Source organism: Haliotis rufescens, unplaced genomic scaffold (assembly GCF_023055435.1).
Source record: "Haliotis rufescens isolate VD_foot unplaced genomic scaffold, xgHalRufe1.0.p SCAF_2, whole genome shotgun sequence".
In the NCBI taxonomy this organism is placed as follows: domain Eukaryota; kingdom Metazoa; phylum Mollusca; class Gastropoda; order Lepetellida; family Haliotidae; genus Haliotis; species Haliotis rufescens.
The window spans coordinates 44,593,845-44,665,933 of NW_025963890.1; the positions used below are offsets into that span (position 1 = coordinate 44,593,845).

Consider the following 72,089-nt stretch of genomic DNA (forward strand, 5'->3'; position numbering starts at 1 on the left):
TTTGAGCACTTCCAGAAGTCTCGTAGATCAGCACGAGGTACCCCGAGTTACCCCGAGTTTAGTACGACCTCGCTACGAGCTCCATACGAGTACCTCCGAGTCAGCTCGGGTCCATACTCGGGACGCGACTCGGCAAAGTGTGAGAGCTGCTTTAGTCCAGAACAGATGACACCTGAATGGAAAAAAATGTCATTGTCAAAGAGCAATTATCAATGATAATTATCTACGCTCATACGACGGCTGAGGTAGTCAAGTCACAGAGTCAGCAGTATATAACAGTGGTAAGGGTTAATTATAGTGTCCAAATACAGTAAACTACGATTATAACGAACTGAAAGGGGCCACTTATTTTAGTTCGTTATAACCGTAGTTCGTTATAAGCATATATCCAGCGTGTATACAACAAATGGACGGGACCAAAAGTATACAGTTCGTTATATCCGCCAGTTCGTTATAAGCATGTTCGTTATAACCATAGTTTACTGTGTGTCGGTTAAGTCATCGTATAATGTGCAGGATGTGTGTAAATGTAATCAAAGTGACTTCCACCAGATCAAAGATCATTACCTCTATGAGTACAGTTTGTGAATGTGTAAAACGTAAATAATATAATTTCTCAACATTTGATAGGTATAATCTGAGTGTCCAGATTGGGGACATATCTGACGCGATTTGTGCAATGACGCATGCTAAAGTTTTGGCAAACATTTTGATACGTTGTTGTCTCCTGATTTTAGAGCTAGCAAAGTATCCCTATCGGGAGTTGAATACTAACGTTCAGACTTATGTATCTGAGTGAACTACAGATCCATTTTGCCATCGTCTTGGGAAACAGTACAGTACAGTACAGTACAGTAGCCTGTATGCAGCAAAGATTAACTTCTCCCCATCCCGTGTCTCAACATAAACCAGGGCGAACTGGGTTCGACTTTTGTTTATTATTGCTTGAAATGACGCTCAGCATGCGTCCGTTACACGCCCAAATCGCATCCTACTAGTATGTCAAAATAACCCGTCACGTATATACCCTACCTTGACACTCAGAATATACCTTCCAAAAGTGTTGTTTATGAAAATAGTACGATGAGTTAAGCATAACATTTAACTGTCGGCTAAAATACCTTGTTATTTTATTCACACTCTTACATACACTAAACCTGATATGCTGACATATACCTGAGATTACAATCTACCAGGTACATTGTGTACCTGTGACATTGCACACGAGGTCACGTGGGACGTAAGTGGGACGATTCATGAAATGCCCCTTCTCGACATCCAGGTAAGAACGCCGTTCAACTTGATCTCGTTATAACAGTTTTAACACTATTACTGATTACATGAAATCATTTGCTGATTGTCTAGTGCCAGGCTCATTGTTAAGAACGTATCTGTGTCAGTAATATACGCCTCAGTGAACTCAATGCTTTTCTAGATGTTGTGTGAAGCTTATCGGTGGAAATGGTTGCTGCTTGTCTCTTCCCTTCACCAAATGGATGTACTCGCTCAAAGTACGAGGTTAAGTTTATAATGTGAATTTATTTGTTCACACTAGATTATGAACAGTTGAATCTAAGCCAATTCATTGACCGTACTGTTAACGTTACAATGAAGTATACTATACTATAATATTTATTGAATTTTCATCTCGTTCAAAGTCCATGGTGTGTTTGGTGACATCACTGATTTTCACTGCTCTTTTGCCTGTTTTGAGACTACGTTCGAAACTGGTTGTTCTCTGGAGCTGACGTTATACATGTCAGTATCTTCAAATAATAGTGTTTTAATATCCTAATAAGTAAAGGAATTGATGTATCGCTATCATGAAGGTCGTAATGAATTTCAATTGGTTTTTTAACTTTCTTTTTTATTCAATTCAGTATATGATATTACAGAGTTATACATTGAGTAGCACGTCATGTGGTATACTTATTAGGTGTATGTTACATACCTATACAGCAGACAGCAAATTGAAGTTGGCTACAGGTGTCCAACAATGTTTACAAATGGAGAAACGGGCAGGCTACATTTGCCATGTTTATGAACTCAGCATGAAGCTAAATCCTTCCAGCACATTAGCGGAAATTGTTCATGTTAAAAGAAAAAGAAATAGAGACATATTAACTAGACAATTCATTTGCCAAATTTTTCCATTTTCTGTAAAACTGTCTTATTGTATTGTTTTTGTGTGCAATTGATTTCTCTATCCGAAATATATCAATTAAAGTCTATAGAAACTTTTCAAATGACAATTTGTTTTTCTTAATACTTGATACATGGATATATATTTTTTGCATGCCAGTATGATGTCATTTAACAGAATGTTAGAGTTGTACCCAAGTAAAACAGAGCATTTTGTAAATGTAACTTGTTTTGAACATTTTATATTCAGAAAACATTCAACTTTAGCCCAAATCTCTTTAACATGCTTACAGTCCCAATATACATGAAGTAAGGATTCAGTATCAGTTTCACAAAATGAGCACAGATCAACATTGAGAATTTTCATTTTAAACAATTCTTTCTTTGTATAGATGATGCGATAAATAAATTTATATTGAAAATCAAGTAATTTTACATCTTTTGTACATTTTCTGTATCTGATAAAAACATCCTTCCATGATATATCTAAGTCGAGAATTGTATCCCATTTTTCACAGACTGTTGGGAGACTTGCTGTAGTTGAATTATTAATTGTTCGTTACCTCATTGCCAGGCCAGTTGCCTATTTACCTATTTTAAGTTCGACTGCTTTACGTAAGCAGTAATTAATATGACTAGTGTGTACAGTTTGCCAATGCATAAGCGTCACGTTATCTGTCCCAGGTCAGAGGAGGAGTGATATGGGTTCAACAACGCATAGATCGGTTATCAAGATAACATACAACAGGCACGAACTGAGCATAATATATAACATGGTGGTCGTTACAGGTTATGATGACCTAGCGAAATAATGATTTTCACAACAGTAAACGGGATATTATATATGTCTCTTATCATACACACCTTAATGAATTTAATTACATTGTCATTCAGATAATCAGTTTCTGAAGGTGTGAAGGCTTGCAATTGCAACCGAGTGCACAGGTTGCAACGACGACATTAGGTATGTTATTATCAACAACTGTAAAACAATGTGTGTTAGACCACCACAATTCCAGATCATCTAAACGTCGCCAAAACAACCACAACCAACCCAATATCTCAATGTTTTTTGTTACGTTACTATGCAGATCGTTTCCATCAATAAACAGAAAAGAAACTTATTCATTATAAGGATAAATTACATACTATTGAAGAGGAAATAAGTTATTCCCAATTTATTATCAAGATTCCCTTCAATATATATTGAACATACTCTGTGTATTATCAGTGTTACATTTTCCGAAACAGAAACATATACCTCCGCCTATCACTGAAGATATTAAACAATAAGGACATTATGATAAGATATATCATTACATAAACAATTATGTTCAAGGTTAAGTTACTTTTCTCTTGAATGCTCTATCACCAACTGCAGGTATGTAGCGACCAGAAGTGGGATACGACCAGAACTGGGATAAACACTATAGAGAATTATATCTGTCACATGCAACTATGTGTTTAATTGACAGACATTTAATAAGAGCAAAATCATCTGCACTTCTTGTGTTTATTATTTTACTCCGTTCTGCAAAGTGCGCCAATGGCAGTGCTACTGACTCGATATCCGTCATGTGTAGCTAAATATAGATGCGAATAAAAGTGGCAATGCGGAACTAAAGCGGAATACAATTTCTTCTTTTTATACAGATCGCTGATGAAAAAAGGCAATTCCTATAAAAATGGTCGCGTTGCTTAATAACTGTACTTACTACCCATTGCCATGTTAAGGAGTGTACACTCATGACATTGTACAATAGGCGATGATGTTTACAATATATATGTGGGAGGGTATGTACAGTAATATAATTATAATAATTATTTGGAATATTACTGAGTGTGTTATCATGGTATAACATTTATACTAAGTTATCCTATAATAATTAGATCCACATCAAGTGCTTTTATGAGTTATCATGGTGTAATATTTATACATCATTTCAGATAATTATAGTTTAGCAAGTAATACTTATCATCAGGTAAAATGCATATATAACATATCAGTAGTTTCAGTTATAGCTTTTTAGATAGATGCTAGCCTAAGGTAAGGGGAGCGCATCTCCTAGACATACTATTCAATGCGACAAGAGTTATGTATACATAGTTTAATAGACTTACTTACTTACTTACTTTGGAGATTTAACGTGCGCTTTCCGACTGATGCGTATTTCGCACACGGGCCCGGCCAGGCCATTTAATGTGTTTCCGAAAGGGGCGAAGGTGGTCTGTGCAACCCAAGAGGGGGGTTTTAGGGGTTGCTTATATAGAATTTGGGAATTTTGAGATTTGGAATAGATGCCGATGGGATTGGGGAGGAGAACTAAGGGAGCTGGGTATGGTGGATGTTTGTTTGTTTATGTGATTTTGATTTGGTGAGTTATTGTGTTTTTAGATGCGTTTTATTAGTTCCGTTTTGATTAAGAATACGCCTTAGGCCTTGAAGTTTTCTAGTTTATTTTGTGGGTTTAGTATTGCTTCTAGAGTTAGAGCCTTGTTTAGATTGAGGGTGGTTTGTAATGCGGTTCGATGTGTTAGGTAGTGTGTGCAGTGGATGAGTGCGTGTTCTGGGGTTTCTGGTTGTTTGCAGTGTGGGCAGTTACCTGTAGTGTGTTTTTTAAATTTTTTTAGGTGGTTATTTAGGTTGGTGTGTCCTGTTTGGAGTTTAGTGATTACTCTGTCGATTTTTTTGGATGGATGGAGAATTTTTGGTTTGGTTAGTGGTTTGCTGAGCACTTTTTTGATTTGGCTATTTGAGTTTAGATATAGGTTATGCCATTTTTTGGTGATTTTTTGCTTGTTTACACTTTTAATTTCTGATTTTGAGATGGGTAAGTTTAAGCTTATTTCTGGGATTTTGAGGGATAGTTTAGCTGCTTTATCGGCGTTTTCATTACCGTATATTCATACGTGGGCGGGTATCCACAAGAAGGTTATTTGTTTGCCTGCCTTAGTTAGGTCGTTGGAGCTTTTAAGTATTTGATTTATTAATTTAGGTCGGTTTTTGGTATTTTTGTTTTGGAGGGCTTGCAGTCCACTTAGGGAGTCGGTAAGTATTAGGATTTTTTTGTGGTTTTTGGATTCTTGATTATGGAGGGCTGAGGCCATGCCCATTAGTTCTGCCGTGAATATTGATTGGTTGTTTGGGAGTCGGAAGGATTGTGTGGTTTTAGTTGGTTGTGTGGTATGGACTCCGAAACCTGTGTGTTTGGAGGTCGGATCTGAGGATCCGTCCGTGTAAATGTGACACCAATTTGGCCAATTTTCGTGTATGTATGCTAGTGTGGTAGTTTTAGCTATGTTTGGGTCGGTTTGTTTATTTATTTGGCTAGCTAGTGTTGTGTCTATTTTGGGTATTTTAAGTTTAGGGGTGAAGATATTTGATTGTTTGCAGTTTTGTTTAAGATTTTTAATTTGGTGTTCATTTAGGTAGTTTGTTATTCTTTGGGATATTGGGGTAAGTAAGGGGTGTTTACGAGCTAGAGCTTGGTTTTTGGGGCTGATGTTTTGGTTTATTAAGTTTTGGATGAGAGGGTTTGATTGGGACGCGGCCCAGAAATTTAAGCTTAGCTGTTCCCTGCGTAGACTTAGTGGCATTTCTCCTGTTAAGGCCTGAAGTGAGGTGTAGGAGGTGCCATGTTGGGTGCGTGTAATTAGTTTGAGAGCCTGATATTGTATTGAGTCAAGTTTTTTAGATAGAGAGTTGTTTAGGGTGTTGTATATGGCGCAGCCGTAGTCTAGTTTTGATCTAATTAGTGATATGTAGAGAGAGAGGAGGGTATCTTTGGATGCTCCCCAGTTAGAGCCAGTTAGGCATCTTAGGGTGTTTATATCTTTACTGCATTTAGTTGTTAGGTTTTGGATGTGAGCATCCCAGGTGAGATGTTCATCGAAAATAAGTCCTAAGAATTTGGTTTGTTTTTGAAATTTGATTGTTTGATTGTTTAGCTGGAGGATTGGGGAGGCGGGTTTCATGTTTTTATGTTTGAATACTATTCCTGTTGTTTTTTCTGAGTTAAGGGAGAAGCCCCATTTGTCAGCCCATTGTTGTATTTTATTAAGAGATTTTTGGAGTAAATTTTGGACCATGTTCATGCTTTTAGTGCGGATCCAGATGGCTCCATCATCCGCGAATTTTGATGTGTTTACTTTAGGGGATAGGCCCTCGAATAGATCGTTTATCATTATATTGAAGAGGGTGGGGCTGAGGATACTGCCCTGTGGAGTACCATTTTCTAGGGGACATTGGTCCGATAGAGTTTGGTCTATACCCACGGTTATTTTACGATTGTTTAGGAAGTCCTGGATGTAGTTTATTATCTGACCTTTGAGTCCTATTTTTTTAAGTTTTTGTATTAGCCCATCGTGCCATACCATGTCGAAAGCTTTAGAGAAGTCTAAGAAGATGCCTGTGGTATATTGTTTATTTAGCTGTCCTGTCTTAATATCTTGTTCTAGTCGGGTGAGGTTATCTAGGGTTGAGCGGCCAGGAGTGAAACCGCTTTGATCTGGGTTTATGATGTTATTTTGGGTTAAGTAATGTTGTAATCTATTTTTAGCCATTGATTCCATTACTTTACATAAGTTTGAAGTTAGGGATATTGGTCTATATGAGTTAGCTTGATTAGCTGGTTTATTAGGTTTAGGGATTGGTATGACTAGGGCCTGTTTCCAGGGAGTAGGAACCTGTCCGTTTAGGTAGATGAGATTGTATAGTTTGAGTAGTGCCTGGAGTAGTTTTAGGGGGAGTTTTTTAATTATTTGGTAAGAAGTTAGGTCTAATCCTGGGGCTGTGCCCTTTTTCCTGTTTTGGATTACGTAGAGGAGCTCCTCCATTGTGTAGGGTTGATTTATTTCTAGATTGTTATTGTTTGGTTCTTTTGTGGGTTTGTTTTCTGTTTTAAGTTTATCTTGGAATTTTTTACTGAAGTTGGTGTTACTGCTAACGGCCGAAAAGTGGTTGGCGAGATTATTTGCTTTTTGGGCGGGGTTGGTTGAGTTGTCAATGTTAGGTTTTTTTTTATGTCGTTTTAAGCCTCTGATGGCGTGGATTTTGCGCCAGACCGTTCTGGCATCTGTACGGTTATTTATACCTTCGCAGAATTTTTTCCAGTCTCTACTTTTGGCTATTTGGACTAGTTTTTGAACCTGGTGGTTTAGTTCGTGGGTTATGTTTAAATATTTGTAGTCGCGTTTTGCTTTATTGAAGGCTGATTTACGTTTTCGTCTAGTCTGTTCTATTTCCTCATTCCACCATGGTACCGTCGGTTTGCCTGTCTTAGATGTTTTGAAGGGGATGGAGGTTTTGGCTGCGTTTATCATATAGTCTGTTAGGTTTTTACAATAGGTTTCTGGATCATTATTTTCTATTTCGTTTAAGTTAGCTTCGTTGCAGATATCTTGGAATTGGTCCCAGTTAGCTTTATTGTAATGGAATTTTGGTTCTTGGTTTTCTGTTTGGATTGGTACGTTTGTATTTCCTATGGTTATGTTTATGGGGAAGTGGTCACTACCTAGCGGGACGTCGTGCACTTCCCATTGAGTACTTTGGGCTAGATCTGCGGTGCATATGGTTAGGTCGACAGCCGACATTTTTTGGTTTATCTTATCGTACCTCGTGGGTTGGTTGCTATTAAGGAGTACTAGGTCGTTTGTTTCTATCCATTCGGAGATTAATTTGCCATGATTATCTATTTTATCATCTATGCTCCATGTGGGATGGTGAGCGTTAAAGTCTCCTAGGAATATAGTAGATTTATCGCTTATATGGAGTAGTTTGTTTAGATCCTCAGGTTGGACTTTTTGTTCCGCCCAGTGGTAAATATTTATGATGTTTATGTTTCGGTTATTTAATGTGATTTTAATGCCGTTGGCTTCTAGGTTTGGCGTGTCTATTTTTATTTCTTCGTAATTTATATCTTCCCTGATAAATATGATTAGTCCTCCTGCGGCTCTTCTTGTTTTCGGTTTAGCTCTGTCAGTTCTAACTGAGTTGTAGTTAGGTAGTGTGAATTTGGATTTTTTTGAGAATTTGGTTTCCTGTATACAAGCAATGTGAGGGCCTTTATTTAGTTTAAATTTAGTTTTTAGTTCATGGCCGTGGGAGGTGAGTCCGTTGGCGTTCCACTGAAAAATATTTAGTCCTTCGAATATTGGGTTCGGGTGATTGTGATTTATTTTTTATTTTTTATTTTATTCGGTGAGTTCTTTTAGATGGAGGTTAAAGAGGAAGAAGGGAAGATCGGTTAATTTTAGATTGAAAGCTACTTTGTAGAAGGATTTAATGCTAGCTTTTGGTGAGTTTTGACTATGCATGTATGCTAGGAGTAAGGTGAGGTTGTTTAGGTTTTGGGTGTTGGCTGGTTGGGGAGTCTGGTTTGTTTTAGTTGGAGTAGTGTCTATTGTTTCCTCAGTGGTGGAGAAATCTTCGTCATCGGTTAGATTAGGTTTAGCTGATTGAGTTTCCATGGGGGAGGCATGTGATGTGGAGGATTGTGAAGGTGTTTGTGGGATGGGTGTAGCTGATGATTTCATAGTGTTTGTGTTTTGTTGTTGTGCTTGCTTGTGGGAGAGCGTTGTTACCATATGGGCTGTAGGGTGCTTGGATGAGGGTCGTGTTGTGGTGGTCATTTTGAGGTTTGTTTTGCATGCGGGGGTTGATGTTTTGGCTATGTGAGATGTGGGAGGGTTCGAGGTTGGTTGAGTGGCTGCTTGTATGTGTGAGGTGGGTGCGGTTTCTCGGTAGGGGCCCCAGACAGAGCTGTCGGTTATGGGTGTGGTGTTTGTTTGTGGGATGGTGTTTGGGTGTGGTGTAGGGAGGAGTGGTTTAGATGCAGGTGTAGCAAATTTTCGTGTTTGGATTTTAGCCGTGTAGTTTAATAGATTTCAAGCTTTTAGATAAATACTAGCCTAAGGTATCAAGATCCAATCTCCCAGACAAAATATATGTCTACATAGTCTTATAGATTACCTTGAACTATTTTATTTAAGTAAATCTGTCATCACCTATATTAGAATAACATTCAGGAGTTACTTCAATTTAGACTCATTAAGGATAAGCCCCCATACAAGCTCGTCTGTAGTGTATCAAGGATTAGCCCCAATACAAGCTTGTCAAAAGTGACACAATAATTTCTTTCAAAAGCACGCAGTAAATATGTCAACAAGATTAGTGCCAGTCCAACAGGATTAATAGGATTAAGTATTCCCCTCTGTCTAGCCATTCATTTAGCATAGGGCACAACCCATCGTGTATCAACCAATCATATTCCTTTTTATTGTTCAAATTTTTGTTAAATACATACTGTAGCAAAATGTTAGGCAAGAAGGGGTTTGTCGCTCTAACCAAGCAGGTCTCTCCCCTACAGCCCAGAGGGTTGTACCGACTCTCTGTGGCACCCCCAGCTATATTCTAAGATATTGTAAACTGCTCATTATTAATTGTTCTTGTAAAAAAATTTGTGATTAGTCTCCTGTGACTCTGGCTCTTTGCTGACTAATTCCCCCAAGAAAACCAGCAATTTGGAAGGTTTTGTTCAACCGAACAGTCCATAATAGTGTCGTTAAACATCAAACAAAGAATATGATACACAACAGAGTTAAAAGGGGTACAATTACATTTGTACTATTCAAGGGATTTCTAAGCCCCAATACCTCACAGCCCTCTGGCAATTGATGCGTGTATTTTTGTTTGTACTCTCAAGTCCCAAAGTCATTTTTTGTAAATATTATTATCTCTATAATGCAAGAATTTTATATTCAAAATCACTCCATTTGATTATTGTGTACTATTTTTTAAAATTAATGTTGGAGGTGCATGTAACTGCTTCAAGGCATAGCAGATGCGGAATGTGAGAGAGTTAACTGGGAAACTCATTGAACCATTGTTGGTAGCTTATTGACATATGTACATTAGAGCTTTCATAACCGTTTGGCAGCAAAATGTCCTCCTATATAAATTATTTTATGGTCTCTGATACATATGAAATCTAAATAATATCATTTATTATGATTGAAATAATTAGAAAGGCTTCAACATTACCAACTAAAGACAAATAACATATATTTCATAAACCCATTCCTAATAGAGAATTGAACTTGTTATCTCATGCTTGTTATCATCATTGACATAAAATTTGCAAGACAAAGCGACAGTAAGAGTTATCCTCCCTTCACAACTTGATCAAATTGGTCGTCTGGTCCTTGCAGTTGAAGGCCAAGTGGCTGAAGCTTCTAAGATATTTTTTCTTTTAAAGGGATAACGTCAAGGTAAGTGATTATACCTTTACTTTTTACGTTTTTTCTGTGGTTTCGATCAAGGCAGGTACAGACCTAGCACAATGTCATTCATTGTGCAGTCAGTCCCTCCATGATGATCAGTTAGCCCATTACAGCTGTGAAGGGGACGAAGCTTTTTTTTAAACTAGGTTGTTTCATATGCAAAGCTTATTATCAAAGAACATGTTTCTCGTAGGTTTGAAATGTGAACGACAATCAACAGAAACAAAACTCAAGATTCCTTTCATTTTTGAAAGCATTACATTTATGCCACTACTGGTCGAGGGGATGTGAGTAATAATATAGTAAAATGTCTCTTAAAATTAGAAAAATTGAATTAGCATTCCGATGCTGCTCACAGGTTTGAATTGAGATTTACTATCTGCAGCCAAAAGAAAATATTAAGATTCCATAAAGTGTATTAGTCCAGCAGATATGTGAACAATATCAAAGGATTGTGCATTTTGTCATAAAAGCATGAAATTTGGTATGGTAATAGACCATGCCCTAAAAAACAATTCCAGAATTGGCGCCACCAGAAAAAGTCGCTGTGTCAGCATTGGCAGCCATTTTGAAAATGGTGACTCAAAATCACTCGCGATGTTGAAATGTTTGTATTTATTTATCAATAATGACTCTTTGCAGGTCCCAAATAACTGGAATATTGCCCCCAATATTAGTAATATTAAGCTATGTTTGAATGATGCAGAAATGGTCTTTTGCAGCTCCAATGTGTGCAGAGAATTAATGCTGAGTTAGCAGAAAGAGTAATTTCGAGGTGGTGGTGGTAGTAACAGTGACACTGTCTCAACCTGATGAGCTTTATAGTCCAGAGCAACCTGATCCATTCAAATAGACACCCGTAACTGACTGGACCAAGTGTGTTCTTTGCCAAACAGTCACAATTGAAGCTTTGCAATGACCAGCAGAATCAAAGCGTCATGATGTTGGTGCTCACCATGGTTACTCAACCATTTCAGAGAACATTGTGCTTTTCCAAGAGCTGCATGAATGACCCATGCCCATAGATGTGAGACGTCTAGATGAAGGAAGTGGCATAGCCAATACTCTTCAGGTGAACAAGGCCAAGTGGCACAAATACTGCCTTTCAAAGTTTAGTGCTGCAAGGTTACAAAGGGCAAGTCAGAAGTCAGAGGAAGTCAACAAAAAAGATATGATGACCCTGATTCAGCAAGCACAAAAAGTATACCCGTCAAAGTTATCAACAGGATGCCATATCAGAAAATGCCTGCTTCTTCTGTGAGAAGGCATCTGTTACAGAGCAACTCCACGAAGTGTCCATTTTCCGCCTAGACAGTCGTGTTAGACAATGTGTATTAGACCTGCAAGACCAAGGACTCCTTGCCAAACTGAGTGCTGAGTACAAGTTCTGAATGAAGTGAAGAAAATCTTAAGATTCCTTTATTTGTTGAGTTTATAGGCGTTATTCCATTTCCGTTTGAGGGGATATGAGTAATAAGATAAGAGTAATTAACATTAGAAATATTGACCCATAGCATTCAGATTCTGTTCACAAGTTTGAAATGTTATTTACTATCAGCAGACCAGGAGAAATCTTAAGATTTCATTAATTGTAGTTTTTATAGGTGATATTCAATTTCTGGTCAAGATGCTATGAATAATATACAGTCAAAAATCCCCTAATAATTAGAAATATTGACTCATAGCATTCAGATTGTGCTCACAAGTTTGAAATGTTATTTACTATCATCAGCCAAAAGAAAATCTTAAGATTCCTTAATTTCTCAAGTTTATAGGCTATATCCCATTTCTGGTCAAGGTGATATGAATAATATATAGTCAAAAACCTCTTAAAATTTAGAAATATTGATCCATTGCATTCAAATTCGGCTCACAAGTTTGAAATGTTATTTGCTATCAGCAGCCAAGAAGGAATTTTAAGATTTCCATTAAGTGTAGATTTTTTGGGTGATATCCCATTTCTGGTCAAGGTGATATAAATAATAACATAGTAAAAATTCTCTTAAAATTATAAATATTGTCTCATAGTGTTCAGGCTTTGCTCACAGGTTTTAAATATTATTTACTATCAACAGCCAAGAAGAAATCTTAAGATTTCATTAATTGTAGATTTTATAGGTGATATCCCATTTCTGGTCAAGGTGATATGAATAATATATAGTCAAAAATCTCTTAACATTATAAATATTGACCCATTGCATTCAGATTCTGCTCACATGTTTGAAAGGTTATTTACTATCATCAGCCAAAAGAAAATCTTAAGATTCCTTTATTTGTTGAGTTTATAGGCGTTATCCCATTTCCGGTTGAGGGGATATGAGTAATAAGATAGTCAAAAATCTCTTGAAATTAGAAATATTGACCCATAGCATTCAGATTCTGTTCACAAGTTTGAAATGTTATTTACTATCAGCAGACCAGGAGAAATCTTAAGATTTCATTAATTGTAGTTTTTATAGGTGATATTCAATTTCTGGTCAAGATGCTATGAATAATATACAGTCAAAAATCCCCTAATAATTAGAAATATTGACTCATAGCATTCAGATTGTACTCACAAGTTTGAAATGTTATTTACTATCATCAACCAAAAGAAAATCTTAAGATTCCTTAATTTGTCAAGTTTATAGGCGTTATCCCATTTCTGGTCAAGGTGATATGAATAATATATAGTCAAAAATCTCTTAAAATTTAGAAATATTGACCCATTGCATTCAAATTCGGCTCACAAGTTTGAAATGTTATTTACTATCAGCAGCCAAGAAGAAATCTTAAGATTCCATTAAGTGTAGATTTTTTTGGTGATATCTCATTTCTGGTCAAGGTGATATAAATAATAACATAGTAAAAATTCTCTTAAAATTATAAATATTGTCTCATAGTGTTCAGGCTTTGCTCACAGGTTTTAAATGTTATTGACTATCATCAGCCAAGAAGAAATCTTAAGATTTAATTAATTGTAGATTTTATGGGTGATATCCCATTTGTGGTCAAGGTGATATGAATAATATATAGTAAAAAATCTCTTAAAATTAGAAATATTGACCCATTGCATTCAAATTCGGCTCACAGGTTTGAAATGTTATTTGCTATCAGCAGCCACAAAGAAATCTTAAGATTTCATTAAGTGTAGATTTTATAGGTGATATCCAATTTCTGGTCAAGGTGAGATGAATAATATATAGTCACAAATCTCTTAAAATTATAAATATTGTCTCAGAGTGTTCATCTCATTAATTGTAGATTTTATGGGTGATATCCCATTTCTGGTCAATGTGATATGAATAATATATACCGGTAGTCAAAAATCTCTTAAAATTAGAAATATTGACCCATATCATTCAGATTCTGCTCATTTGTTTGAAAGGTTATTTACTATCATCAGCCAAAAGAAAATCTTAAGGTTCCATTAAGTGTAGATTTTATAGGTGATATCCCATTTCTGCTCAAGGTGATATAAATAATAACATAGTAAAAAATCTCTTAAAATTAGAAATATTGTCTCATAGTGTTCAGACTTTGCTCACAGGTTTTAAATGTTATTTACTATCATCTGCCAAGAAGAAATCTTAAGATTTCATTAATTGTAGATTTTATAGGTGAATTCCAATTTTTGGTCAAGTTGAGATGAATAATATATACATGTAGTCAAAAATCTCTTAAAATTATGAATATTGACCCACTGCATTCAGATTCTGCTCACAAGTTTGAAATGTTATTTACTATCATCAGCCAAGAGGAAATCTTAGGATTCCATTAAGTGTAGTACTTGTGTAAGCCCATTAATGCCGGGGTAACGACGTGTACTATCTCTTAACGTCTTTTGGTATGGCGCGGCCGCTTGTCGTACCACTGACCTTCCACTCTCCTGGCAGACGTTCGTTCCACCAAACCACAGCGCCGGTCCAAAAGTGTGAAATGGCAATATAGCATTGTCAAAGCAACGAACGATGGTCATGTACTCTGTGTTACCAAATCAGACAGCACAGTAACGTTATATAACTGTTTGCGTGACATGTAATTACGCCAGAGTAGAAGATGACGTTATGGTATGTCATTATTGACGTCATGTTGCCACTGGTCGAATCGCGTCAAATTATTTTTCTTTATAGAATACACTACTGTTTCACTACAACTGCAGGTAAATCCTGTAATGTGGATATAAAAGAACATATTATATTCCTCTCTGAATCATACCATTTAAAACAATCTGTCTGTCTATTATAAATTGTCCGTCTTTTTAATCACTTGCAAAAACTACATATACATTATTTCTATTTTCGTCAATGGGTATTTTTTCAGAGTTTCGTCAGAATTATCTAGGATATAATTTTAGGTAGAATGTCCTTAATAACGCAGTTACGTAGTGTTTGTTGTTTAACGTGGCACTCAGCAATATTCCAGATATGTGTTGTTTAACACCTCATTCAACAACATCCCAACTAGATGACGGTGGTCTGTATATAATTGTGTCAGGACCAGACAATCCAGTGATTGACATCATAAGCATCGATCTATACGATTGGAATACCTTACCTCCGATCCATTTAGTCGCCATTTCCGACATGCATAGGTTGCTTGAATTCTTACCTGGAATCCTCTGGGGTGGTCAAGGTGTTGTTATCACCGAGAAGCTAGGTCAACAGCGCTTAGTACAAGTAATCCTCAGGCCAGAGCACAGAGCAGTAACATTAGTGACCAAGGTATGAGTTCACAGAGATGTTTTGCCATTTTCAGTAAATGTTTTTTTTACTACCTCCGATTTAAGTTTTGTACATGATGTCGATATATGATTTGAATTCCAATGTATGATATATGAAAAGTATTATGTTTTTGTTTGTTTGTTTGTTATTTAACGCTGCACTCAGCAATGTTCCAGCTATATGACGGCGGTCTCTAAATAATCAAGTCTGGACCAGACATCCAGTGATTGACATGCGCATCTATCGACGCAATTAGAAACAATGACATGCATCAATCAAGTCCGTGAGTCTGACCCCCCGATCCCGTTAGTCGCCACTTACAACAAGCATATTCGCCTTTTAGGGCAAGCATGGGTTGCTGAAGACCTATACCACCCCGGATCTTCATGGGTTTCAATGTATGATAATAATCTTATGATGATAGTTATTGACACCTTACCATGAGTGTCATATGCTATATTTTCGTTCTTACACTGAATTCAACCAGGGTTACTGTAACGGGTTGGGGGTGGGAGACGTGGTCAGGATTTCTTATGTCCCCATCGCAACCGTCAGGTTCAAAGAGATAGTGTAAAAGAAGAGATAATAAAAAAATATATAACAAATAACGGAAATCTTTACTTGTTTTTGTAGTTATTTATGGCAGTTACCATTGCAATATATCAATAAACTAGCTGCAAGACGTAGATCTACTTTGATTTAACCCTTATCAGTTTTGACAGTTAGATGATCAATTTCTACAAATTTTAAGTTTTGTTTAATTAATCTGCTTGAAAGAATAATTACTAGACGCAAAGGATGAGTCAATAATGCTGCAAGGTAATTATTATAAAAAAAACACCCCGTTATGTACGTCCATAGAATCATAATAATTTTTCTAAAAAACTCGCGGGGCCGAAAAACTACAACTTACGTTGAGTCTGTTATTTCTACAACTGATTTGGAACGAGATTATTATCACGGTGACGTCACTTCCGGAAATACATGTAGCAGAAGACACCAACATTTAGACCATTTAGACCATCTATCACCAAATATAAGATGTGACAGTAATTTAGATGGATGTAATCTACCCAATAACATGTCGAGGAAAGTGTTTATGTAAGTATTTTGAAAAACATATTATTACTTTAGTGAATTTAAAGCATGAAACAACCTCGGAATGAACTACACAACTTTTGATGACGTTAGCGCCAGCAGTTCGCGGGACTATTTGAGCCGATTACTGGAGCTAAACTACGACTGTAAAATATTACTCGGATACATTTGATCGTTCTTATGCCTACAATATACATAATTTTACACACAAGACGTGTATGTAATGATAAATAATCATATCTTGAAGAGCTATAAAAACTCGGAAACGTGGGCGAAAACCAAAGGTCTCGATGGTTTACGCACGAGCCTGACCATTACAGATACCATGCTCTTGAAAATGTCATTGAAATACGTGTAAGTGACATTGAATATAATAGTCAAGGTTTTCAATAAAACATGTCTTATGTTAATGACAAATGATTGCAGGGTGAAAAATTGCATCTTAATATTGTTTGAGGCACTGAAAGAATAAGATTTTCAGTCACAGCGCCAATTATATATCACAAACCCGACTCTCCAAATCATAGGAGTTTACTCAGATGGGAGACAAAAATACAAACTAGGATTACAGTGGAAACGAAATGCGAATTACGCGAAAAGAATACAAACGAAATGCGATTCAAATGCGATAAAGAAAAAAAAGAAAATAAACATAGTGGCGCAAGTTAATTCTGCTTTTCGTTATCGTATTAACAACCCGTGCTTGAATGGCATATTTGTTAGAGCATACACTCTGCATATGTTTCTGCAAGTTATTATGAAGCATGAAATTGAGGGTCCATTCCATTAAACCTGAACTGCATGTAGCTTTCTTAAATATAATACGTCAACATCAGAGAATAATCAGTCTTGATTATTTGCCGAAACAGATTCCATGGGTGTAAAAGACAACTAGAGGTGAAAATTATATGAATTAGTCCATGCGCCAGACCAGTTATTGGTACCACCTCGGGTACGCTTTTTTAAAAGTAATATATCCACAGATGAAAAAAAATACTTTAAAAACAACCAGGGACTCATCACTTAGTGGTGGTAATCACCACATGATTTTACAAGCAATTTACTGACGAATGACCTCTCAAAATGTTGGTAGCCTGATTATCTACACGTTGGTATATGTAATATAGTAATAAGGTAGTCATGTAGGCCATCAGAGGTCAAAAGGTCACGAAATGTGACCCCTGCCTAAAAACTTACCACCTGTCAATACACTGCAGATACCACATCAATGAGACTTTCTCATCCCATATGGGTTATAATTGAAGCCAAGAAGTAACCAAGTCTATTAAAAGTCTGTAAAAGTGGAATTCATTGTCTTTTGTGTAGTGGTACAGAACGATTTTTGATGCAATTTCAGAAAAAAAACATGAAAAATTGTAGGAAGTTGGCCTGCTAGAAATATGTCACTCATAATCATAACAAACACATTCTAGATGTATTCAGTACTGACATTTTGCCACCCTAGGTGGTACCGCTTTATAAAAAAATGGGGTATGGCTCATGGACTACATAGATAGTCAAAATCAGTGATGACACGAAAAGGGTAAGGATGTCCTGTCCTACCAGCAAGACGTGGGACTCTGACGTACTGCATTTGAAGTGTTTTCCAAAGCCGAAAGTGAATTAAGATTAAACCGGAAGCTCCTCTTCTGTTCTTATGAAGGTAGCTGGATGAATGGGGGTGTATTTATTGGCCTGGTTAAAATAGCTAAAGGCCTGGGACCTTGTGTCGTTTTCAGTTTCAACTGATCAGTAATTGCGTTATCGATTGTGAGGTCTACTTTAGTACTATGATTTGAATGTCAAGATATATAGGACCTTCTGGATTGAAAGTTTGGGCATGTTTTATTCATGTGTTTTACTTAGCCGCTTTTATTTACTCTAACCACCAATGACCTCATTTTAGCAGAGATTTCTTATGATTATGGAAATCATTTCGTTGGTTAAGGGATGGTTCTGTGTTTGCAAATACTTGTAATGATTTACCTAGTTTTCACAGAAAACGTTTTTACAAAAGCATAATAGTTAACAATACTATATTTCTTATGCAATAGATATGATTCCCGTAGGTGTCAGTACGTGTCCAAATAAATTCCAATTTAACACACCTGAACATGAAGAGGAATCACTATAGCCTGATATTCACTGTATACCAAACGAATGATCTCAGAAGGACATTGCATTTGAGTCTAAACATGTCTAGGTTCTGATCATAATTGACCTGATCAACGATAAAGTCTCTATCTTTGTAACTGAAATGAGTGTTATGATTTTAAAGACAAATCATATTTTAATTATTATAAACAACTTAAATACATTACTTCCTTGGTATAACTAGACGCAGTGCATAGTTGGATGGATGAAGGAAAAACATATACATGAACACATTCATTTTGTTTACAATTACAGTTTTGTAAGTAATAACTATTTACAATTCTAGGGAAATAATTTTGCCATAAGACTCTTCAGTGTTGACACTGACACGGTAACACGATATCTTAGGGGAAGTTTCACATGCTTATGCTAAATTTAAGATATATGAAGTTCCAAAACACACTACCTGGGAACGAAATCTTGGCTCACATATGGGGTAATATATTGTCGCTGTGCTGATAGTGTTGTCGTGTACCTCTAGAGTCATAAACTGCAGTTCAACAATCCCTTAAGTTAAACGCGTATCACCATGTATTTATACTTTTTATAACATTCCAGTCCTAACATCCCTAGTCTAAACGGGGAAGTGTAATTCAACTCATGCATGTTACAGCGTTCACATTCCTGACGAAGGTAGAGTGGAAGTGCTGTTTGGCAGAACAGAAAGGTTAGATTTCAGTTGCTTTAACCGTGTTTCGTCATCCGTCAAGAGATGCTATCCAAATTAGAGAACATTTAATGGACTGCAGGTGTTTAAGTATAATCTGTCCCTAGCCTAAGGCGAGAGCCAAAGTTTTCATTTACGAGTGAATGAGTGAGGTTTTACGCCGCTTTTAGCAATATTCCAACAATATCACGGCGGGGGACACCAGAAATGGGCTTCACACATTATACCCATGTCGGGAATCGAACCCGGGTCTTGGGCGTGACGAGCTAACGCTTTAACCACTAGGCTACCCGACCGCCCCCTTTCATTTGCGAGGGACAGGTAATACGTAGTTTCGAGTTTCCAGTAGGTTATTCTAAAATTGCGCAACATGACTTGAAGAAGGTAAATGAAAAACAACGTATGAAATGTTAAGATTGAGGAGAAACTTCTCTAAAGTTAGCCTTTTGTTAAGATGACGTCGATGACACTGGCACGCCAGAAACATATGGGCGAATGACAGATTCACCCTGATTATAGTTCCTGATTTGTTAGCATACAGGTGCTGGTGTGTGTCACCAAAGTGGTAAACGTCTATGACGTGCATCGCCTCGGGCTTTCCTCAAACATGAAGCTGACACAACGTGATGTAGATGAAATAGTGTTTAAAACTAACTTCACTCACTCAGATGACGTCGTGAACCATGGATGTTGTATATTTTTTTTGTGAACAATGACACGATGTGATTTCGTTTCTCTTTTTATAATATACCAGTTCTAACATGCCTAGTCTAAACGGGGAAGTGTAATTCACCTCATGCATATTACAGGGTTCAAATTCCTGACGAAGGTAGAGTGGAAGTGCTGTTTGGCAGAACAGAAAGGTTAGATTTCAGTTGCTTTTAACCGTGCCTAGTCTAAACATTGAGAATCGCTAAAAGTATCTTATATTGTTACAACTCGATCTATCCACCCTTATCTGATTTATTCATCACCAACAATGACCCTGTCCTGCTACAAAGTTCTTTTAAACCTAAAAACTGCTCATCTATTAATTTCGCTATCAAATATTGCTGAGTGGACTAAACACATCACCGTACCATCATATTGCTAATAAAATCTCAAGTCTTGTAATGATAAGATAGATTTCTCTCCTGTTATACTTACATCGCTGTAATACAAGGTGAGTGAGTTAAGATTTAAAGTCACATCGGCAACATTTCAGCCATATAGTGACTACTGTAATACAAGGACTGTTCTGAAGCGTAGTTCGTTCAAATGTTGTAGTTTTTCTCGCTTCACATATTCTTTTATGTCTGACGATATGTATCATCATTTTCGTGTACTCGCCACCGTTGCATTTCTGACAGTTTTGATGTGTAGGTTCTCTTTCAAATGCTTAGTTTACCTTTAGACGGACACTTAGACAGACGTGTGTGTGTGTGTGTGTGCGTGCGTGCGTGCGTGCGTGCGTGCGTGCGTGCGTGTGTGTGTGTGTGCGTGTGCGTGTGTGTGTGGCTGCTTGTACTAGTCCGGACTGATGCCGATTTTATAGTGCTAGCCCATTGAGACACCATGCCGCAGTTTAACATGAATACCCCACTCAGATACAGTATACTGACTCCGAGCCGACCAGTGCTTGTTTAGCCACTTATTTTAATGCCGAGCGCCAGGCATTGTAACACCAAGTACCATCTTTAAACGTATTTTGGTATGACGCGGACGGGGATCGAACTCCGACCTTCCGCTCTCCGGGCAGACGCTCTACCACACGACAACGGATGCGGTTTATCAAAAATAGAACACCTACACTTAACTCACATATAACATAACATGTGCCCCTTATCTAGCAAACTGCCATCTCATATCTGGCTTTGATGATCAGACTGAATACGTTTGACACAGCGAAACATCGAAAAGCTCAGTTTGTGGTAAGGTGGTTTAAATTGGGGTCAGAAGAGTCGAAGATACATTCGGCATTACTAAATTTCATTTGAACTTTAATCACTCAAGGCTACACGGCATAGCATTATGAGGTAGTTATCAGAGATCTATATTCAAGTACATGTCGGCAGATTAAACTTATTGATTATTTGACAGCAACATCTAGAGATTTTTTTAATATAATGGTTTTTAGACTTTTAAATAGATTTATTATATTGAACATTGAAGGCCTCTTTAGATAATATAATGGCAATAATTTCCTTCTTATATCTACAAAGTATTCGCAAACAAATAGACAGTGATACTCGTCTCCAATACAGGAGTTTCCACTTTTGGCTGACCTGACAAAATCACAAACAATCGCAAACACCCGCAATCGTAATTGATGAGTGACGTAATATAGGTTGTGTCTATGAATTTCAGTATTTAGTTATTTACACCAGAATACCTTAATTATAACAATAAAAGACAATGCACTCATAACCCCAAGGGGCCCGTGAAGGTCCGGGTGGAATAGGCCTTCATCAACCCGTGCTCGCCGTAAAAGGCAACTATGCTTGTCGTAAGAGGCGACTAACGGGATCGGGTGGTCAGGCTCGCTGACTTGGTTGATGCGTGGATAGATGCGCATGATGTCAATCACTGGATCGCCTGGTGCAGACTCGATTATTTACAGGCTGCCGTCATATAGCTGGAATATTGCTGAGTGCGGGGTTAAACAACAAACAAAAAGACAAACATACCCCAAGGATCTGCCCGGAAAGGGTAACGTTCACAGTAAACATCACTATATTATGACATAGTGTCTACAGGCGCGGTAGTTGTGACGTCATGGCAGAGTAGAGTAGTGGCACATGACAAGGTGTGTTATGTTAAAGGATTGACAATATAGTCACTTAGTAGCGCTACCTATACTAGTCCGTCTGATAACACCGGAGTAGGAAAGCCGATAGGGGGTAACAGAGCTGACGATTTTGAGTTCAACGATATCTCCTCTGCATGATCTTTGACTGTAATCTATTACAATGAATACGGTATATTTATACAGATAACAAGATTGACAGATTTGGCATTTTACACGTAGTAAGTCCTTAATGTTTTTCGGAATATCAGTTTCTTTTTAACAAACCATGTTATTCAAAACATACCTGCTCACGTACGTTTTGTTATGAGGCCGGAGTGCAAATATTCATCTAAATTATGTAACAGCAAATGAACAAGTCACCGAACTGTGCATGATTATGTTCGATTATGGTTGTTCGGTAGTTGTCAAATATGTCTTATAAACCAGTAATATGACAAGTCGGAACCTACTTATCGTGGAAAGGTGTGACACGCGTCTAAGTAGTATCGGATATACGGCTGCTATAGTCACGCAGTTGTACTCTGAGCCCAGTTACATCGTAGTACATTACCGGTATTGCTGATCTAGCTACATGTTAAAATCATGCAGGATTTCACAATGATAAACGGGAAAAAGATGTATACAGCTTAAAACCCTTTGGATAAATAACCACACATACGTTAACATTGCCATTGTTAACCACGAGAAGCATAAGAAAATTGATAATTATTGAACATGCACAGAAACAGACCCGATACGTGCTCACAAACTGATACGAAGAAAATAGTATGTCTTAGCATAGTATTATCATTAGTATTATTTTGTTCTTTATATATTTTTTTAAAATCTAAACCTTAATGTGGGGTTCCAATGCAGATACAATCTAATGGTTGACGACAATACGTCATCAATGTACATATGCATGTTTGGTTAGGTTTGTTCTGGTTAATTATAATTCACATGCCACGGAAGTACTGCTGTGCGGTGTCAGGCAACAAACACTTACTTTTGTCATGCAAACAATGTGAGGGGTGGTTGCTAACAATAGGGAAGGCCATGGTTTAGCTTTTCGCCTGGTATCATCAGTGACTCCTTTGCTTGTAATCTGCAGGAGACACGGGTGTGGAATCCCCACGTGCACAAATGCATGGTGCATGAGTGTGAAGAGGTTCTTTGAGGTGTACACGTTTGACGCGAGAAGAAGGTAGTGTATTATTGTTTCCGACATTTTGCCTTCTCCGCCTAGTGGAATCTGTTTCGTCGAATAAGTTGTTCATGAGCGGAAACTTGAAAATTTACTAGCCTTTGCAATCATCCCTTGCCAAGTAAATAACTAAAACGGGGGCAGTACAGCGGTTTCTAACACTGTCCCAATCAGATGCTGGAGTCAATAAGTGAGTGAGTGAGTTTGGTTTAACAGTATTCCAGTTATATCGCTGCGTGTCAGCTTCATGTGGGAGGAAAGCCATAAGTGATGCAGGTCTCAGACGTTTACCATTTCGGTGAAACCCACGAGCACGGGTATGGTGCTGACAAACCTAGAAACATAATCGGAGCGAACCGGGATTCGAACCCACAATCATAGGTTTCTGGCGTGCCCAAGGGACGCAACTCTGCACAGCGAATCGCGGCGCCTTAGACGACTGGGCCACCCGTGCCCCCTGGAGTCAATAAGTTGACTTACACAACTGTGTGTGATGAAAATCTTTGCAAGCGTCACAAAGACCACATATAGAAGACTTCGAGGATATTCCTGGAATAATCTCAGAACTCTGATAGGTTGGAGAACGTTCTTTATTCAGGTGCCTGCGTTACAAAGAACATTCGACTTTTATATAATTACAGAATGAAAGACCGGATGAACGCTCATCTGATGCCATTTGTTGAAACTCTGATAGCCTGAACACCCGATCCCGTTAGTCGCTTTTTACGAAAAGCATAGTCGTCTTTTACGACAAGCATGGGTTGAGCAGTAAGTAGGAGTGACATTGGAGTCATTGGAGCAACATTCGCTGACAATAGTTCTTTGGCAACCATGACATTAGTATTTACATTTGCAGACATTTGACGAAGCTATGCTATGAAAAAGGCTATATGATACATTACATTTTAAGCTTATATAATTGTGTATGCATCAGAACATAATTCTCAGCTATCTCTTAAACTATCATCGTGTGTTGGGACGTCTTGAGATTGTAAGCAGGTGATTTCCAAAAACTACTGAACCACATCTATAGCTGGCTGCTTAGTTGAGAAAAATGGAACTGGTTTATATATCCCTGTGCATATGTACAACATTTAGCTTTAATGCACTCTCATATTACGAAAGCGGTTCAGGCATACAAGGGGACAAATATCGTTCATAAATGACATCTGCTCGAGATTCTTTCTCACTGTCGTCTCGAGGTCCATCGATGTCAGGTTCCACATCTGAAGTGTCCCTTTCATTTACGTCAGATACGTTATCTGTACCTTCACACAGATGTACAGGGGATTGGGTATCATCATAGGACGCAGCCATGTTTCTGTGCATGTCACTATAGTTTATTTCCCAGTACCTATGCAGGGGTTCATATCGTGTATCAATATGACGCATTTCCTCAACAACCACAGCGTGTTCTGGATCGTTTCCGTTGGACAATCTTCTAGAAACAAATATAGGTCTGACATAGAAAATGGGTGTAATGTATCATTATCAAGTCAATTAGAAACTCTTCAACAAGAAGCTGCCAAAATACTTTCTCGGCTCCCAAACACAAACATCTGTATTATGAAGTACGATGGGAAATGTTAATAGAACGAAGGATGAAGTAAAAGTTATGTTTGTTCTACGAAATACAAAGTAATATTACCCCGGCTTATTTTAAAGACACTATAACTACCACTATAAGTTCAAATGTATTATATTATTAAAGAAATGCAGACAATCTTGTGATTCTAACTACTACACTAAAGTACTCAACATGTTCTTTTATTTCATCAACTGTAAGGTCATGGAACAATTCCTGTAGCAGGAAGAAAGTGTACATGTATATCCCAGTTTATGTCATACACAGGGAAAGAGCAATGTGTTGCACCTTCATATTTTTTCCTATGATGTGAGAAAGTTGGAATATTTATCATAATCGATTAAGATACATATAAAGCCAATTGACTTATTATTTTCTACAGAACAGAGATAAAATATGATCCAATATGTCAATGTGATAATCCATGTGGAAAACTCATATCATTATTGATTTGAGTGTCCATTGTAAAGCCACTAAAGAAAATCTGTGTTACTTAAAATTCGGTTCATATTATTTTATTGAAAGAAATCTTGCATTAGATTTAAGTTGGAGATGGACGGTAAAGAGTGTTTGTCCATTATCGTAAATCAACATATCTTTAAGGCAGTGCAAATATGTATATGTCACACAAAGATATTGAGGTAACTCATAAATGTACATACTTGTCTTTCTTTTGGACATTCCTATTGTATCTAAACGGGGCGGTCGGGTAGCCTAGTGGTAAAAGCGTTCGTTCGTTAGGCCGAAGACCCGGATTCGATTCCCGACATGGGTACAATGTGTGAACTCCATTTCAGGTGTCCCCCGCCGTGATATTGCTGGAATATTGCTATAAGCGTAAAACCATACTCACTCACTCACTTGTTTCGAAACACAATCTTCTTTCTTGTTTCCCCTACGTTATCCCACAACTGTAACGAACGATATCGATTGGTTATTGTCTCTCTAAAGTCTAAGCATACCTACCGTGGACAAAACTGTGGTGCTTTACGCAGAAGGAGCAACAGCAATAGGATAATAACAATCAGCAGCACAACAGCCAGGATGATTCCCACGTCCAATATGTAGTTAGACTCAACAGACACTGAATGCAAGATAAAAATACTTATGAATAATACAATGAATCATGTTTCCACACTTTCAATTACATTTGTATCGCATTGGGACATATAATCCTCCATGGCCAGGGCAATACATATTTTGTTTACACCTATATCTGCGTTCAGGATGAATGTCTACACATATAGTTAATCACATCCTCCATTATGTCGAAAGAGAAAGTATTTACTTGCTCCGCACATGCATTCTGAAAGACGTTTTCCCCACCTGGTGAACACGCTTCGTTTCGACTATTCGAGTACAGGTACAGGGGCAATTACCATACTAAAGAACAGAAACATATCTAGGCATTATCTGTTGTCTATCAGATAATGGTTAAAAACCGAACTGTACACGTAATTCAGTTAAAATCAGCATGTCGAACTTGGATATGCCGAATTCCCGATTGTTTCAAAATCATTTGGAAGTCCCAAGTATCCACGTTAAGCAAAAACTTCCCGTGATGTCTCAAATCCTGGATAACTCGAACTTCCGTCCAGGTCCCCTCGAGTTTGACGCAACGAGGTTCGACTGTACATGTAAGGCGATTTGATTGGTGTCTGTGTTGTCCTTTATTGATTTTATTAGAGTCTTGACATGAAATGTTATCCCCATTACATAATTACAGGACCGTCCAGCTGAGTTTAGGAATGTATCAGCTAGCGTCTCTTACCTTTACTTACCATCTTTGTCATATCCGTTCTAGTTACGTGTGAGCGGTAGAAACTAACAGTTTTAGTCCACTGGTCCTTATGATGATAACATAGAGCAAAGCCCTTAAAAATGGCAAATTTCCACTGGTCCTTTATGATACCTTAACTATTGGGTAGTTTGGCAATTTCTAAGGTTGCATGTATCAAATACCTGGCAGGTTGAATAAAACAAACATCAAATATTCTGTCCATCCATCAAAAAACGCCGGGGAGTGGCTTTTACAAAGACAATGACACTGACGCATAAACTGATGTGCTGCTGGTTGAACAGTACATGCTGTCGTCTCTGTAAGGTAGTGTCACTGGGAACAGGGGTTATCATCAAACCCTAGTGTCAGTGTATGGCTTGACTGATAACTGTAAAAAGTTTGACCAAGAAATATTTGAGTTGTTCTCCGAAAATAAACCCTACCCTCATTTAAGACTAAATCCGATTTCTTGTCATGGAAATCGGAACAAATAAACACAGTTTAAAGACCAAAGGCATCACATTATGGCGACTAATATATATTTGAATAATAATTATTACAACTACATGTGGGATATACGTTTGCATAACACGTCCATTTTCACAGTAATATCTAAATGTCATTCCAAGATTTGATATTGGAACAGTCTCATAAAATATACTTACCTTTTTTATCAAGATCTGATTCTGTTGTCGAGGAAGTTATTGTATCACTGCACCACTTAGATGTCTGGCATATGTCAGACCTAGAACAGTTCTCCTTGCACAGTTTTTCACAGTCATTGTCATAGGTGGAATTACATCCAACCACACACAATCCAGTCTGTTGTTCACACACACTCGTCACACATGATCCACAGTGTAAGCTACAGTTCCAACCGTAGTATCCCTTCTTGCATCGATCAGCACAGTGTCCGCTGTGGGTGTCGCACGTTCCATGACATCCTGGGTGACACTGGATGCACCCCGGGCCATAATAGTCCAGTACACAGCCATGTTTACACTCGCCCTTCTGGTCACATTCATTGTGATAACATCCTCTACTGCATGTTTCATTACACTTCTCTCCGTACCATCCGCGTTTACATCCATATTTACACTCCCCCGACGTTTTGTCACATTGTATGGGAGGACTACTCGTAGAATTGGAATACACATCACAGTTTATACTACATGTGTCACCACAGAGTTGCCCATAATACCCTGTTAAACATGTGGTACATTGTGCCGTTGTACAATGTCCAGAACAGTTGTGACACACATGCTCACACTTTCCTCCAGTGTAACCGGTCGCACACCTTTGGCATTCTGCTGTCGTGTAGTTGCAGAGTTCACATTGGTTAGAGCACGATTTACACTGGGAACCAAAGTAAGAATCGACACAGTTTCCCCAGCAGCTGTCATTTTGCATACAGTAAGATCCAACGCATCTAGATGCACATCTCTTACATCCAAATGAAGAAGTAATACAGGGTACCCTACAGCTTCGACCAAACAACCCTAACTGACATCCATGAGAGCACTCGCTGACTCCACTTTGTGTGTTTAATGTACACGTATTGTTTAGGCATCCTTGGCTACATCTGTATTTACATTGTGAGCCATAATATCCAACAAAACACTCACTTTGGCACTTGCCATCGGAGCCACATTCTGAACATTGCTGGCCTTCTGTGCAAGTCGAATCTGGAAGAGAAGGAAAGTAGCCTTAGAACAAGATTATGTCTTTAATCTACTGAATTATTTTTTATTTATGAAGATAATCAAAAATATATTAGTTTGACAGATATCGTTTCTCTAAATTCACGCTGACGGCAGTCACCATCTGGAAAGATAATATGGTATTAATAATAATTGCTCGTTTGCATACTTCATATGATACTTAGAAATTGTAACATTACCTGACGGCATGCATAGATGTGCCGACGGAAGACACAGACACACGCCAAGTATAAAGATTAATCCGTGCATCATCACAGATCCCACCCAAGCTGCCACAATAAAATAAATGCTAATTAATAGTGGTAGTTCGCCGAGGACTGTGACTGTGGTAAGCGACATCAGTGCATATAAGGAAATAAGGAGAGATGAGACATATCAGCGCAGTCGCGGAATAGGAAAGCAACTTTGCCTGTGAAGGAAATATTTCAATAATTAACGCTGGGTCTTTATGTCCCATTGAACCTAAACGTAATTGCCAAACTACATAGCAGGGTAATGTAGAGGAGGGAGAAAGTATAGGTCATGCCAGTGAAATTGCATTGTTAAATGTGTATAAAACAGTGACAATTGAATCTTTGCGAATATTTTTCATGTTGGGATTTCATGTTGACAACATCAGGCATCAATCTGACAATATGTTCATACGAAACATACACTCATGAAGTAAGGTGAAGTGAAAAGAAATGAAATGGGGCTTATAAACTTGTTTTCTTTAACATAGTACTCTTTGGCAAAAGTTGAGAATGCGACAATAGAACATGTTGTAAAATTTCGCAATCTCAGCAATGTATACTAAAACATTTAGTTTTGGGTTAACAGTAACAAAGGCAATACAACTGGCCCAACAACTGGCAACAGAAATACACGACAAGCCCTACAACGCGTTTCAGAGCACTCACGGATGTCAAAAAGGTTTTATTTTCAAAAGTCATGAAAGAGGCCCGAGCGCCTTTCTTGACACTGGGGTAGTTTAGTGTTTGAAGCTGACAGGAATTCGGTGTTTTCAGACTGGCACCCTGTCCGCACCTGCCAAGTAAATAATAAAAGGCCCAATCGTTCTATACTGATCCATATCGAAACTCCTGGAATGGTAAAGTCTGTCCTGTGTTTGTCAACTAAAAAAAAATACTCACGGAAAAGATAAAAACACCTCTTTTTTCGATCTCAGATTTTAAATAAATGCAGTTAATATACAAAATATAAATATTCAAACAACTCAATTAGTTCTTATTGGACCTTGGCACAAACACAGCGTATCAAAGGATTTTATGTCTTTTTACACGTAAAAGTATGTAATAATATGAACAAAACAGACTATTGTGAAACTGAGCATAACAAGGTGTTAGTAGATCAAGGTGAACTTATGACACCTTCACGACAGGTGAAAACAGGTGCTTCAAACCCACGTGCATGTGATATGTTAGTGATTTGTGAGTGGCATTGTGGGATAGTAAATCATCGTCAAAATATCAGGACGTAAAAGTAACATATTCCCGTCTCAAACAACAACTTACATGTCATTATTATTATGTACATAAACATAGCTGTTATTTTTATTTTTGTTTTGATAACTTTTTCCCAGTCTAATTTGCATAATGCCTATAGCCTGTTTCTGCCATGTGAATTTGGACTTAGTTTTATTTTTTAATGTTGAAAGTGCCTACAAATTACCTCCTGTAAAGTACATTTTCTATTGAGCACTGAGATAAAACTAGCAAATCCAGACTAGTACTTTTCCAGTTGTTTTGTTATTTCGTATTTACATCTACGTAATGCTTTGTGTCGATTATTAAATCCAGCAAAACAGGCTTTTTTTCTTTCCCATGAGTACTTTACCAACTTAGGTAAATCAAAATCACACTTCCTTTCTCAATCCGGCCACTACTCGATGTTATATGTATGTTTCAATCATTTGCTGTCTCTGATAACCATTACAAATAAACATACAAAATTCTCACTGCCACGTAACTCATGTTGTACGTGTATAGATTGAATCTCTATGTGTTTATTTGTCATTCGCATGCATTATGTACGTAATTGATATTAATAGCGAAAGACCCCCACTAAGTTTGAATACTGTAAGTACATTTGTAAGTTTACTTACGTATTAGTTGGTCCGAAAATATATGTCAGAAAATATGTCAGAGTCTGTTATTTTAAATTTACATTTGGTCCCTATGCCTATTGATTATTTATACGGGGCATTTGTTGTATAACATCTTCGTACAGGCAACCTGTCCCTTTGTTGTATCTAAGTCACCATGTAATTACGATTGAAATATCGCATTTTGAAACTTTATGTATTAAGATCACAAAATATGGTTGGTATTTTACAGCACGAGAAACACTGTTATATATTTTACACATGGTAAGAATCGGCGTTCAATCTCACCACATAATCATGATTAAAAATACTACACGAAATATTTACAAATTTTCGACCATAATCCATTCACCAAAATAAATAAAAAGTTCCTAGATCTATCTGATGACAAATTAACAGAAGGTGACATCCATAAATTATCTTCCTTATTCAGATTTAGGTTCACAATAACAATGTCACTGGCAATATAAGTGGCAGCAGACATACCTAACAGGCCCTAACACTTTTCAGAGCACTCACGGATGTCAGGAGTTCTGGACACCGGGATTGTTTTTGAAGCTGGCAGGAATTCGCTGTTTTCAGTTTGACATCTTGTCCGAAATTGGCAAGAAGATCGTTAAATGCCTCGAATGTCGCTGGTGTTGCTCTTATATACTAGGTACAGCCATCTTTCTAGTAACAGACCCATCTCAAGTATGCCTTGTGTTTGTCAACAACCAACTGTGGTAAATCTCAATCACATTTCTTTCCACAATCTAGCCACTACTCAATATTGTACGTGCGTTTCAGTCATTTGAAGGCACTAACAACCATTGCAAATAAACTTACTACATTCTCACTGCCACGAAACTCATGTTGTACGTGTATAGAATGAATCTCTATGTGCGTATTTGTCATTCGCATGCATTATGAAGTTCGTGAACAGTTTACAGGTTGTACACATAGCCCGAGAAACACTGTTATATATTTTGTATTACCAATGACATCAACATTTTACTGGCGAAAGCCCATTCAGTTAATAAGTTGACAGGCTGTGTGGAACTACCTTGTTCAGACTGTTGGATATGTCATTGATGAAAATCAGAAAATATGTCGATGTATTTCTTCTTTTTGTGTGTAAAGTGCTTATCATTTATTCAATATGTATTACAAAAGCGAATCGCATGTTATGCAGTGTTGACCATTGAGGAATATACATATGCACGCCATTGATGTACTCATTATTCAGAAGATGGGAGTGAATTTGAACGTAATCTTTACACTTTAGAGAGATGGATTCATATAAACCAAAACAATACAATTTAGGCGCTTCGTTATGTAATAAATTGATGTGAGGAATTGCTGTACAATAAGGTTGATATCATTATTAACTTAAGTCAGATGTTTTGGCCAGTGTATGGAATAACGAATGGAGACTGATGAACAAAATAGGGAAGGTAAATATTTAAATCGCTTTGGGGTTTACGAATGGGTCCGAAAACAAGATACATAATCCTTTTTTTCTTAAGTTGTCGTCATGGTCCTTAGCGCTGATAATGACTTAGCTTACAAAGACATATCTTATCTAACAAACACAATGAGCTTAGTGTATTGAAGCTCATCAAAGCATGGGTCTAATTTATTTTGGGCCGGGCATAAGACCGTCAAATGTGACGCATATCGTGGCCATAGTTTGGAATTTGTGTCCTTTGCAATTTTAAGTTCAACAATAACTTTATTTCTCGTATTATTGATTCTCGGTACGATAATTTTCAAAAATCACTTCGTGAGCATAATTTGTAAAACCTATGTGTTTTTGCATACGGTACCGTGAAAAACATCCGTGTCTGGTTTGTTTTTTAAGAAAAGGTATCATTCAAATGTCAAGGTTCATCGATATTAACCCTATTCAAGACAATAAAACCGTTTTAGTCCACTTTGTCAAAACAAAAGAACATGTAGACATATTTTTTATATGAATACATTCCATCAACGAAATTAATTTTTGTATACTTTGAAAAAACCCATTTGAAGCAGGCTAGTTATAGCTTTGATCTGTAGCTGAATCAGGGTATTCATCATGAGAATCAATATATGACAAGAGTAAGTGGAAGCAGTGTAGCGATATTCGATGAAGTGTCGATGATGACTCTATCTAGGCTATAACATAACACAATACATCGCGTCATGGACAGGGGTTGAATATTTCACTGTTCATTATTTGATGGAAATATTTGACAATGTCGCACAATTAACACCATGAGTCACAAGAGCCTAGGTGGCTTTCACGACACTGATGCACTGATGCTCACCTTGTCTGTTTTGAGTCACATCAATGTGTACAGCACTGCCGTCAAATAGCTGGAGTCTTGCGTTAACCACACAAATAAACTTGCAGAAACATATTTTTTCGAAACTGCACGAAATTTGAATATATATTGTAGAACACATCGGGCCGCGTACTATTGAATTAGATCATCTTAGTGATGGATTAACACTGTGTAAGTGGACTGGTATATATGATAACGCTTATATAAGAAAAACCTTTATTATAATCAGAAACAGTAATACTAAAAACATAAATTATCGTGTTCAATTGAGAGCTTCAAGAATAGTGTTTTTAATATCTATGTTGTCACCTAATTTCAAAATATCACAATTACTCCCACATTTTTTTCACTATTATGCATGAAACTGCTGTGGAAGTATTGTCTGAGTGTCTCTCTGCTTCACACTGATATATTTCTCAAATTTTGTCAAAAACTTACGTTTAGTAGCTTGGTTCTGAGCATTTTGTCACTGGGGTGGTACCGGGAGAGTGATTGTTGACAAACAAGCTGCCAGTGACGTCACATCTCGTAAAATATCATTAACATATAATTTTATGTAGCTTTCAGTATGTTTGATAAGTTGCGAAATATTAACGCTGCTACCGTAATTAATAGCAGTCATGGTATTTCTTTTATCCCCTGTCTTTCGATTAAATGGATATCCCATTGTTCATTTCTGTATTGCGCTATGGCCATTTATATCGTTATGTTTTGCAGTATATTCTTATAATTCAGAGAGCAAAACCTTTTTGTCTGCCAGAACATATCCACTTGGCCTCTGCTCTGTAATATCCATATCCTTCTTGTATTCTATACCATTAATGCATGGTTGTTTTAATCATAATTGTACGGGATAAAGCTTACAAATCAACTTATCAAAAATACATAATCATCACTCTCGTCAATCTTATCAACCTTTTTAACTGTCTCTGCAATTCTCCGTGCGGAGACGACTGCTGGAAGGTTTGGGGTTAAATCCCCGGCCGCGTCATACCAAAAGACGTTAAAAATAATACTTGTTGTTACCCTGCCTGGCGCACGGCATAAAGGGGCTAAAACAAGGACTGGTCGGCTCGGAGTCCGTATACTGTGTTTGAATGGGGTATTCATGTTAACCTGCAGCATGGTATCTCAGTGTGCTAGGAGTATGAAATCGGCATTATTCCGGACTAGTACAAGCAGCCAAACACACACACACACACACACGCACGCACGCACGCACGCGCACATGCACACACACGCACGCACACACACACACACGTCGCTATGTAAGTGCAATACTTTTGAATGTGCCGTTAAACGCGATTTCACCTCAGCCCGTGCGGAGACTTTTATTACTGTATAAAAGAATGTCCATTTTAGCAGTGTAGTTATTAAGCAATTAAGAAAAAACAAACTAGTCCTATTATTGTTAAACGGAAGCTCCCACCTCAGCTGTACTGAAAATGTACACTCTGTTACATGTGGCAATTTACAAAACGCTAAAATATTTAAGTCTTTTTATTATTATTTATATTTTGATAAGGCATTCCAAACATGATTAGACCCGTGAAGATCCGGGGAAGAATAGGTCTTCAGCAACCCATGCTTGCCGTAAAAGGCGACTATGCTTGTCGCGAGGGGACTAACGGGATCGGGTGGTCAGGCTCGCTGACTTGTTGATGCATGTCATCGATCCAAATTGCGTGGTGCGGTAGATTTCCGTGAAGATCCGGGGTAGAATAAGTCTTCAGCAACCCATGCTTGCCGTAAAAGGCGACTTTGCTTGTCGTAAGAGGCGACTAACGGAATCGAGTGGTCAGGCTCGCTGACTTGGTTGATGCATGTCATCGATCCCAATTGCATGGATGGATGCACATGTTGTCAATCACTGGATTGTTTGGTCCAGGCTCGATTAATTACAGACCGCCGTCATATGGCTGGAATATTGCTGAGTGTGGCGTTAAACAACAAACAAACTTATCTTTAACATCGTCATTGAAATGTGTGGTACGATGTCGCATGTTTCGTTGTAATGACATTTCACATGATTGTTTCAGTTGAGTATTTGGAGGTGAATTCAGTATCGATGTGGAATGAACATCTTAACTTGGACGGTTGGGCTCTATTCCATCTTCCAGTTCGGTAAGGTTTGAACAGAACCTACAAAACATCAACACATTTGCCATCCTTATTTCGAAAGTGTAAATATACCAACTAACCTAGATTACCAACTTAATATCAAGTATGTTGGATTTGGGTCGCGTAAATGCAGTACTTTACATTGCACGCCGATGTGATCTTCTAAAAATTGAGTTCTAAAACGTAAACGAATTAGTTGGTATCTGTATTGCTGTATTTACCTTGAGTCTTTATTTCACAAAGGATCACCCGACTCTCTTATTGTTGCTGTAATCTGCTGACATCCGTTTATCCTTTACAGTACCAGTGACCAGTGAAGTTGGAGGCGGGCACAGTGGTAGTAACAAGTGGGGACCTGCATGTGTCAAGAACTGTCCATCTAATTGTCGCCCTTATTACAACATAGTCCACTGTAATGCCACTACGGGAGCGTGTCTGGAAGGTTGTAACGTAGGATATCATGATACCAACTGTAGCAGAGAGTGCAATTCCAACTGTATCTCAATCTTAGTTTTTAAAACATTGAAGTTAAAATCAGTAGAAATATGTAATGTTTCTTTAATTAACAATCTATTTACTATTTGTTGTTGACCAGCGGGGATAACGGGGTTATGTGAGCTTTGCTCACTTCTTTCTTGTTTGTTGGTCATTCGCATGCATTATGTACGTAATTGATATTAATAGCGAAAGACCCCCACTCAGTTTGAACACTGTCAATTCATTTGTAAGTTTACTTATGTATTATTTGGTCCCAAAATATATGTCAGAAAATATGTCAGAGTCTGTTATTTAAATTTACATTTGGTCCCTATGCCTATTAACTATTTGTACGGGGCATTTGTTGTATAACATCTTCGTACAGGCAACCTGTCCCTTTGTTGTATCTAAGTCACCATGTAATTACGATTGAAATATCGCATTTTGAAACTTTATGTATTAAGATCACAAAATATGGTTGGTATTTTACAGCACGAGAAACACTGTTATATATTTTACACATGGTAAGAATTGGCGTTCAATCTCACCACATAATCATGATTAAAAATACTACACGAAATATTTACAAACTTTTGAACATAATCCATTCACCAAAATAAATAAAAAGTTCCTAGATCTATCTGATGACAAATTACCAGAAGGTGACATCCATAAATTATCTTCCTTATTCAGATTTAGGTTCACAATAACAATGACACTGGCAATATAAGTGGCAGCAGACATACCTAACAGGCCCTACAACACTTTTCAGAGCACTCACGGATGTCAGGAATTCTGGACACTGGAGTTGTTTTATAAGCTCGCAGGAATTCGGTGGTTTCAGTTTGACATCTTGTCCGAAATTGGCAAGAAGATCGTTAAATGCCTCGAATGTCGCTGGTGTTGCTCTTATATACTAGGTACAGCCATCTTTCTAGTAACAGACCCATCTCAAGTATGCCTTGTGTTTGTCAACAACCAACTGTGGTAAATCTCAATCACATTTCTTTCCACAATCTAGCCACTACTCAATATTGTACGTGCGTTTCAGTCATTTGGAGTCACTAACAACCACTCCAAATAAACTTACTACATTCTCACTGCCACGGAACTCATGTTGTACATGTATAGAATGAATCTCTTTGTGCGTATTTGTCATTCGCATGCCTTATGAAGTTCGTGAACAGTTTACAGGTTGTACACATAGCCCGAGAAACACTGTTACATATTTTATATTACCAATGACATCAACATTGTACTGGCGAAAGCCCATTCAGTTAATAAGTTGACAGGCTTTGTGGAACTACCTTGTTCAGACTGTTGGATATGCCATTGATGAAAATCAGAAAATATGTCGATGTATTTCTTCTATTTTGTGTGTAAAGTGCTTATCATTTAATCAATATGTATTACAAAAGCGAATCGCATGTTATGCAGTGTTGACCATTCAGGAATATACATATGCACGCCATTGATGAACTCATTATTCAGAAGATGGGAGTGAATTTGAACGTAATCTTTACACTTTAGAGAGATGGATTCATATAAACCAAAACAATACAATTTAGGCGCTTCGTTATGTACTAAATTAATGTGAGGAATTGTTGTAAAATAAGGTTGATATCATTGTTAACTTAAGTCAGATATTTTTTGTGTATGGAATAACGAATGGAGACTGATGAACAAAATAAGAAAGGTAAATATTTAAAACGCTTTGGGGTTTACGAATGGGTCCGAAAACAAGATTCATAATCCTTTTTGCCTTCAGTTGTCATACATGGTCCTTAGCGCTGATAATGTCTTAGCTTACAAAGACATATCTTATCTAACAAACACAATGAGCTTAGTGTATTGAAGGTCATCAAAGAATGGGTCTAATTTAATGTGACGCATATCATGGCTATAGTTTGGAATTTGTGTTCTCGGCAACTTTAAGTTCAACAATAGCTTTATTTCTCGTATTATTGATTCTCCGTATGATAATTTTCAAAAATCACTTCGTAAGCATAATTTGTAAAACCCCTATGTGTTTTGCATACGGCACCGTGAAAAACATCCGTGTCTGGTTTGTTTTTTAAGAAAAGGTATCATTCAAATGTCAAGGTTCATCGATATTAACCCTATTCAAGACTATAAAACCGTTTTAGTCCACTTTGTCAAAACAAAAGAACATGTAGACATATTTTTTATATGAATACATTTCATCAACGAAATTAATTTTTATATACTTTGAAAAAAACCCATTTGAAGCAGGCTAGTTATAGCCTTGATCTGTAGCCGAATCAGGGTATTTATCATAAGTGGAAGCAGTGTAGCGATATTCGATCAAGTGTCGATGATGACTCTATCTAGGCTATAACATAACACAATACATCGCGTCATGGACAGGGGTTGAATATTTCACTGTTCATTATTTGATGGAAATATTTGACATTGTCGCACAATTAACACCATGAGTCACAAGAGCCTAGGTGGCTTTCACGACACTGGTGCACTGATGCTCACCTTGTCTGCTTTGAGTCACATCAATGTGTACAGAACTGCCGTCAAATAGTTGGAATATTGCTGAGTCTTGCGTTAAACAACAAATAAACTTGCATAAATACATTGTTTCGAAACTACACGAAACTTGAATATATATTGTAGAACACATCGGGCTGCGTACTATTAAAATAGATCATCTTAGTGATGGATCAACACTGTGTAAGTGGATTGGTATATATGATAACGTTTATATAAGAAAAACCTTTATTTTAATCAGAAACAGTAATACTAAAAACATAAATTATCGTGTTCAATTGAGAGCTTCAAGAATACTGTTTTTAATATCTATGTTGTCACCTAATTTCAAAATATCACAATTACTCCCACATTTTTTTCACTATTATGCATGAAATTGCTGTGGAAGTATTGTCTGAGTGTCCCTCTGCTTCACACTGATATATTTCTCAAATTTTGTCAAAAACTTACGTTTAGTAGCTTGGTTCTGAGCATTTTGTCACTGGGGTGGTACCGGGAGAGTGATTGTTGACAAACAAGCTGCCAGTGACGTCACATCTCGTAAAATATCATTAACATATAATTTTATGTAGCTTTTTGTATGTTTGATAAGTTGCGAAATATTAACGCTGCTACCGTAATTAATAGCAGTCATGGTATTTCTTTTATCCCCTGTCTTTCGATTAAATGGATATCCCATTGTTCATTTCTGTATTGCGCTATGGCCATGTATATCGTTATGTTTTGCAGTATATTCTTATAATTCAGAAAGCGAAACCTTTTTGTCTGCCAGAACATATCAACTTGGCCTGTGCTCTGTAATATCCATATCCTTCTTGTATTCTATACCATTAATGCATGGGTGTTTTAATCATAATTGTACGGGATAAAGCTTACAAATCAACTTATCAAAAATATATAATCATCACTCTCGTCAATCTTATCAACCTTTCTAACTGTCTCTGCAATTCTCCGTGCGGGGACGACCGCTGGAAGGTTTGGGGTTAAATCCCCGGCCGCGTCATACCAAAAGACGTTAAAAATAATACTTGTTGTTACCCTTACCCTTTAGGGGCTAAAACAAGGACTGGTCGGCTCGGAGTCCGTATACTGTGTTTGAGTGGGGTATTCATGTTAACCTGCGCCATGGTATCTCAGTGTGCTAGCAGTATGAAATCGGCACTAGTCCGGACTAGTACAAGCAGCCAAACACACACACGCACGCAACACACGCACGCACGCACGCACGCGCCCATGCACACACACGCACACACACACACTTCGCTATGTAAGTGCAACAATCTTGAACGCGCCGTAAAACTCGATTTCACTTCACCCCGTGCAGAGACTTATATTACTGTATAACATAATGTCCATTTTAGCAGTGCAGTTAACAGTGCAATTAAGAAAAAGCAACCTAGTCCTATTATTGTTAAATGGAAGCTCCCATCTCAGCTGTACTGAAAATGTACACTCTGTTACATGTAGCAATTTACAAAACGCTAAAATATATTTAAGTCATTTTATTATTATTTATATTTTGATTAAAAATTCCAAACATATATATGCTCTATTTCATCACCCAGTGACTAAAAATGATAGGATTAAAATCAATGTTATATATATATATATATATATATGTTTTGGCTTCTCATCCTAACATGATTAGACCCGTGAAGATCCGGAGAAGAGAAGGTCTTCAGCAACCGTTGCTTGCCGTAAAAGGCGACTATGCTTGTCGTGAGGGGACTAACGGGATTGAGTGATCAGGCTCGCTGACTTGGTTGATGCATGTCATCGATCCCAACTGCGTGGTGCGGTAGATTTCCGTGAAGATCCGGGGTAGAATAGGTCTTCAGCAACCCATGCTTGCCGTAAAAGGCGACTTTGCTTGTCGTAAGAGGCGGCTAACGGGATCGACTGATCAGGCACACTGACTTGGTTGATGCATGTCATCGATCCCGATTGCGTGGATGGATGCGCATGTTGTCAATCACTGGATTGTTTGGTCTAGGCTCGATTAATAACAGACCGCCGTCATATGGCTGGAATAGTGCTGAGTGTGGCGTTAAACAACAAACAAACTTATTTTTAACATCGTCGTTGAAATGTGTGGTGCGATGTCGCATGTTTCGTTGTAATGACATTTCACATGTTTCAGTTGAGTATTTGGAGATGAATTCAGTATCGATGTGGAATGAACATCTTAACTTGGACGGTTGGGCTCTATTCCATCTTCCAGTTCGGTAAGGTTTGAACAGAACCTACAAAACATCATCACATTTGCCATCCTTATTTCGAAAGTGTAAATATACCAACTAGATTACCAACTTAATATCAAGTATGTTGGATCTGGGTCGCGTAAATGCAGTACTTTATATTGCACGCCGATGTGATCTTCTAAAAATTGAGTTCTAAAACGTAAACGAATTAGTTGGTATCTGTATTGCTGTATTTACCTTGAGTCTTTATTTCACTAAGGATCACCCAACTCTCTTATTGTTGCTGTAATCTGCTGACATCCGTTTCTCCTTCACAGTACCAGTGACCAGTGAAGTTGGAGGTGGACACTGTGGTAGTAACAAGTGGGGACCTGCATGTGTCAAGAGCTGTCCATCTAACTGTCGCCCTTTTCACGATATCGTTCACTGTGATTTCACTACAGGAGAGTGTCTGGAAGGTTGTGACGTGGGCTATCATGATACCTTCTGTCGCACACAATGCAACTCTAACTGCATCAACAACACCTGTAACCAAGTAGATGGCGAGTGTTCCATTGGGTGCAAGAATGGGACATCGTGTATAGTTACAACGCCACCAATTGCAACAAACAAGTCTAATACTGATATCACGCAGACTCATAGCGGTGAGAGTTGCAATCAGATTTCCAAGTAGATACAATTTCGAACCTTCCCAGCAACATAATGCAGTTGGGTGTATTTTGTGAATGACGACCAGGGTTATCCTGTGGATAAATGGTTCCGTTTGTTCTGAGTTTCAGATTTCACTAGCTGCCTCGGTGTTTCCTTAACCATCATAGTGACTGTGATTTTAAATGCACTGTCAGCATTGTTTGTATATGCCATATGGTAAGTAAACGCATTCAAACCAGGATATAGGCAATTATTTTAAACTTTGCAAACGTAAGCGAAAACTGTTTGTCACTGGCATACATTTGTCAGTATATGTAAAGGGTGCAATGGTCTAATTAAAACAATATGATTAAGTCTTGGTGCAATGTAATCTGGTCTGTGCCAGTTAATGGTCTAACAATTCTTTATAGTAAACAGTGTTTTATTGTTTATACTTCGTCACAAAATACATTTAAGTGGAATGCCATATGTTATATGGATATCAAATATTAAATAATATTCACAGGCGCAGACGCAGACGCAGACACCAAATACGGAGAAACAAGAGGACTGATGAAGGTCGTGCAGAGGAAACGGTATGTAACATCACAACTGAGTGTTTTATCCTGTACATGGATCTTTCACTTAATAGATTTTGCCAGATATTGACGGCGGTACGATCCTTAATAGCCATACGGCTTATCTGGTTTTATTTGATTGAATGATATTAATTCACTTAATGAAAGGTATATACAGAAAGGTTAGTTACAAACAATAAATTGTGTTGCACAATTCTTAATTCAGGCTGGCGACTTGAGCTAGTGTTCGTAAAACTAAATTTTTGAACAGACGTCAGTCACAAAGGAAACAACTTTTTTAAGTTCCAGAAATCTAAATGTTTGTGGACAGTTACTCAAGACGCTGTAACGTTTATTTTTGCTTCTTACAGGTTGAGATGAACCGACTGGATACTGAATACAGCAATTGATTCTTTCAGCACAAATATTGTTGTGAGTGTCATTATTCATAAAATTCAAAAATGACACACGTTATAAACATATAATTTTATATATACACATGCACAAAAGTTAAGCGCCACCATATTCATAGTCTCTTGATTTCACGTGTGGGAATCAGAAAAACGAAATATGATGATGTGTCCAGATACCACAAGGAAAGCGTGCTTTACGTGTTGCTGCAGTTCCCCTACCCTATAAATAGTGAAATTCAAGTTTCAGACATTTGGTTGCATTTTGCCCCTGTGTGAGATTCCCCTTCCAAAAGAGGTTGAAAATCAGCCATGGTGAGGAGAAAGTTACCGAACGCTAAAGATGGCAAGTGATAGGCATGAAAAATGAAGCACTGTGCAACTGTACGCTGCAACGTCTACCCTACTCACTATAGACACCGCAATATTTCACAAAACACCAGTGACACATACACACTCTAGGCATGGCTGCATGCATATCGAACTGTATTGTTGACATATTTTTCTTTTTGGGTGTCGCCTGTGATTTATTGCATATCTCGCGAACAAATACGAAATATTGTATACATAGTTGAATAATAAAGGTTCGGAGATTCACTAAAAGTATTATTCCCAAAGATCATAACGACATTCATCGCCGCGTCTACTTAGGACCTTGAACATCGTCTTGTAAATTGTGAGTAGCGCCCCTCGGACAAAGTGGACAGTCGTTAGAAATTGCATACTTGACTCAACCGATGCAATCTCGTCGTGAATCCTTTGTGCTCCGAAATTAAACGGATGGTAGATGATGAAATGTATTTATAACGTGCTGAATTCCAACCATCAAACGTATGCCCAAAGCGCTACAAATGATGTAACGTAACGGTAATTACAATAAAATGCAAGCAGATAAATCATCTGTTGAGTCGAATGTAACCAAATAACCAATTACATGGCATGACCCGTGAAGATTCCGGGGTGGAATAGGTCTGCAGCAACCCATGCTTTCCGTAAAAGGTGACTATGCTTGTCGTAAAAGGCGACTAACGGGATCGGGTGGTCAGGCTCGCTGACTTGGTTGATGCATGTCATCGATCCCAATTGCGTGGTTCGATGCTCATGACATTAATCACTGGATTGTCTGGTCCAGACTCGATTATTTACAAACCGCCGTCATATAGCATGAATATTGCTGAGTGCGGCGTTAAACGACAAACCAACCAAATCCCCTCACCTAAGCTGAATGAGTTTGAAGCTAGATTTTTACCACGGTGGCAGTCGTTGACGTAAACGTCTGTCTAGCACATCCGACGGATGAATTGAAACCCCGTATGTGTATGTTCGGAGCACTAAGGTGGGATAAGTGTGTGCGGGTCTGTATACTTGTCGGGAGTAATGCTGGTTTCATCTTGCGAGCCCACTGAGATATCGTGCCGCAGTTTAACCATCTTCCCGAGGCAAGTGAGTTAACTGCCTATAATAGTCCAGTTTCCACCCTTGCCGAACTAGGCTGGTATTATGGAGTTACATTTTGGCTGGGCTAACGAGTCATAGTCCAATCAAAATCGCGCACCGAAATAGAAATCCGGTTCGTAAAATGTCATGCCGATTTTGGTCGACTGCAGGATTTGCAAAGCATGTGCACCGCTAACTCGTTGTCAACAGATATATTCTATATCTTTTCATGTTTTTAATCAAGGTGCTCACGTGATTTGATGCACTTCGCGATGTAAGACTCGTTTTATCACAATATAGATCTTGATTATCGATCAGATCGTCTTGACTGGGCGCCATCGTTTTGTTTGAAGCAAATGCAAGTGATACGAGAGGTTGAATCTGATTGGTCAATAGGAGAGGCATAGAAAGGACATAACTCGTAATAGCCACTGGTGGCGCTACGATCGATCCCAGGAATTCCAGCCTAGTTCGGCAAGGGTGGAAACTAGACTTTTAAAGTCAGTTAACACTCTTGCCTTGGGAAGATGCAGTTTAACATGGGTACCCCACGCGGTATACTTACTCCAAACCAACCAATCCTTGTTTTACATGGTACAAACAAGTACCATCTTGTACCTCTTTTGATATGAAGGGCAAAAGATACATCCACTAGACCACGGAGGTGATCAGTATAGAGTGTGCTGTGGAGGTACGAGCTTTTACATGCTGACAAACGAACCCTGGTGTTTGCAGAGTCGGGACAAAGTAATGACCCAACCTGTTACGTTGCCCTAGAAATGAGCAAGGGCTGTTCTTCGCCCCTAAAAGAGAGCTTTTCTTCATCATGATACTTCCATCGAATTCCGACATCAGACATAACGCTCATTTCGTCGTCGACACATACGGATCCACCCATATCACGTTTGAAAAGGAAACGTGATTCACCACTGAACCAATTACGTTACGCCAACGATGCTGAGCCAATGATAATATAACCGACTCCACTGCAGTGATGTAAAATGAAGCCAACGTAGGGCCTTCATGCTCGGATTCCAGCAGCTCGTAAGCGGTTAAAGACCTGGGAGGTAAACTATGAATTTATTTCGCACTGTACGTTGCAGTGAGTGACCTGTTACGAAGATGGAGGACCAGTGTTCCACAAAGTTATGGTAGCGATAAGGTGTTCGTAACTGTCTTGCTTTAACATAGACTTATGACTGTCGTTGCGCTACGATCGATCGCTTTGTTACCCCTGGATATCGCGATCCTGAGCTGCTGACGTGATGTGGATTTTCCGCCATCTAGGACGATCTCTAACTCTGCCGTATGGCTAGTATCATGCCAAAACTCGTGGAATTGTGCTCTTGGCAGGGTTCAAATACCTTGACACTGATACTTGTGAATCATCGCCTTCAAGTCTGCTAATAGCGTCAACTTTTGAATTAATAAGTCTTCAATAAGAGTCAAAATACAACTGAATTTGACATTGTTTCATAAACACATGCTTATATATAGTCTGAATCGAACGTGATAGCTGGAATGGTTATGGAAGCGGTTTTCTCGCTTTTATTATTCAAGTGAATAACTTGGTTTAGTAACACGTGACAAATTCCACCTGTTGCATCTGAAAACTGCATTACAGGTTCCCAAGAAAAGAAATAATGGTTTTGTCAAAGCCCATCTCTATTAACTGTCTAATATAATGGAACAGTTGTGGCACTTTATCAGTCAACAAAGATCATGCAGACCGTATTTACATGTAGCAGTGCAACATGGAAAACCTTCCACATACGGAGTTAAAACTTTGAATTTGTTTTAAAATGTATATATTCTTTCCCATTATCTATATCTGATGATAGTGTTTCTTTTCAGCCTTTCTGCAAGTATGGATGAATGCCGATTATTTCGTTACGTCGTATTGTGTAAGTATTGGTAACAATATGTGCATAGTAATTAATTGTAGGTTTCGTATGTGACACTACGATAGGGACGCGGTCTACACAATTTCTGGATATGTTGTTAACATATTTATGTGACAAATTGTGTGAAGTTGGATTGGTAAACAAGTAAAGATTTATGTTGATGATGGTCTAGAACTGGAGATAAACGTTGATGCACTCGTTATGATCAATAAATATGCGTAGTTATGTCCGGCACTGTAACTGTACCTCAGAAACGAAGATGTTGAAATTATGTCTCCGAAACTTAAAATCAGGGTTGTGTATGGTGAAAATCATTACAAATTGATGAAGTCACACGTTGATCTGCAGTAATCGAACTTGATAAAAACCTGGGCAGTGACAGACAGTAAAGGGTTCAAACAATAAAGACAATTGTCCTAAAGCTATTCATCACATTATCATATTTAGTATTTAAATCGAGATATGTTTACAATGTCAAAAATCAAAAGACAAAATAGCCACGTTCCTTCACGCACCTAATCCCAGAATAATCGTAAATGGAAAATAATAGTACATGAAGAGTGTGTAAGATATACCGAACAACAAAAGTTCCTGTGACTTTGAATAAGATTTAATGCAAAGTTATGTTTTTTACCAAATCTGAAACAATTTCGGTTTGCAACAGATAAAAAACTCATGTAAGTGTTCAAATGGTTTAATTTGCCATACTGACTTCGGAAAATGCGTGATTTCATAAAAAACCATGAACATGCCAAAATGTCAACTTACAAATCAATAGCGTTTGTGTCATCCTCTGGTTGCGATGCAAGAAACAGATCTTTGTCTCATGGAAATCGACCAGGCTTTGCACAAAGTCCTGTGGATATTTGTCCATATTTGCTGGAGCATGTTTCGAAGTTCCTGGAGTGTCTGTGGAGCACGTGGTTGACGTCTAAGGCGCCGATCCATCTCATCCCACATGTGCTCGATTGGTGAGAGATCAGAGGAGCGAGCCGGCCAGGGGATGACATTCACGTTGTTTTGTTGAAGAGAATCCTGAACAAGTCAAGCAATATGAGGCCGCGCGTTGTCATGTTGAAAGGTAATGCCTGGGCCATAACGACGCAAAAACGGTAGAACAACAGGGCCGATGATTTGACATTTCCCTCTACCACTATCAAACTGGTCCTCTGCCTTGCTGTAATCCCACCCCATACCATAACGCTGCCGTACCCGAACCGATCTTTTTCCATGCCACAATGATTGACGTAACGTTCACCTCGATGTCGGTACACTCGAATCCGTCAATCGCTGTGGCTGAGGAGAAAACGAGACTCATCAGTGAATGGAACTTGTCCCAACTGCATGGCCGCACAGAGTAGACGCTGTCTCCTCCACTGTAGACGTGCTTGGCGGTGGTTTCCTGTCAAAATTGGACGTCTGGCGGGTCTTCTGGCGACAATCCCTGCTTATCTGAGGCGGCGGCGTACGGTTTGTGAAAATATTCGTCGAAGGCCAGGGATGCTTCTTGCAGTCACTGATGCTGGCTGGAATCGATTTTGTAGGTGTGTTGTTCGAATGTAGTTGCCTTGTTGATTATTGGTTACGCGTGGCCTTCCACTCTGAGGATGGTCTCTGACTGACTTCGTCTGTTGCCAACATTGCCATAAACACCAAATGGTGTTTCTGTGGACGTTAAATTGTCTTGCAACATCACGTTGACTCTATCCTGCTTCAAGCAAACTAATGGCTCGCAGACGCTCATTTTCGGACAGGCGTGGCATTTCGTAATGTTGAATAGTTGCATAATTTTGTTGTTTTTTGGAGTGGTTGTTGTCAGTACAATGCTAAACAATGCCTATGGAATCCCGTTAACGCACATGTTTTTATACCCATTCTTGGGTAGTGAAATGCATGAGGCTTACATAAAAGTCAACTTTTGCATGGAATGCATGCATTTCTGTTGCAGTTGCGTTTTTGTGATTTGATTCCATACCTGACTACAATATTGAAAACCAAACTCTACTTATTTGAAAAATACACTAAAATATTGGTGTCACAGGAACCTTTGTTGTTGAGTATATTTTTTTGGAAACATGTATGACCACAAATACTTTGAGTTTATTTAAGATATGTCTTGTTCATTGTACATATATAATCAAAGTGTATCGCCTATGCACCTTTGTTACAAACAAAATGCATTAAAAGAAGCTTGGGGTCAGGAAACTATAAACTATTAATACTCAGCTAATTAAAATCCTTATCTCAAAATAGTATATACCCGTCAAAACAGTCATCAGAGCGTATCTGTTTATGAACGCACGTTCTATAATAATGTGCATTGATATAATCAACACGTAGCGTTGACTCGTATGTTTATACATTGTTTCACGATAATGTTTTTGCTTTCAGTGACAATGGTTGTTGGTATACAGGCTCAACAATGCCCAGCTGGTTTCTATGGTAGCAGGTGCCAGCATCCGTGTCCAAGGAATTGCAATAGCCAGCAATGCAACATTGACAAATTTGGTCGAACTGTTTGTACCTACGGATGTGTGGATGGATACAGAGGCACCTCGTGCAGAATCCCCTGTCCAGTGAATTGTCAAGTGTGTGAACGTGTCAACGGCAGCTGTATTAACTGTAAGGATCCCTTTCATGGTACAAACTGTACTCTCACATGTGAAGAGTTGTGCCAGGGATTCCGGTGTGACACAGACCAGACTTGCTCTAAAACGACGTGTCTTGACGGGCAGTATGGACAGAACTGCAGTAACAAGTGTTATCCCCAGTACCTGACATGTACCCGATCTACTGGAGGCTGCACTGCCTGCAGAGATGGTTACTATGGACAGTTCTGTGAGCTGGATTGTCCTCGGTGCGGCTTTACAGACGGTAGTGTGGATCAGACATGTAAAGATGGATGCAACACGATTTCATGTTCAGACATCACAGGCGGCGACTGTGGAAGGAGTAAGTAATATTGCACATTGCAAATATTGCACAGGCGCATCAAGCGGTGTATGTACCTCTCTTGCACTTGAAGTGAAAATGCATAATGCCAACGTAGAGTATTTTAATACAATTGTCAAGGGTATGCTGTGTAATATCCTCTTTAAATAAGCAACACATTGACATATGTTATTAACCTGTGATTCATATCAAATTAATCAAGAGTATAACTCACGTGGTCTTGAAATTCAGTTCGTTGCCAACTAGGTTTATAGTAAAGAATATGTAAAAAAAAATGTTGAAAAATATGTACTTTAATAATTCTAAAAACATAAGAATATATGTGTCCTTTTAATTACACTATAATTTACACTGGTATCGCTAAATGCAGACATGGTGTATATTTTAAGAATACAGGAAAACAACAATTAATTAAAAAAATCTGTTGAACAACATTATTATGTTTTCCCTTCGCATTTTCGGAGGGATCGTAACTAACGTATTTGCATCAGCTCATCATTCCAAGTCAAAGTTACATTTATGGAATACATTGTAAATATACTTATAGTTGATTCGTATAACATTCCATACATAATTAGTGTATCATCTGTTACAATAGCGCTGTTAAGCATAGGTCATAATAACATAAGACATACTTTATAACATTTCCAGTCATAACTCACTTCTTGACACAGACCAATCCAAGTCACATTGACATACAAGAGTCAAATAACAACATACATGACTTAAAATGAGTCATCGTATCGCATTTATTTGTTATTTGTTGACACCCATACGAGTACGCATCGTTTATGTAGTTTCAAACTTTACAATCAACTGAAACCCAATGTTTTGTTAGGACCAAACAATAGAATTCCTGATAATTAATGATACTGGTATTTGTTAATGCTTTATTTGACCCCTCAGGAAAGTATTGAACAATATTTATCATTGTTTATAATTCAAGGAATACAACCTGTATTATATCAGTGTCATTAACCATCCTACTATTATCGCATTTTAGGAATCTTTTGATTTTCAAAAGACGTTCTCTCTCAATAATATATTGTGTAAGTAACCATATCTTGCTTCCAATGCCTCATGCGCATGCGTAAGGCGGAAAAACTTCGCTTCTTTCCAACCACAGTCTGTCTTGATGCAAAATATTGGGAAGGCGAGTGGGATTACTCCTGATCAAATCAAAGTTACACAAACTTCATGATTTCCATCCAAAGTGGGACTCTAACCATACACTCATTATTTTGTGTCTAACTACTTACTCCAAACCATCATTCAAGAAAGTTTTGACAAATAATAGGTGCATCTAATTTCAAAAGGCCCTCAGATGGTCCGATTACAAAATGAGTGCCAAGGATATATACAAAATATGTGGTTTACTTACATAGGGCTGAAGTTCGGTTTGTGTCGAATTCAAAACTTGTTACATTATCAAAATATCTTCTGATCAACTTATAACCTGTCTCACACAATAAAGTACAACAGTTAACTAACCTTCCAAAGCTGTAGCTATGGTAATATGCCATCCCACACCATAAACAACCAGCCCTATAATGATCATGCTCCAGGATCGGAGGTCGTACATACTTCTCGCCTGACGCATTCGGGCAACAAGTGATATTGACGTCCACCAACCCCAATATTTTGCCATGCATCTTTTCATCGAGATACTGTCTTGGAGGCAATTTCACACATTTCTTTAGCTCTGTTACATATGTGAATAAGAGGTCTCGGACATGCGCAGGTTCTGTTCTTGCATGTTGCAGGAGATCGCGTTACCTGCTACGCACCGATTTTACCCATGCCCATCTCAGGTACGCCCATTGTAAATCCTTACATTCCGTATGTTTTGTAGGTTATATATCGTCGCCTTAGAACGATAATGCCCTGTAAATAACATTTTATAATATGGTGCACTGTATAATATGAACTTAAAATATATCTATGTTTTTCACAGAAAACAAACATTTAGTATGTTTTAAAGCAAAAGCTATTATATATCCATCTTCTCATTTACAGATAAATGTTATTTTAATGTGAGAATACCAAATAATTTCGGACATTTATTTGAAGATCCATACTGTTCTATCATCATTTCTATTGTTTTATATTTTCCATTTATTACCGATCACTATTGTCAGATGATATATTTTGTCATATCGGTATAGATTCTCAAATTGAATTATTCCCTATTACTTTGGTCCAAAATAGAACAGACGAAACAAGATGATTTGACAAAATATAATCAATACTATATTCATTTCAAGAAAGCCAACATTTCACGGGGAATGTAACAATATTTCCAAAGGTTGATTGAAAGAAACATATTTAGTCTGTTATTCTGAGTCATTATTCACAATCTCTCTGAAGTTTAAAAGGAACACTTTTATGTTTAACCGATGCACGCTTGAATGTTTTTCTAACAAATTCGAGGCATCACTATATATTTTGCATAAGCAGTCATCACATCATTGGATTCTTTAATACAAACTTGAATACAGGATGCACTTTAAAACAAGTAAACGTGACTCTGGGTGTGCTTGCGTGCACACACAGAGAGAAGAATCGCTCGAATGGACACACACGGATTGAGAAATATTATTATGATTGTTTTACAAGAAGATGGTAGTCCTATTACAGTTTGATTTACAAGTGTACATTTACCGCCAATTTCTTCAAGCAAAGCGTTATGAATGAAATCATACAATTTATTTATCAAATATGCTGAAACAGAACCGTACAAGATTAAAACTGAACAAGGTTATATTTAATATGTATATGCTCCCTCACAGAGATTCACTAATACCAAAAGGGCAACATGAGAGTTGTGTACTGGAGCATTGTCTTGCAGCAGACGGACACCCTTGGTCAGCATGCCACGCCTCTTAAGCTTGATAGCATCCCGCAATTTCCGCAGCAGTGAAGCATAATAAGCTCCTGTAATTGTGGTACACTTTGCCAAGAAATCGATCATCACTACTCCGTGCTGGTCCCAAAACACCGTGAGCGTGACCTTGCCTGCAGAGGGTTGGACACGTGCCTTCTTTGGGGGTGGTGACTCCACATGCTTCCATTGCATCGACTTAACTTTAGTCTCGGGTTCATAGTGATGGACCCATGTTTCATCCTGTGTGATAAGTCTGTCAAAAAAGTTTGCCTGTTTTTTTTGGCACATGTCCAAAAGATCCTTTGAGCAATTGACTCGTTCCTGCTTTTGGAAAGGTGTTAGCAACCTGGGAATCCATCTTATGCATGTTCGAATTGTCATTGATGATTTGTTCCACAGACCCTACACTGATCTTGACATCTTGTGCTAACTGGCGAACAGTTATACGTCGGTCTGCCAAAATGGCGGTCTCCACTTGATGGATAGTGTCCTCATCAATGGCTGAATGGGGGCGACCAGGAATGGCAGCTGTTTCCATAGATGTCCGACCACACTCGAACTGGCGATGCCAGTGTTTAACAACGCCATATGATGGGGCATCTTCCCCATAAGTTGCTTTCATTTCATCGAAAGTTTCTTTTGGTGTTCGACCTTTCAAATAGAAAAACCTAATCACTGCTCGGTATTCTACTGGCTCAATTGTCACACCCTACTCGATCATAACACCTGTAAAAGTGGTAAGATTAATAGTTCGGTGCTGCAAATTCAGACATAACCCTTAGATACATGTATCATTACACATGTGAAATTTCAACCAAATATTATAACCCTAAGTGGTTTAGGGGAAATGTTTAATGAACACCCCTCGAAAAACATTAGATATGCTCGAAATAACAATAACGAAAAGGAAACGTATATTTTGAGAAAGTTTGAGGACAGTTGCTTCTGCAAGATCCTGCATCAGACAGATACAGTCAGGTCTCCAGCCCATAATACATGTTGACATAATGTAGATCATACATGCTTATATACTATGGCGTTATGTTAAGACAAATAGTTTTAGAATACGTTAGAACAGTGATGAGTTATGTATTTCATAACTTTAGATAGGAAAAGTCCAATGTGTTTTAAAGTTCTTGTGGAGTTTGTTGACATAAGGTTTGAAAACTGTTGAAATGTGGTAAAGTTGATTTCACTTTCAGCAAATCATTCTCTTCTTGCAGCTCGGTATCTGTCACAGATTGACAATACATGATACTCATCCTCTATTAGAGTTAAGCCTTTAGAGTGGCAATACACGTACACACGTTCTTCATATGGGATTTTAGAATGTCTTCCAGTTTCAAATGCAAGTTTAAAGTTGTTACACCTGAACATACATTTTAAGCTTTTATAACAAACAGAGATTTCACATGATACTAAGCATTTTGCTACATTAAGGAGAGATTTGTACTGTGAGTAATATTTGCATTTAGATGAGAGCTCTATGGAGAGATGCCAGTTTTGAGAAAGACAGATCCTGCATCGGCTTCTGAGAACTCGATATTTCCCTGACATCAATATATAGAAACCCATGATTAAGTAACTGTTATCCCAAATATAACATTCTTTCAATCCAGGACGTTTGCAGAGTCAATGTTCAGCTTCTTTTTTTCGCAAAGGCAAATTACAAGCCGGCAACACGTTAATTAATGACACGATAATAAGATAATAGTTCATTGTTTGGTCCACTTTAATGAAAGTAAATACTGATTGTCTTAATGCCCAGTAGCATTGGTTCTAAATATTAACAAGGTGCCAAGATTCGTAAATTTCGCAACCTCAAGCAATGACGACTAACAATATGAAAAAAAACCCTGCAGAAACCCCCTTTAATATCACCTTTAAATTCCAAAAATTCAGCGAGGATATACTCATTCGACAACACTTTTTAATCAATCAGATCAGGGAACATACCTACTTTTATGTTACAATGTACTTTGGATCTACTGGTGATATTGACGTGAGCATGGCTACAATGTCGTCGTGTGTATCCTACTATTGTTTGGAAATGAATTTAAAGACACACTCTTTCAATGTTATTTACAATCTTGTACAGAGACTACGTTTCTTTGAGTATAACGGCTGTCGCCTGTCATAATGTCAACTATTAGTCCATTTTGAAGTGCCCAAAATCGTGTCATTCAGAAAAAAAGTTTTTTTGCAAGATATATAACTTAACAAGAAAACGTTCCCTATTTAAAACCTGAGAGTTACGTATTTGTTTTAGTGTTCTATGTTTCACTAAAAAGACAAAAAGACGAACTGTACAATGGAATGAAACTCATCGCAACCGTTCACTCTCTGTGCTAACATTCTACGGTTCGGGATGATAACCAGATGCCTCTATCTCCACATAAATTTGAACTTTATTGGCCGAAATTTAAGAGATTTGGCCGGTATATTTCTAAATAATTTATATATTTCTTTTTGACTGGGAACAATGCTTTATCTTCTTGTTTTTGTAACCATGTTTTGACATTAGACACTGATTAGACGTGGTACATATGATACAATTTCAAGTTTCTCGGAAATTTCGTTTAGCGTCAGTTCAAGATTATTGCACTTACATAGTCGCATGCATATATGCACGCACACACGCACGAACGCGTGGTTGCGTGCGTGCGTGCGTGCGTGCGTGCGTGCGTGTGTCTGATTGTACTAATACGGATGAATGCTGGTTTCGTTGTGCTAGCCCCCGGAGATACCATGCCCCACTTTAACATACATTCCCCACTGCGACACAGTATACTGATTCCAGTGCTAGTTTTATCCCAGTCATGCAAGGCACCAGTAAGGGTAACACGAAGTACCCTCTTTTAACGTCTTTTGCAATGGCATGGCCGGGATTCAAACCGCTTACCTTCCACCTTCCTAGATGATCTATCCACTAGACCACAGAGATGGTTGTATTTACTATGTACATGTATGCATTTTTACTATATGTTGACTTTGCTTTCTTGTTGTCAACAAATATACAGCAAACCTCTCCTACTTCTTTGACCGATATATATTTATTAGTGAGAATTGTGTAAATAGCTGATCAGCACTTTAAATGTTACTTACCACTCAAGGATTTGCTGGCACTGACAATTACCACAAACAAAATTACACAAGTCCCTTCTACCACACAACTCTTTTTCCATCAAGAAGAAAATGTTTCAACACAGTGAATTATGTCTATAATGATGTCAATGCTACTGTCGAACCAATTCGACAGAGTGTGTCACAAGCCGTGAACACATTCGACAGGTGAATAGCTAACGACACCTCACAATAAAACTCGCACTAACTATACTAAACCAAATTAAAAACTTCACAATCCTAAAATTTTAACATTTTGACCAGTTATCATTGTGGGCCCTTATTGTGTAATGGCCACGTATTGGCTTCAGATAACACCCGTTTTTGTGCAGGTAAATCGATCAAAATCATGTGCACAGCACAATAGTGGCAAAAGTGGTTTTTCACGTGCAACTGGTCACGTGGTCATAATACCGAACGTGTTTCCAGCCATACTTGTTAGCAGTCATTAACAAAAAAAGAAAAACACAAGAAAACAAAAGTCTTTACGGCCATTTGTCATGCCACGCCTTTCAAATGCGCAACGTGAACGTGCCATCGGCATGTTGCAGACGGGAACGTCCGTAGGTGAAGTCGCAAGGACGATGGGTTGTAGTCGACGGACTGTTTATGATTTACAGACGCGTTTACAGCAAACGGGTACCACCGCTGATCGCCCTCGGCCAGGTCGACCACGTGTGACGTCACATGCAGAGGATCGTCAGATTGTCTTACGTCCCTACGTAACCGATTTTTCGACGGTTACATCAACCAGAAATGAACTGTTTAAGAGTAGACTGAGTGCGCAAACTATTCGAAACCGTCTGAGAATACACAGACGTCAACGTCAATTGTGGGCACAGCGATACTTACGATGGAATCAGAGGAATTGGAATCAAGTCGTCTTTAATGATGAATCCCGATTTAATCTTCGACTTGCTGATGGTAGGGCGAGGGTGTGGAGGCGCCGTCATGAACTTTACGCCCAGTGTTGTGTACAGGAAGTTGACAGATTTCGAGGCGGAAGTGTCATGGTGTGGGGTGCTTTCTGTGGCAATGCACGTTCCAGGCTTCTTGTCATCAGTTGCAACCTCAACGTTGCTGCTTACCGCCACCAGGTACTGGCACCAGAACCTCTGCCTTTTATGGCAGCACATAGACCCGGTTTGATCTTCCAACACGACAATGCCAGACCCCACACAGCTATTTGGACAAGGAATTTCCTTCAGAACGCGGGAGTCAACGTCATGGACTGGCCGTCAAGGTCTCCCGACCTCAATCCCATCAAACACGTCTGGGATGCTCTTGGCAGAAGTCTGCGCACTCTCCAGAACCAACCACAGAATTTGCAAGATCTTGGCATCATTTTGCAGCAACAATGGCGTCGTCTTCCCAATCATGTGTTCACAAGCATCACAAGGTCCATGCGGAGGCGTTGTGTGGCAGTTGTCAAAGCACATGGTGGCCATACACGCTACTGATCTTGTGTGCCATCACATGCTCGTGCTTGGGACTTATGATTTAAACTGTTGATGTTATTACCGAATACCGTAGGTGCTTGGAACAAATTATGGTTACCAGCGTTAATTGAAATCCTTCTTTGGACACTAATGATTAAAAATTGCCTTCTCTGATACATTTGTCCGTTGTTGATCATATATGGGATTACTTTTAAAAATGTCATTTATAATACGTATGGTATGCATAAATACTCAGTTTGCAAAATATGAAAACTTTCTGTAGTTTATTTACCTCAAAAAGAAAACATCTCGAGTCAAGAAAGTATTAGCCATATTTCTTGGCACATAACTACCAGAAACGGCCATTGTTGACTTTGGCACTTTACGTTGAGCGGCATGCAGTCCGATATTTTATGTACAATTTTATCATTTTTCTCATTGATCATAATTTTGTGTTACCTACTGAAAAGAAAACAATCAAGTTCCTTAATTGCTAAAGATTAGCAACTTTCAGGATAATTAATTACAAGCAAAACCAATCTGAATCATACCATTATCGATTGGATGAAAGTTGTACGATCATGGCAACGGCGGTAAACAAACAACTCAACATGCATCGTGATCCTGTAATACTATTACAATCCTTTTATATATCCAAATTGATTTTCTAGAATTGTGTACACGAATGTATAAATCCTTGTAAAAATATCTCATTTTTATCGAGTTTGCAAACGTTTCGTTTGATAAACTTTTCGGCCTTCACATGCTGTTGATAAGCGTAGTTACACGTTTGGGCGTGGCATAACTCGCGATTTGCTCAGTTTAACAAAGTCAACAAAAACTACGAATAATGACAAATAGTAACTGGAATACATTATAGGTAAACCATTCAATAGTAAAATAATGCAGATTACGAAAAATAATCAAAATATTTCCAATTTTATCGGTCATTTCTGAAACCGGAAGCACGTACCCGCATGTCAAACATCGAGGCAAAATATGCAAAAGTTAGCTATCATCAAGAAAATTCCGAAATAAATTCAAATTCAAACGAAATTACATAATTTACTATTTTTCGTCACCTGTTTACTTTGTATTGACCTGGGTAGCAGTCTTCACTTCTATGTTTCATAGTTTGTCGTGATTGCCGCGGACGCTTAACATCAAATTTGTAAGTCTGTCTCCAAAACCGTACTGGATTCAACGCTCGACGATTTAAGAAATATTTTCTGAAAACGACGGCAGTGAAGAGCGATATAACATATTGATATGTTACAATAATAACAAAAACATAATATTGCTATTGGTCTGTCATTGCAAGAAGGACAATTTAGTGATTGCATAGGGAAAAAAGGTTTTCAGCAGTACATGTATGCGCAAAATAAACCACATAAGGTGACATGGAGTGTGTCTGACAGGATAAAATACATCCGACAAGGGTAATCATGTATACAGGGACATTTCTTTTCACTCCACCCAGAAGGCTGAGACAGATGGAACATGACATGGACCTATACTGACTGGATGTTAAGAAACCTATGAAATAATCAAGGATGTTCGATCCAAGGCTGGTGATGATCTGAATTTATTTTGAATTGTTGTACATCACACTGACTGACTAACGAAAACCTGTTGACCACAGTTCACAATGGTTCATTTCCTTTAGAGATATGCATGATCGTCACTGTCACACACCTGAGCATACTGCAATAAAACTGGAAAGTCCTGCCAGACTAATTACATAATATTTCATTGGTGAAAACCCAGAAGAAAATACAGGTGTGATATTTTCCATGCACTTATCTCCAACAGAACACAACTGCAAGAATTGTCGATGTGCCCAAAAGATAAAATTTTCTTATAAATCATATGGCTAATTCACCAGCTTAAGTGTCACCCTGGTCCTTGTGATTAAACAAACAAAAATGTCATGTACTGTTTCAGGAAATTAATGTATCATATTCATGTTACAATTAGTTTTTAGAATTGTTTTGTTTGGAAACTTACCTCTTAATGCACAAGATTAATGTCCAAATGAGTTTTGTATGTACATGTTAAGGATCTTATCTATTTATGTCTTATTCATGGACTACCAGAATTAAGTAATGACATCAAATAGTAACTTCTTCCCATAATTGATGGTCAGGTGAAAGATAATAATTGTTGAATAAAAATATGTTTGAACTGAAAATAATAATTGACGTTTGTTCAGTTACACTGTGCTGTTGCATTGACCAATGTATAGTGTCCATACACATAATCATTGTGGTAAAAGAAATAACTAAAAATATGAATATAACTTAAATTTTTAAAGCTGTGAACAGCTGTAAAAAATGAAATATTAACAGATCTATCATCAATACGCAATCATTACGGTCATCATATTTTAGGAATAAATTTTAAAATGCTCGGTGAAATTGTTCAATAATCATGCTAGAATCTATAAAAGGAAAACTATCCCAAATTCATTGTGAAACTAACACTGAAAATATACATGTGGTATTTTATATATATATATATATATCACACAGTTGCGTTTATCCTATCATATTCAGCAACGCATGAATGTTATTTTGAAACACGTGTTGTCACGCTCATTTTCGCGCATCTGCTGTGGAGTGTGATCATTGCTGATCGACGATGCCGATAGAGTTATTGCGTGGAACACAATTATTAAAGTGAAAACAAAAGTATCGGCGTGTACATGGCAGAAAGATGAATCATATCCATTTACATTCAACGTAACTTCGACTGTTGATCCTTAAATATCAACAAAAGTTCAAATAAAGTCATCCTCTACCGTTTCCGGCTCACAGGTGCATGCAAGGTCAAACGGATAAAATAATACGCCAGTTATATCGTCAAAGTGACATTGTTATTTCATATTAATGGAGGTTTCTGATACTATGTATTAGTTTGTGTTAATTTTCTATGTGACAGGCAAAATATTTCAAAATTTACTGTTATTGTTTTGTTAGGAAAGATTATCAACAGAACACTCCTGAAACATTGCTATCAGAATCTATCTCTCTTCATAATAAACGGGAAATGACAAGTGAAACATTCTTCGATTGAGAAGATAGGCAACTTTCGCCAAGGCATATTTATGAAGGCATTGTAACTCTATTGACATTAAAATAGCAATATGTTATGCTGAGGTCGAGCGAAGCGCGCAGTGTTCGATTATCGTACGTCTGCTAGCATCACGACACGACACGACATTTGTAATCTGTATATCGTAAATATTCAATCAAAACACTTGAAATAAGGATTGGTTAATATTTATGAGTGATTAATTGTTTCTTTTATAACCTGACACTTTAGATTAACACCAATGTTCGTATTTCAGCAACTGACATGATGACCTTGAAAATATATTTACTGAAATGGTTCATAATTTGCAATCGTGCTGTTATTTGCAGATGAAAAAATCGAATTTATACTCAGTTAAAATAAAGATGTCGGAAATCTGATTATTGAAATCAATTTGCACAAATATAACGATGTAAAACGGTTCCTAGCATGAAACGCAAACCACTTTCAATAACGTAGTTCAGGTTAGTTAGAACATTTACAATTTTTACGTTTGCTTTTGTCTTAACCCCTGTATGTCAGGATATTTTTATATGACAATGTGTAATTTTCTATCAGGTATTAATGTGCAAAATAGTGGTTCAAATGTCCCTTGTTTAATGAAGCACCGACCGTTTAACACCACCCACCCTCTTTACAGCGCCTATTGCATAAAACTTATCCAGCAGGCAGCGTAAAAACAATTCATCGGGCTAAAGGTTGACATTGACACTTTGAAGGAGAATGTCTACTTGTATCACTTTTCTAAAGAGCATAAAATACTTGCTACCTGTATAAATAGCACAACTGCATGTGTGTACTGATCCGATCAAATGACCTTGATGCATGATTTCAAGAAGAATCAGCAGATTTGTGATCAGTGAACGCTTCAATAGGATTCATTATAGTTCCAAAATTCACCTAAAATTGTTGCAATGCCAAGATGAAAGTATAGGTTTCTTTCTCAACTCTAGAGTAATGCTGCTGGTGCTTTTTAAAATTTCTTTGACAAGTAACCAAAAGGTTGGTTTCATGACATCTTCCTGTAACAAAATACCACCGGCACCGGCACCGGTAAGTGAGGGAGAGTGGGGAGGACAGGGAGAGGAATATCTAAATAAAATGAAACAATTTTCAGTGAAACTTTTGTTCCAGATATACCGCTGACTGTGTTTGTTCCTGTGGTTCTGCTGCTGGTCATTGCAATCGTTGTGATACTGTGTCTGTGGTGGCGCATACACAAGAAGATCATGTAAGTGGACTTGTTCACTCAACCTTATCTACCAAAGTTCGGGACATGGTTTTGAGTGCAAAGAGATTGAATTGAAAACGTGGTGAATGCATACAATTTAATCAGGCGAGTCGACCATGCAGACAGTGTGGTGAACAATGTTTGTTTTGGCATCAGTGTGGCTGTCTTCACAGCTGCGATTCGATAATGTACTGGAAAGGACAAATAGCTGCAACAATATCTCAATTTGTGTCACCTATGTGTGTTTGGTATTTCGATCATAATGGCAGTGAGACTGTGTTGGTGACTGATAAGGAGGAGTCCTTACCAAGATAGTCTGTACAGAACTAGCATAGGACATAGCTTGACATGTTTTTTAAATGCAATTAGTGAGTGAGTTCAACGTCTCATCGCCATTACTTTAGCCGCATAGAGATCACATTATAGCTTTGTTCGAAACCTCCAACGATTTAAAGGTTCTATCGATTGCATAACATTTTATGTTTTGATGTATGTCCGCAGTAGGAGGAAAAGGGTGATAGAAGAAGAGTTTCAACTACGAAAACCATTTAAACATAATAAAAGGTGAGTCTAATATATAGCAATTGCAAAAAGAGCGCTATCGAGACAATGATGTTCGGTTTTGTAGAGATATTGGAAAAGGAAATGATTTTATAGGCGTAAAAATGTGCTTCTTCAATTACGATATCTATTGGCATGATGGGAAACTGTAAAAAAATGTCATAAACGTGAGTATATATACTTCATGTTTACATACTAGTAGACGATCATTCCTCTGAACCATAACAAATCACTTTAAAATGAAATTGATGTTTTCTCAGAATCAAGCATGGTAATCACATGCACACATTGTCATGATGAACCATAATGCCCCTGAAATTGCACATGTATCCCGGTCATTAATTGCATGCATAAAATCCCATGAGTACAAAATTCGTCACACATTCACAGTACACTTGGGGCTGAATCATTTAAAAGACGTTGAAGTGTTTAAAATGTGAAATGCATTTGCACTAACGGTGCAATTAGAAGACTTGAAGCTGGAATTGTTAAAAACCTTGCTAGGCCTTTTGGGGTTCACCATAACACCATACAGTCCCTCTGGAGTCAAAATTAACAGACTGGCAACACCATGACCAATGTACCTCCAAGAGTAACGTCACGTCGGCAAGATAATAATTTATTGGTCCAGATCTTGAATACATCTGACAAGCCTTCCTTAACCATCTTTGTCCCTGCTAATGGTGGTCATACCAGGTACTGACTAGTAAACGGATAATTAATCCCATAGTAGATCTGTCAAGCAATAAAAACTTCTCATGGTTATGTATTATTGCATTACACATGTCCTTCTCGTGACGGCTTTTTCTATTATGTCTAAGGTTGAAATCTATTCGTTTTGTTTGATAACACTGGTGGACAGAAATATGGTAACCTCAGTAACCAAATTGTAATAATGGAACGCAGGCACTGGAATTTATATCTGGGATGTGAGCAATGCAGAACTTACTTCAAAGGAAGATTTCATTGTTTTTTCTCCTGTTGAGACAGGCTTTGACACAACTTTAGAGTGAGTTCAAATTTACTTTCAGCGTGTTTGTTTGTTTTCCATGTTTAATTTGAACAATATTTGAAAATTTAAGGTGTAAAAAGGTGTGTGAAAGTATTCTAATCCTTATTATAGGAGGTACTCTATCATCTCGTGTCATCCCCATCATAGAGAGCAAAAAAACCCATCCAACTCAATGGAGTGAAGTTTCAAAAAACACATAAAGAAGCCGATCAGTAATGTCAAAAGAGATTTATCAATTTTATAGATTACGGAAATAATTTTGCAATTCAACTTTATTTGTAGATTAATATAATGATTAACTATTGCCAAAATAACTGACATGAATGTGGGCCAAAAGAAATACAGGGGGAGCTCAGCGATTCTACAACGTTAATACACTGGTAGAATCAACTCTCTGGGCTATATACAAAGGGAAACCACTAAGGGAAACCACTACCATCTAGAGTATAAACTTTATACTTTAGCTGCCCTTGAGTTATCCAAAAGTTAACGGATGTTACTACTCGCTTGCAGACAACTTAGGTTTTCATCCTTCCCTGGATTAGCGAAATAGTATATTGTTTCACACTTCTTTCAGCATTGAGTCGGGTGGGAAAATTCTTATAGCTATGAACTCAATAGTTATGTGGTCGCAGTTAACGGTATTTCTAACGTTAAATATGTGGTGTATTATTCATGTTGTTAAAGTGTCGATTTGAATCATAGATTTTTACAAAATAAAGAGGCAATGTTTGAACGTAAAGCAGATTATTTACGTAAAAACAAGCCCCTGTTTTGCACGCCATTTTGTCAAGTTTATTCAGGGACTACAGCCGTCTTATCTACTTCAGATTGGTCCGGATCAATTGTAGATTTCGATTGTTGCTTACAATGATCTTAGCCTATAATCGCTTTGTGCAAGTGTATGACGATGGTAGCCGAAGCCTAAGATTGTAACCTGCATGATTTACAATAATGGTAGCACTAAGATTGCTCTGTACAAGTGGACCCTGGTGTATTTATTGTTGCTACGTAACCATGATTACAAATGTCGTGTCTACCTAGAATGCCATGTTGTTACCTCGTGGAATGATATTTGTTTCCAGAAGTTCACTTCCTCACAAACCTCTTTTGTTTCAGGCATTCCCCTTTGATGATAAAGAATCCATTACACAATCCACTACACAAGTGAGATCTGTTTGATCTGAATCATGGCGTTTTGCAGTAAAGTTGCTGTTCACCTATGGTGATATTGCCACGGCACTTTTGTAGAGTAGAGTTCAAAACTTCGTTTCCCACCCGGTATAGAGTGCTGGGCCGAGCTTGTTTACATGCCTGTTTACAGTTATTCACTGTAGGTGCTATGAACTCTTTGAAATGTGGTTAATCCGCAGGAAATGACCTCTCACTTCAGAATTTTTAAAATATGCTCGTGATATTTTTGTCCCGTGCTATTAAATATATTGTTTGCAGACGATACTATTCCAAACTCAGATACCATAGCTGGACTTCAGAAGTGTGTTGATGTTGTATAAGTATTGTAACGATTATGATTCAGACGTCATTTGGATAAAACTAAGGTGGTTGTTTTTAAGGAGTGTTGTCAAGAAAAGATATTTGGATTTATTAAGATCTAAAGTTGGAATGTGCATCTTCCTTCAAGTATTTGGGCGTTTCTTTGACGAGAAGCCTGTCCTGGTCAAGTCAGTTCTCTAATGCTGGTTTACAAGGGAAAAAGGCAATTTGGGGAATTTGAAAGTCATTGACAAAATTACATCCTCTATATATTCGATATGAAAACAGTTCCAATTTTGCTCTATGGTCTGGGTCAACGCCACGACGAGGAATTAGAAACCATACATTCATTGGCTTGCAAGCGCTTTCTCGGTGTCAAATCGTCAACACCCAACAACATGCTTTGAGGGGAATGTGGGAGTTATCCTTCATATTTTTATGCATAAAAAAAAGAGTTATTGGTGATTGGATAAAGTTATAGAGTATGTCCGATTGTCGCTATCGAAAGAAGTTTTTTGTATGATTCTCCAGGCAGAAAGTTTGAGAAAAAATAATTGGGTCAAAAAATGTAAATCTTTATTGTGCAGTTTGGGTTTTGGCTTTGTGTGGGAATACAGTGTATATGTCATCCTCAATCATTTTTGTCAGAATTTATGTGCATCTGAAATTTAGTTATGAACAGGCTTGGCATAGACTTCTGGAAAAGGTTAGTAAATCTTTATCTTATTCTCTATTCAAGGTATCTCTACGCTCTGTATGTCAATACATTCAGAGTGGCGCTTACTCGGTTTAGATGTTTTTCGCATCAGCTATATGTTGAAACTTGGAGATATGCTAATATCCCACTTGACAGAAGATAATGTTGTGATTGTAACGCTGGGTATGTGGAGGACGAGTATCATTTTCTGCTGGTCAGCCCAGGTTATAACAAGATATGGGTGGATCACTTACCAAAGAACTGTTGCAATTTTTCAGCTAAACAAAAAATGTATATGATTATGGCTACCACTGATTGTAAATTAATTAAATGGCTGGCTATCTTTATCTATCAAGCGATGTCACTTCGAAGTGCATTATTGTCAGAACAATAACATCTGTGTACATCACGCCCATTGTAATACAAATGTAACCATGGGCCAATGGCAAACACTTACGAATTAAACCGAACTGAATACCCCGTGGAATTACAGTTATTTCCAGGGCGCCAGTTCCTGCATCGTTTATGACACCCCACTGTGATGATGATGGATCCAATGACAATACACATGTGAGTTATGCTTGATATGCATAGTGATCTTTTGCGGCAATTTGCTGTTCACATTAAAAACATCTATTCTTTTGTTTCTGATAATTGTGAGTGACAGAAGTACGAGGCGCTCATAAAAGTGTTCTATTGACCTATGGGATATTCCCACGGCAACTTGTAGGATATAGTTCAAACCCCATCCCAGCTCTCAATACCCTCGTTTCTCTCCCGGCACAGAATGCTCCGCTGTAAGGAGATTGTTTACAGGCCTGTTCACAGTCCTGTAAACTTCAGGACCTATTGCATTGTTTGAGACATTCGAGCTAGCAGTTTGTGTAAGGATGGCAGAACCTAGGTGAGAGCGAGACGAGGGCGGTTCGAGTCTTCCTCGACAAAGTGTAAACATTTGAAACTATGATGATTAAACAGAAGTATTGCTTTAGTCAGTACCATTTCCTCTCTGTCGCGACGTGGATATAGTGAACCGTGTAATATTATATGTTTACGTCAATAATAATTACTAGTATATTTTCTTATATTAATCTGACAGTGAACAAATATACTATGTATCCATTGACCTAAGTTGTCTTCAAAATCACCCTGATATTATTTCGTTCTGTTTAACAATGCATATACGCATTATTTATAAAATAGATAATGTATTGATTTCTATAAGCTGATAGTTGCTCATGATCAATATCTGATCACTTCTGATATCCGTTCAGTAACATTGCTGTAAGTATGGTTAGCTTTTCTCAGTTATCGTTGCTATAAAGGTTCGCGGTGCCTATGCAAATAGTAGTATATTTACTTATTTCAGGTCTCTTGGTCTGATAACTTAGAGGAGGAAGAAGTGTTGCCACGCATCACCAAATGACATTACAATCATACACAACGAATGGAGTAACAAAAGAAGAAAATGAGACAGCAAATATTCAACTTGTTATATGTTAACTTAAACAACTAGCAAGTGTTGTCATAACTACATGTACTCTGTGTCTATGCGATAACGAAGTCCATCTTATTGGTGTGTACTGATCGATGATTGTTCAGAGGTCATCAAAAGTGCAAGTAAGATTTTGTTTTCTTGCACAGTTTGAACGAAAATAAGTGTGACATGTTTTGCAGTACTTACCACATATCTGTCTATAAGCATTGTCTACTGTTTTGAAAGACAACTAAGTTACGGTATGACATTAACAGTTAATATGAGTCGTTTTGACTGTACACTGTCGGTTTCTGGGACAGCTATGGTCTGCGTTTTTCGCAAAGAACAACTAATTGATACAGTCGTCATGGTTGGTGGCTAGTTTGATTGAGTTTCTTCGTAACCCTACAGCAGCGTAGGACGTTGCTGACAATGTTAACCACTGATTTGTCCGTTACAAACAAGAATATTTAAAGACTGAAAGTGCGAATTATGTGCGCACACGTTCCCATGAAATATCTCTCCTGAAAGAAGCAACACTACTGTAGTTTAAAGATGTTAGATCAGAGTGTTTTGTTGCTATCAGTGTGCAGGAGGTAACTCGATGACATTCAGGTCAATACAATATTGTTGTGTCCGATCAAAATTATTTCAAATTCTACCATTAACTGGAAAATACTCCCTTTTGATTGGTCAATCAGAGGTATTAAATCACAATGAACCCCCTTTGATTGAAACAGCCTATTTGACAGCCGCATCACTGCGGAAGCTAATATTTTAGAATGCCACTTCTTTTACGGATGAACAACTTCTTTATGACAATTAGTGCGACGTATCGATGTAGATCCTCAAACCTTTATCAAGCAAGTGATGGATAGTGCTTACTTACTTACTTTGGAGATTTAACGTGCGCTTTCCGACTGATGCGTATTTCGCACACGGGCCCGACCAGGCCATTTTATGTGTTTCCGAAAGGGGCGAAAGTGGTGTGTGCAACCCAAGAGGGGGCTTTAGGGGTTGCTTATATAGAATTTGGGAATTTTGAGATTTCGAATAGATGCCGATGGGGTTGGGGAGTAGAACTATAGGAGCTGGGTATGGTGGATGTTTGTTTGCTTATGTGATTTTGATTTGGTAGATTATAGTGTTTTTAGATGCGTTTTATTAGTTCCGTTTTGATTAAGAATATGCCTAAGGCCTTGAAGTTTTCTAGTTTATTTTGTGGGTTTACTATTGCTTCTAGAGTGAGAGCCTTGTGTAGATTGAGGGTGGTTTGTAATGCGGTTCGATGTGTTAGGTAGTGTGTGCAGTGGATGAGTGCGTGTTCTGGGGTTTCTAGTTGTTTGCAGTGTGGCCAGTTACCTGTAGTGTGTTTTTAAAAAAAATTTTTAGGTGGTTATTTAGGTTGGTGTGAGTCCTGTTTGGAGTTTAGTGCTTACTCTGTCGATTCTTTTTGATGGATGGAGAACTTTTAGTTTAGTTAGTGGTTTGCTGAGTACTTTTTTGATTTGGCTATTTGAGTTTAGATATAGGTTATGCCATTTTTGGTGATTTTTTGCTTGTTTACGCTTTTAATTTCTGATTTTGAGATGGGTAAGTTTAAGCTTATTTCTGGGATTTTGAGGGATAGTTTGGCTGCTTTATCGGCGTTTTCATTTTCAAAGATTCCTACGTGGGCGGGGATCCAAATGAACTCTATTTGTTTACCTACCTTAGTTAAGTTGTTTCAGCTATTGAGTATTTGATTTATTAGTTTGGGGCGGTTTTTAGTGTTTTTATTTTTGAGGGCTTGTAGTCCACTGAGGGAGTCGGTTAGGATGAGGATTTTTTGGTGTTTTTTAGATTGCTGATTGTGTAGTGCTGAGGCCATGCCCATTAGTTCGGCCGTGAATATGGATTGGTTGTTTGGGCGTCGGTAAGATTGTGTGTTTTTGGTTGGTTGTGCGATGTGGACTCCGAAACCTGTGTGTTTTGTGATTGGATCTGAGGATCCGTCTGTGTATATGTGACACCAATTTGGCCAATTTTCATGTATGTATGCTAGTGTGGTGGTTTTAGCGATGTTAGGATCGGTCTGTTTATTTAGTGTATCGGCTAGTGTTGTGTCTATTTTTGGTATTTTAAGTTTTGGAGTGAAGATATTGGATGATTTATTGTTTTGTTTCAGATTATTTATTTTGTGTTCATTTAGGTAATTGGCTATTCTTTGGGAAATTGGAGTAAGTAGTGGATGTTTCCGGGCTAGGGCTCGGTTTCTAGGGCTAATATTGTTCTTTATTAAGTTTTCGATTAGAGGGTTTGATTGGGACGCGGCCCAGAAGTTTAGGGTAAGTTGTTCCCTACGTAGTTTAAGTGGCATTTCTCCAGTTAAGGCCTGGAGTGAGGTGGAGGAGGTGCCATGTTGAGTTCGTGTGATTAGTTTTAGGGCCTGATACTGGATTGAGTCTAGTTTTTTAATGAGAGAGTTGTTTAAGGTGTCGTAAATGGCACTGCCATAGTCTAGTTTGGATCTAATTAGTGATATATAGAGTGAGAGGAGGGTGTTTTTGGAGGCCCCTCAGTTGGAGCCGGTTAGGCATCTTAACGTGTTTAGGTCTTTGCTGCATCTGGTTACTAGGTTTTTAATGTGAGCATCGCAGGTGAGATGTTCATCGAAGATTAATCCTAAGAATTTGGTTTGTTTTTGGAATTTGATTGGTTTGTTGTTTAGTTGGAGGTTTAGGGAGGCGGGTTGCATATTTTTGCGTTTAAATACTATACCTGTGTTTTTTTCTGAGTTTAGGGAGAAGCCCCATTTGTGAGCCCATTTTTGTATTTTATTTTGAGATTTTTGTAGTAAGTTTTGGGCCATTTTAATGCTTTTAGTGCGGATCCAGAGGGCTCCATAATCCGCGAATTTTGATGTGTTTACTTTGGGGGATAGTCCCTCGAATAGATCGTTAATCATAATATTGAAGAGTGTTGGGCTTAGGGTGCTGCCCTGGGGAGTGCCATTTTCTAGGGGACATTGGTCCGATAGCGTTTGGTCTATGCCCACGGTGATTTTGCAGTTTGTTAGGAAACTTTGGATGTAGTAAATTATTTATTTAATTATATTTTGTAGTTTTTGTATTAGCCCGTTATGCCAAACCATGTCGAATTCTTTGGAGAAGTCTAGAAAGATGCCTGTAGTATATTGTTTGTTAAGTTGTTATCTAAGGTTGAGCGTCCAGGAGTGAAACCGCTTTGGTCTGGATTTTTTATGTTGTTTTGTTCTAAGTAGTGTTGTAACCTGTTTTTTGCCATTGATTCCATTACTTTGCATAAGTTAGAAGTTAGGGAGATTGGTCTGTATGAATTAGCCTGGTCAGCTGGTTTATTGGGTTTGGGGATTGGTATGACCAGGGCTTGTTTCCAAGGTGATCGGACCTGTCCGTTTAGATATATGAGGTTATAGAGTTTCAGAAGAGTTTGGAGTAGTTTGGGTTGTAGTTGTTTAATTATCTGGTATGAAGTAAGGTCTAAGCCTGGGGCTGTGCCCTTTTTCCTATTTTGTAGGGCGTGGAGTAGTTCTTCCATTGTGAAATGGAGATTAATTTCTAGGTTATTATCTTTTGGCTCTTCGGTAAATGTGGTTTCTGATTTTAGTTGTTCCTGGAATTTTTGGTTTAAGTTGCTATTGCTACTGACGGCCGAGAAGTGATTTGCTAGGTTATTAGCTTTTTCAGTGGGGTTTGTTGAATTGTTTATGTTGGGAGTTTTTTATGACGTTTAATGCCCCTATGGCGTGGATTTTGCGCCAAACTGTTCTGGCGTCTGTATGATGGTTAATTTCTTCGCAATTTTTTTTCCAGTCTCTTGTTTTAGCTGTTTTAACTAAGCTTTGTACTTTGTGATTTAGTTCACGTGCTATCTTTAGGTGTTTGAAGTCACGTTTGGCTTTATTGAATGCGGATTTGCGTTTACGTCTAGTTTGTTCTATCTCCTCGTTCCACCAAGGAACCGAGGGTTTGCCTATGTTGGTTGTTTTGAAAGGAATGGAGTTTGTAGCTGCGTTTATTATATAGTCAGTGAGGTTTTTACAGTAGATTTCGGGGTCGTTACTTTCTAGCTCAACTAGGTTAGCCTGGTTGCAAATTTCCTGAAATTTGTCCCAGTCGGCTTTGTTGTAGTGGAATTTAGGTTCCTGTTTTTGGGTTGGTGTTGGGATGTTTACGTCTCCTATAGTTATATTTATGGGGAAGTGGTCACTACCTAGTGGTACCCCGTGTACTTCCCATTGAATACTTTGGGCTAAATCTGGGGTGCATATGGTTAAGTCGATAGCCGACATTTTGTGGTGTATTTTGTCGTATCTAGTAGGTTGGTTGTTATTTAGTAGTATTAGGTCATTTTGTTCTATCCATTCTGAGATGAGCTTTCCGTATTTATCTATTTTATCTTCTATACCCCAGGTAGGGTGGTGGGCATTAAAGTCTCCTAGGAAGATTTATTGCCTATTTGGAGAAGGGTGTTTAAATCCTCAGGTTTGCCCTGTTTTTCTACCCAGTGGTATATATTTATGATATTAATTTTTTGGTTGTTATTTGGATACCGTTTGCTTCTAGGTTTGGTGTGTTTATTTTTAGTTCTTTGTAGCTTAAGTCTTCCCTGACGTATATGATTAGGCCGCCTCAGGCTCTACCTGGGTTTGTTTTGGCTCGGTCAGTTCTTATTGAGTTATAGTTTGGTAGGGTGAATTTAGATCTAGTAGAGAATTTAGATTCCTGTATACAGACTATGTGTGGACCTTTGTCTCGTTTGAATTTAGCTTTTAATTCCTGGCCGTGGGAGGCTAATCCGTTGGCGTTCCACTGGAATGTATTTAGTCCTTCCATTTTGGGGGATGAGAGGTTATTAGTTTGTTTTGAGTTTTAGGTTGTGTTTAATTGGTAGCTTCCCTAAGTTGGGAGAGAAATAACTCAAAGGAGAGAGTTGTGAGTTTTAGTTTTTGCGCTACTGAGTGAAAAGCTTTACTACTAGCATTTGGTGAGTTTTGCTTATGGATGTAGGCTAGGAGTAGTGTAACGTTATTAAGAGTTTTAGTGCTAGTTAATTAGAGATTTTTGCGCCTGAAGTTTTTGTTGGTTTTAGGGGCCGAGAAAGTGATTTCATTTATTTCCTCGGTGGAAGAATACTCGTCTTCGTCGGTTAGGTTCGTTTTTATTGTTTGAGTTTCCATTGGGGAGGCTTGTGGAGGTGTTTGTGGTGAGGGGGGTTGAGTTTGTGCTTGCGTGTTGGGTGTAGCTGTGGTTTCCTCAGTGTTTGAGGTTTGTTTTGGGCTTGCTTGTGGGGAAGTGTTGTTGCCTTGTGGGCTGTAGAGTGTCTGGCTGAGGGTCGTTGTGTGTCTGTGGTTTTGCTGTTTGCTTTGCATGCGGGTGTTGATGTTATGGGGGAGTTGGTAGGTAGCTGTGTGAGGTGATGTGTGGATGTGGTGGGTGCGGTTTCTATGTTGGAAATCCGAGAGTTTGTGTGTGGTGTTTGAGTGTGGTGTGGGGAGGAGAGGTTTGGATGTAGGTGGTGCATATTTTCTTGTTTGGATTTTGGCCGAATCTATGTTTATGTGTTTGTTGGCCTGTTGTGTTAGGGCATGTCTGTGCGGACACTGGTTTGAGAGTGATGTATGTTTTATACATTTGCAATGGATGCACCAGGGAGAGCATGTGCCTGGGCAATCGGTTTGGGCGCATTTTTTACATTTAGTTTTTTTTAATGTACATTGGGTGGCCGTGTGGTTATATCTAAGGCAGTTAGAACATTGTTTGACCTGTTTGATGTATGGTTTAACTTCTAGTTTAGTGTGGGCACCGAAAGAGATGTGTTTAGGGGCTTCAGGAATTTAGTAGTTTTTTTAAGTTTACAATAACGATTGAGGTAGGGACCGTTTTGCCGTTTCTGTTTGATGTTATCCTGCGGGTGCTGGTTATTTGGGGTTGATGGTATTGATTTGTGTTTTCTTCTTGGGTGTAGAGTTCTAGGTCTTCGGCTGTTTCTCTAGGGTTTACTCTTATTACCCCTCGGGTGAATTGCTGCCAATTTGGAATTTGTTTTGTTACAGTTACGTGAAATATTTTTCCTTTTATTTTAGCTGCATTGAAGGAATCTTGATTTGGGAATATTATTTGGTAACCTTTATTTGCTTTTTTGATGTTGCTGTAATGGATGTTTTCGCGTTTAAACCATAAACCTATCCTGTCTGCTGAGAGTTGTTTAGTTAGGATTGATGCTGAAGTATAGTGCGAAGGTGGTGATGAAGGAGGGCGGGGTGGGTGTGGGAGAAGGTGGTGGAGTGGATGAGTCGAGCTTGCGTTTTTTTGGGTTTGTGTATTATGGAGGCGAGTTGGCTGGTTTGGTGGGGGTGGTATGTTCCATGTCTGAGCCATTCTCGTCCGGAACAATGTTTTCCACTGTCCTCCCGGAAGTGTTGTGCGCTTCCGCGGGTGTTGGTAAGTCAGGATCTGGGGTGTTTGCGTGTGAGATGATGCGTGTGTGTGTCATGTTTTGGGGTGTTTGGTTTGGGTGAGTTGAGATGTATGGTGCCTGAACCCTAAAGATTTATTTTGTTGCTGGAAGGCTGGGGTTTGATGAGACAAGTGGAGAGCTGGGATAACGAGATATTTAGTCGAAAGAGTGGAGTTTAAATAGGTGAGTGGTGGGCGTGGGTGGTGAGTAGGAAAGAGCGTGAGTTGTGTTTAGGAGAAGTGGGGATTAGGTGTTTGTTGTTTTTGAGTTGGGTCAAAGGGTGCGTTTGAGTGGTGGGCGTGGGTAGTGAGTAGAAATGAGTGCGAGCTGTGTTAAGGGAGATGGGGGAGGATAAGGTGTTGGTTATTTATAAGAGTTTGAGACGAAAGGGTGTGTTTGAGTGTTGTTGTTTTTAAGGATTTAGCGGTTTTGTGATTAATTTGGTGAGAGTGATTTTAAGAGTATGTGAATAAGGATGAAAGGATAACGTGATAATTACACATTAAATGGCCTGGCCGGGCCCGTGTGCGAAATACGCATCAGTCGGAAAGCGCACGTTAAATCTCCAAAGTAAGTAAGTAAGTAAGTAAGTAAGTAAGTAAGTAAGTAAGTAAGTAAGTAAGTAAGTAAGTAAGTAAGTAAGTAAGTAAGTAAGTAAGTAAGTAAGTATTACCGATGGTGGAGTTTCTCCTTGGCTGGCTATCAGGCAATGCTCTGTGCTGGCTTGGGAGGTGTTGCTCGCTTGGGGTACAAACTGCAACTGAGGGATAGTGCTTACTTACTTACTTACTTTGGAGATTTAACGTGCGCTTTCCGACTGATGCGTATTTCGCACACGGGTCCGGCCAGGCCAT

The 72,089-nt window shown here is 38.2% G+C and overlaps 1 long non-coding RNA gene across 2 annotated transcripts; it reads left to right on the forward strand.

The window, feature by feature from the left end:
* The first annotated feature begins 1,056 nt into the window (after positions 1-1,056).
* Positions 1,057-59,655, forward strand: LOC125382081. Of its 2 annotated transcripts, none has more exons than XR_007222276.1 (14): positions 1,057-1,282; positions 18,991-19,044; positions 19,854-19,907; positions 22,923-23,015; positions 34,554-34,638; positions 34,937-35,085; positions 39,773-39,857; positions 40,151-40,477; positions 40,613-40,700; positions 40,990-41,059; positions 41,413-41,473; positions 44,743-44,792; positions 47,184-47,744; positions 59,418-59,655. It is a non-coding gene; the product is annotated as an uncharacterized LOC125382081 (long non-coding RNA). The 2 variants fall into 2 exon arrangements; XR_007222277.1 differs by having other exon boundaries at positions 34,937-35,077.
* The last annotated feature ends 12,434 nt before the right edge of the window (positions 59,656-72,089 follow it).